The 72,089-nt window shown below is 33.9% G+C and overlaps 2 protein-coding genes across 2 annotated transcripts; one reads left to right on the top strand and one right to left on the bottom strand.

Annotated features, from left to right (window-relative positions):
* Positions 1-23,269: 23,269 nt before the first annotated feature.
* On the top strand, positions 23,270-25,040 carry LOC100781101 (uncharacterized). Its single transcript, XM_003518076.5, has one exon. The coding sequence runs from the start codon at positions 23,503-23,505 to the stop codon at positions 24,949-24,951; it is 1,449 nt and encodes a 482-aa protein (XP_003518124.1). The 5' UTR covers positions 23,270-23,502; the 3' UTR covers positions 24,952-25,040.
* A 22,819-nt stretch (positions 25,041-47,859) lies between these two features.
* On the bottom strand, positions 47,860-48,462 carry LOC113000680 (uncharacterized). Its single transcript, XM_026127266.1, has one exon. The coding sequence runs from the start codon at positions 48,460-48,462 to the stop codon at positions 47,860-47,862; it is 603 nt and encodes a 200-aa protein (XP_025983051.1).
* Positions 48,463-72,089: the final 23,627 nt, after the last annotated feature.

Below are 72,089 nucleotides of genomic sequence, written 5' to 3'. Positions count from 1 at the left end.
TTCTTCAGAAACGTGGCATTTGTGCGCAATACACAATGCCCGGTACACCACAACAAAATGGTATATCAGAAAGGTGTAATAGAACTTTAATGGATATGGTTGAGTATGTTAATCAATTTGAATTTACTCGTATCTTTGTGGATGTATGCCTTGAAAACTGTCATGTAATTGTTGAATAGGGTTCCTAGTAAGGCAGTTCCAAAGACACCTTTGAAACTCTGGACAAATAGGACACCTAGTATAAGGCACTTGCATGTTTCGGGTTGTCAGGCAGAAATAAGGATTTATAATCCGCAAGAAAGAAAATTGGATGCAAGAACAATCAATGGATATTTTATTGGTTATCCAGAAAAATCAAAGGAGTATATGTTTTATTGTCCTAATCATAGTATGAGAATTGTCGAAACTAGAAATCCAAGGTTCATTGAAAATGGTGAAATCAGTGGGAATGCAGTTCCACGAGAAGTGGAAATTAAAAAAGTTAGAGTGCAAGTCTTTTTAGCTTGTGCCTCTAACAGTAAGGTGATTGTTCTTTTTAGTTGTTGTTACAAAATTAATGAAGATGAGCAACACAATAATGAACCCATGATGGATAATGAACCTATTATGGAAGAACCACAAGAAGTAGCATTAAGGAGGTCTCAAAGAGAAAGGAGACCTGCTATTTCGAATGATTATGTGGTATACCTACATGAAACAAAAAAAAACTTAAGCATTAATGATAATGATCCAATTTTGTTTTCACAAGCTGTAAGTTGTGATAATTCTGAGAAGTGGTTAAATGTCATGAAAGAAGAGATAAATTCCATGGAACATAATGGTGTTTGGGACATTGTAGAATTACCAAAGGGTTGTAAGAGAGTTGGTTGTAAGTGGGTCTTCAAGACTAAACATGACTCTCATGGTAACCTTGAACGTTACAAGGCTAGACTTGTTGCTAAGAGATTTACTCAGAAAGATGGCATTGATTATAAAGAGACATTCTTACCGGTCTCACGAAAGGATTCTTTCAAGATTATCATGACATTAGTAGTCCATTATGACTTGGAGCTACATCAAATGGATGTGAAAACTGCATTTCTTAATGGAGATTTAGAGGAGAATGTTTATATGGACCAACCAATGGGGTTCTCAGTTGAAGGAATGGAACACATGGTGTGCAAATTAAAGAAATCAATATACAGTCTTAAGCAAGCTTCCCGCCAATGGTATTTGAAGTTTAATGATACCATTGTTTCCTTTGGATTTAAGGAAAATATTGTAGATCAATGTATATATATCTGAAGGTCAGTGGGAGTAAGGTTATTTTTAATTCTGCATATGATATCTTGCTTGCAACTAATGATCTTGGTCCTCTTCATGAGACTAAGAAGTTTCTTTCTCGTAACTTTGAAATGAAGGATATGGGTGAGGCAAGCTATGTGATAGGAATAAAAATATTCTGTAATAGATCACAAGGATTGTTAGGCTTACCTCGGAAAGCATATATCAATAAAGTACTAGAGAGATTCAAGACGGAAAGGTGTTTAATATCACCTGTTCTAATTTAGAAAGGAGAAAAATTTAGTCTCGCATAATGTCCTAGAAATGATATGGAATGAAAACAAATGAAAGCAATGTTGTATGCATCAATTGTTGTTGCATCTGAAAGTTGAATTTGTAGTATGTTTTGAGGCTACAATTCAGGCTAATAGGCTGTAGAACTTTATTTCAGGGCTTGGAATTGTCGACAGTATTGCTAGGCTGCTGAAAATGTATTGTGATAACTCCACAACAATATTTTTGTAAGAACGACAAGTACTCTAAAAGTGATAAACATATGAAATTGAAGTACTTTTTCGTGAAGGAAGAAGTTCAGAAACAAAGAGTGTTGATAGAACATATTAGCACAAACCTTATGATAGCTGACCCTTTGAATAAGGGATTACCGCCCAAGACATTATAGAACATGTTGAAAGCATGGGCATTATTGTTGTTGATGATCATTAGGTGTAATTCATCTTATGCATTTTAGTGACACTCTAAGCTCAATTATGATATGTTTCTGATTACATGTTCTCTATGTTTGCATGTATGTTTGTGTTAGAGTAATGTTAACAAGTTTTGTCTTCAATGAAGACATTATGTTGGATCAATTATGTACTCCTAACTAATGGTCATATTAAGGAGAAGACTAATTTGTAGTACATGGAAGGGACTATGTCGGTTAGATGATGTACAACCGTCATGAATCGAATTGATTCCTATTCTTATTCATGAAATTATGATGTACCCAATGTATAAAACAATTTAGTCGTTTTTAATGCGCATTATGTTAGTTAATCTATTTATTTATTTAGTCCATAGTGTTTATTAATGTCACATGAGCCAAGTGGGAGAATGTTAGAATTAATGTCTCATGTGAGAGGCATGTGACTTATGTAAGGACTAATAAATAAATAATTAATAATTAAGGACTAAATTGTAATTTGACTTAATAGGAGAAATTTCTAGAGTTAACTGCTACTTGATGGGAGTGATGGTTATAAAAGGGGGTTAATACCCACTAACGTGAAATAAGGTCTCCTTCATGATGGAAAAGTATTTTTTCTCACCCATAGCCATCATGATTGTAGAGAGAGACAGAAAGAAAGGTCTAAGAAAGTGAAATCTTATTTTTCTCCTCTACCAAGAAAATCAAAGTACACCAGAAATAAGTCTTCCTATGGAGAAATGTACACATTATCTATTTATCTATTGTTTGTGAGAATCATTGTAATTGATAATCTAGGAAATCCCATAAGGATTTTACAGAAAATGTCAAGGTTACAGTGCTTAAAGCCTAAATAATCACAAACAAATTATTTATTTAAAACAAGCAAAAACGAATATGCTAAATAGGGTGCTAAAGGAAGTGAGTAACATGAAAATTGGAACAATTGAAATCCATATGGTGATTAGAATCACCTTAAACAACAATAAACTAAAATCAGAAATTATGAAATACGAAAATGCATATCACTCAAAATGTACAAAGAGTAAAGTATTAGAAAATGGGATTGAGCACTTCCAAACACACCATTACTTTCAAGTTGACGTTGTCAAACAAGTGGCGTTGGGTTGTTGGGAGACTCAATTTGTCCAACGATGTAATTATAATAATCATACACATGAATTAATATGCAACTAGCACCAAGTACATGTTTCGTTCGAATGTGACTACAACAATAACTTTAAAAGCCTAACGCTCCTCCCTTTCATGACTAAGATACATAAAAGTGTGAGGGAGGTGATGACATATTTCCTAGATTAAAAGATTGAATCAATTTATGTTGAGCGGCCTTGAAAAATATTTTAGGTGCTTATGAAAGTTCCAGAATTGGTTTCCTTACAAAGGAGTTTTAAGAACACTAATTAATACAATTTTTTTAATGAAATTATTTGAAATCATTGATTAATGTGTGGAACTTAAAATTGAATCTTTTATGATATCTAAATTTAATCGTTGATGTAAATAATTTTTTATCAGACTTTATTTATCTCTTGGTTAAATTTTGGATTAGTCAATATCTTTTTTCCTTGATAAAATGGAGGGTTAAAACAAAAAATATATAACTTTTTTATATATATTCTCTTATTAATTAAAAGTTATTAAAAATTACAAAATTAAAAAATAGATTCATTAATTAAATAATAGGTAACAATCACAAAATTTCTTGGCTTCCAATATATTTCAACAAATTAAGAAAAATGTATTTAAAAGAATATATTCCTAATATTTCTCTTAAATGCTTCTTGGACTTATTTCTTTCTCAAGATTGTCTATGCTTATCAACTTGTGGATTGAACAATTGTCTCCATTACTATCAATCTTATCCTCAACATTTGCGATTGTGTTTACATTCATCATATGATGATGAGAAGTTTTTTTTTAATTTGTTTAGTTTCTCCTCTCTCTTACCTTCAAAATAGTATACAGCTATGTCATCGATATAGACATTTATTATATTTTATAAAAATATGTCGTGTATATTGGCATTGTTCTTCGCATCTATCTACCGTAGGCATTTTGTTTATTTGTTTATTCATATTCTATACACTATCTATAGGAATTTGAAAGCATTTAATTCGTTCATTGATAGATATCCAATGAAGGTTGGAACTGTCCCTCTCATATGACTGTCCCTCAAAGCTTGGGGTACCCGAATATGAATGGTTCCGATGAAGTCTATACTTAGACGAATTGTAGAAGTGGTCCAACATTTAATTGTTCAATCCACAACACCAAAATAGGGTAGTGTTTCCAAGAATCTGCCTTTGCCAAGAGTGAGCTATATGTCGGCAGGAACCAAAGGGTAACATTTTTAACCACTATATGTACTAATTTGATTGTACGAATGAAGAGTGTATTTTCATTGGTATTTACTCTGGAATTGTTAACAGCAGTTATGATTCATTGCCTTCAATTAAAATGTTATTGAAAAGTAGCCGGGAAAAAATGAAAATTTTAAAGCATTAGGTTGATTGGTTCAGGTATCAAATGTCTCTTGAGTGAAAAAAAACGATAACTTTTTATAACGGTAAAAGTAATTTATTACTTGTCACTTCTTTACTATAATAAAATAAAATTAAAAAGCTCATTCTAATTTTAAGAAATGTTTGAATTATATTGCCTTCTCTTATTTAAAATTTCACTTCCTTTTCACCAGATAGATGTATATTAAAGGAGTCTATTAATTTTTTATCAACAAATATTAATTATTAATTAAGAGATTAAATTCACAATCTTTTTTTGTTTTTTTCTTTTTTAACAACTGAATCAATCTTAAAGAATCTATTAATAATGGAGTAACTATGAATTAATCTCCTAAGCATATTTTTATTTTTTTTTTAATTTAAAAGACAATAACAAAAAGACGGTGTACCATTGATTTATGGACTAGATAAATGATGTTTTTTTTTTTATATTAGGTGAGAAGTATTTATCATTTTTGTTAATGATCAATTTTTATCAAAAATCTTACTGACAACCTTTAGTTAACTATCTTCTCCCAATTATATTTTTCTAAATCTTAATTTTAACTTTAAACCTAACTTAAATGATTTAATTAACTCAATTTTATTCATACCAACAACATATCAGTAATAAAACTATGTTGAAGAACATTCGTATAATTCAATTTAAAATTTTACATAAAACTTATATTAATTTCATCATTTTGAAGCTCTAATTTATACGAATAGGAATTACTAATGATAAGTTGAGAGTTATAAAAAGGAAAAAAAAAATGAATCTAAGAGGATTTTTGTACATATCTATATGGATCAAACTCAAATACCAGAAAGTTTATAATAATTTGTGCATAAGAATCAACCAATTATGTTTGATTTCTTTATTCTTTTATCCTAGGAGCGCACATTAATTCTCAAAACAAAATGAGTATAATTTTTAAAATAATAGAGAAGACAATATAATCTATGTATCTCTTAAAATATAGGAGTATAATTTATTCAAATAAAAATCACTTTTTGTTACGCCCGTATCTCATCAAAGTTATGTGTGTTTTAATTAATTTATTTCATAGTTAAATGGTTTATAAATAAAATATTATATATTATAGATCTAAGAAAAAAAATGGTTCTATTTTAAAAATATTTAAAAATAAATTACTTTTATATAAGAAAATGATTAAAAATACATTATTAAGAAATAGTCAACTCAATAAAATTTTATAAGCTAGAAATAAAGCATAAAATCAAGTAGAAAAACCCCCTTCATTTAAATATCATAATAACTATTAAAACACTTTCATTTAAATAGCAATATTGCATATTATAGATTTAGGAAAACAATGATTTTCCTTTCAAAATACTAAAAAAAACATGTTATTTTTTTATAAGCAAATGATTGTTCATTTATCAGCTGAGGATAAGAAATACTCAACTCAATATAAAATTTGATACAGCTAGAAATCAAGTATAAACTCAAGTAGTAAACCTCTTTACACACACACACAAAAAAAATGCATTATCTTTTTATAAGCAAATGATATATTGTTTATTGATCAGCTGAGTACAAGATGTACTGATACAGCTAGAAATCAAGTATATATAAACTCAAGTAGCAAAACCCCTTTATACACACACACACGTTATATCATAACTAATAAAATACTTTCATTTAAATTATAACTATATCGAAGTCTTATGTATGGAAGTCTTCGCACTAAATCGTTAAAATCAACCATAAGATCATTTGATTCGGTTAGCAATCCATGTCCGCAATTTTTTTTGTAAATATAGACTTTCAAATAGATTTTTTAAAGGGTGGAATCTACTGCTAAATTCCTAATTTTTTTTATTGACGAAATGGAAATATCCCTGCAAGAATTACTATAAGATATAACCATTCTTCGGATACTATCTATAAATAGGAGTTAAAATAATAGGAATAATTAAGGTTTCAAATGATAAGATGTAGGAAAGCCAAGTTTGAGAGGGAAATTTCAAGTTCTATTCAATGTTGTAAAACTAAAATTGAAAAGGTTTAGTCCAATTATAAAGCTGAATGGTGACAATACTGGATGTTGACGGGATCGGAGCTCGAGGGAGTTCAATTTGCGAAAATAACTAATTGGAAAGTAAAAAAAAATTCTAAAAGAAACAAATCTATTTTGATTACCAAGCTACTTTTAAGAAGATGCTATTTACCTCGAGCATTCAGTCGTTAAGCATATGCATGATCTCAACACACGTGATCCACACTTGAAAATGAAAAATTTGCAGAAGAATAGAGAGAAATATTTTCGTAAACTGTTAATGACATAATCACAAAGGTGTATATTATGTTGAAGACAAAAACTGATTATCATGTTAATCATGAAAATTATATTTATTGTTTGAAAAAAAATCTTTTTAAGATAATAAAAAAATAAAGGGTTTAAAAATGAGACTATGTGATTTAAGAGAGTAATTTTGATTGAGATCGTCCATTTCAATAATTTCATTCATGCACATGAAATTGGAAAGTACCGAAGAGTAAAGTATTTTTCAACAAATCGAAAAACTAGTTCGCATGATTGCAGAGAAGTGATACAAAGACAGTTACTAGTATTAGTTCAATATAATTAGAAATATCTTTGTACATTGTCGAAATCATGTGATTCAATCATTAGTATTATAAATTTATACATAAAACTGTTGATTGTCAATTTCGAATGAGTTGATACACAATCACTTAATTCTTCAAAACACTAATATGCTTACAATTAAAATTGACAAAGGTTCAGGTCATCGTATATGTATTCAATTCATAACTTTATGAATTTATGTCTATTTATTTTACTACGCATTTCTAGATCCTTTATTTTTTTTAATCTTCATTTTGTCTCAAAACTTTTATTATTTCAATCCCTATTTTTTATTATTGTTGAAATTATTTAGAAACTAATCATTAAATCAAAAGTACTTTTATGAAAAGTTATTCTATTATCTTATTAATTACAACTTCATTATAATTCAAATGTGGACATTATTATCGAAATTAGAATTGTGATTTGTATTAAATATCAAACAATTATTTATTAAGTTGAAAACTAAGAACTTGTTTGTTTAACCAAAAAGAACTCATAATCGAAAATGGATTATATGTCTCACTTTTAACATTTTCATATTGATAGAATCATTTAGTGAAAATTCCTTTATTATCTTGAAAATATTTTCCTTTTGAAAAATAGATATAATTTCATAATTAACACCATTCTAATCTATAAATCAAAGATCTGTAACATTGCAATGGGTCTAGAATATTATACACTCATCACAAATATAGAAGAAACAAATTGAAATTATTAGAGACTTATATCAAGTCATGTTTGAATCAATAGAAGTTGGAACAAAAAGTTATTATTAAAAAAATGGATTTATAATTTTTTTTATTCCTAACCTTTTATAGATTATTTTTTTCTTTTAATTCTTAATCTAAATCTTGACATGTAGTTAAAGTGTACTGTCCAGGACTCATAAATCCTACGTGACACTCAGAGACACGTGTCCACCATTCACGCCAGGCCTATTACAGGAGTGCAGACGCCTGGCCCTTACTAGCCGAGCTCCCCAACAAACAGGTTATCTCTAACCTAACTACTATTCAAATATATTTGAATATCTTATCTATTGGCAGGTATTAAATTATCTACAACACCACATTATCTATAAGGTACGATTATCTTCTTCCTTTATCTCCAATTCAAATGTTTATCTCTAACATTATCTCTAAGCTCCCAACTATTATCTATAAGTCGGGAATTATCTACAAGGCTAACAACAACCCCTACAAACAAGGACCAGCACCCTTGCTCAACTAATATAAATACAGGTTCCATCGAACTCCTCTACACAACGGTCATATACAACTTGTTCTCACACACTCAGCACACGACAACAAGCATGTGTCTCTCTCTTTATCTCACTCATACGAGCTATTTTACAAATATTACTTGCTTTAATCTCCTTATACACATTCTCACTTAAGCATCGAAGTCCTTCGTTTTGCATGTCCCCCCTCCTGTCAAAGGCACCCTCAATGCTGGCGTGTGAAGTTTGGGACCCCACTCAACCATGTCAATCCTGACGTGTCAAGGTTCCAGATTTTGGTAAGAATATTTGGCTTCCACAATGGGGCCGCGGTAAAACATACCCCATGGCCTTTCATCAATCCTCTCACATCTATCCATGATTAGCACTAGGTCTGGCATCAGACTGGAGACCCCCTTGCAAACTCACAACCTCATCCGGTAACTATGATAGACACAGACACCCTACAACAACTCCAAAACCGCATAACACAGATGGAGAGATGCCATGAGAAAGAGTTGACAAAGCTAAAGGATGACCACGACCAGCTAGAGGCTCGTGTCAGACATCCCCAGGGAAATGAGCAATCCACTCACACCTTGCCTGAACGCACCTAAGGGGAATCACACTCTTGATGCACGGACAACATTGCAGACGACCTAAGTCCCTTCTACATGCACCATCCAACAACACAAACTGTCCATCGGCATCCTTTCGTCGACCATATTATGGAGGCAGACATACCCTTGGGGTGGAAGCCATTCAACCTCAAATGGTACGATGGGACAACCGATCCAGATGAGCATCTGGATGCCTTCCTGACACAGGTGAACCTCTACACCAACAACGGCATGATCCTATGTCACGTCTTCCCTACATCTCTCAAGGGAGCAGCATTGACCTGGTATGGTGGACTCCCACCCAGGTCATAGACAGTTTCGACACCCTCATCAAACGATTCAGTGCTCAGTATGCCACCATCAGGTCTCATCGCATGGCCAGTCTATGACAATCAGACGACGAGTCCCTCAGAAAGTTCATGGACAAATTTGGACGCACGACCATCCAGATCCGAATTCTCAATCCCAAGGTAGCATTGCATTCCATGCTCCTCGCCTTACGCCCTGGCAAGTTCATAGGCAGTCTATGCAAAAAGGCACCCAAAAGCATAGACGAACTGCGCAAACGAGCCAAGGGCTACCTCCTGATGGAAGAAATGTCCAGATTATGAAATGAAGTCCGCCAAGCCGGACAGAAGCACAACAAGCACGAAACAAACACCAAGGCCGACTTGCACAAGTTGGACAAGAGGCACAAGCCAGACAAGCGCTAGCCTCTCTCCAAAGGGCCCAGATACGAGCGCTACACACCCCTAGCGGTCAATCGTACCACGATTCTCGAGAAAGCATTCAACCTGGAGGTACCCATCCGGCTACACTAGATGAAACCTCTGAGGTTGAGGTCAGACGCAACCAAGTACTGCAGGTATCACCGTGGTATTGGTCACAACACTAAAGACTGTTGGGGCCTGAAGGACAAAATAGAAGAACTTATATAGGCTGGGTTCTTAGCCCAATTTGTTAAGAGACCAAACAATAATCAGACATGACCGAGACTCGAAGGACATCAAGAGGAGTAGCATAGGAACCAGGAAGCAAATAAGAGAAGAGCAGAAGACCGAAGCAGACAAAGACCACATCCACAATGGCGTGAGCGACCACCTCCAGAATAGAAACCTCCCCAACACATCAAAGGTGTAATCAACATCATCGCTGGAGGCTTTTCCTATAAAGGATAGTCCAGCCAATCTCGAAAACAGCATCTACACGCCATCCGGGACATCGACATTAATTTTGTTGACTCACCCTTACAGTGAAGTCTTTTTTCTATTACCTTTACAGACAGGGACTTCAAGGGTATCAACCCCGTCAACCAAGAAGACAGTGGTTTTCTCCATCATCATAGTGAATTTCATGGTGTCCAGGGTCCTCATCAACCAGGGCAGCTCCATAGACATCCTTTACTAAAAGACTTTTCAAAAACTTGAGGTCTCACCCGATATTGTCCACCATCACGCAATTCCACTCCTCGACTTTGCAGGCGAAAGAGTCGAGATCAAAGGCTACATGGACTTGATGGCCACCTTCAATTAGGGCATGCTCTCCAAGAGCTTCACCATCATATATTTACTGGTTGATGCAAACACATCATATTTTTCCTTAATCGGCAGAAAGACACTCAACGAGCTCAGAGCCATAGTCTCCACGCCTTATTTGACAAAGAAATTCACTACACTAACAGGGGAGATTGTAATCGTTAAGGATGACCAAAAGCAAGCACGCCAATGCTATGCAGAGAGCCTAAAGGCAGCACTATATCCTCCCATCAGGGAGCCGACCATGCCTCACCTCACAGCGGCTGAAGGTACTCAAGTCATGACAATGGACGAAGGGTCTCAAGTTTGAGCCCTAGCCGTCTACCAATCCAACATAGGCAGAGAATTTGACATAGATCCGCGAGACGACACCTCCAACAAAGGCTTGAAATCCATCGAAGAGCTTGTCTAGTTGGAACTTGGACCCAAACTGGAGTAGTGCATGCAGCTCAATAAGGACCTCTCTCATCATGAGCATCGGTGCATCGCTAACGTGCTACATAAAAACGTGAATTTATTTGCCTAGCAACCATCTAACATGCTAGGAATCCATCCCGGCATAATCTGTCACAAACTGGCTATCATCCCCCAGGCCAAACCTATATCACAGAAGAAAAGGAAGATGAGAGAAGAGCGGCGCAAAGCTGTTAGAGAAGAAGTCGACAAACTCCTTCATGCAAACTTCATCAAAGAGGTCAGGCTGAATGACAAATGATGTCACATTAAATTATCTATAATGTCACATTATCTACAAGGTATGATTATCTTCTAACTTTATCTCCAATTCAAATGTTTATCTCTAACATTATCTCTAAGCTCCCGACTATTATCAATAAGTCGGGAATTATCTACAAGGCTAAGAACAGCCCCTACAAATAAGGACTAGTACCCTCGCTCAACTAATACAAATACTAGTTCCATCAAACCCCTCTACACGATGGTCATATGCGACCTACTCTCACACACTCAGCACACAGCAAGAAGCCTGTGCTTCTCTCTCTATCTCGCTCATACGAGTTGTTTTACAATTATTACATGTTTTACTCTCCTTACACACATTCTTACTTGAGTGTCAGAGTCCTTTATTTTGTCGATCCCCCCTCCTGTCAAAGGCACCCTCAATGCCGATGTGTGAAGTTTGTGACCTCACTCAACCACGTCAACCTTGACGTATCAAGGTTCCAGATTTTGGTAAGAATACAAAGTTCCCCACCTTGATGGGAGAAATCATGACTGTTAAGGCAAATCAAAAGCACGCACAACAGTGCTTCACAGAAATCCTGAAAGTGGCATCCTATCCTCCCCACCAGGGAGCCTATCAAGTCTCACCCCACAGCGAATGGTACCACTGAAGTCATCAGCATGGACAAAGGGTCTCCAGTTTGAGCCCTGACAGTCTACCAAGCCAGCCTAGACAACGTATTCGATGTACATCCACGTGATGACACTTTTGATAGAGGCCCAAAGCCTATTAAAGAGCTTGTCAAGCTACAACTCAAATCCAAAACCGGGTAGTGCACGTAGCTCAACAGGGACCTCACCAGACATGAGCACAGACGCATAGTTGATGTCCTACACAGGAACACGGACCTATTCACTTGGCAACCATCTAACATGCTTGGAATCACCCCAACATTATCTGCCACAAGTTAGCCATCTGTCCCCAAGCCAAACCGATGTTAGAGAAGAAAAGGAAGGTGGGAGAGGAAAGACGCAAAGCAGTCAGCGAAGAAGTGGACAAGCTCCTTAAAGCCAACTTCATCCGAAAAGTCAAGTATTCCACCTGGTTCGCCAATGTTGTCATGGTCAAAAAGGCCAACAACAAATGGAGAATGTGCACCGACTATACTGATCTGAACAGGACGTGTCCCAAGGATGCATATCCTCTGTCTATCATCAATAGGCTAGTTGATGGAGCATCCAAGTTCCAAGTACTAAGCTTCCTAGACGCCTACTCTGAATACAACTAGATTTGAATGCATGCTCTAGACGAAGAGAAAATGACATTCATCACTGATGATGCCAACTTTTGTTATAGGGTCATGCCTTTTGGCCTTAAATACGACATGGTATTCAAGTCTCAAAGACCTAGAAGAAGTCTTCGGGGAACTCTACAAATACGACATACGCCTCAACTCGGAAAAATGCACTTTCGGGGTTAACAAAGGCAAGTTCTTGGGATTTATGATCACACATCAGGGAATAGAAGCCAACCCCGACAAATGCACAACCATAATGGAGATGCACAGTCCTACCAATGCATAGGAAGTTCAAAAGCTAAATGGTAGACTAGCATCCCTATCCAGGTTCCTCCCAAAGCTCACCGAAAAGGTGAAGTTGTTCAACAAACTGCTTAGGAAAACTGAGTCATTCCTTTGGGACGAGACCTGGGAGCAAGCCTTCCTGGCTTTCAAGAACACCATTGCCACACCACCCGTCCTGAGTCAACCCTAACCAAGAGTACCCCTACTCATGTATCTCCTGGTAACTAACAAAGTTGTTAGTTCAACCCTCATACAAAAGGAAGGAAAGCACCAACTTCCCATCTACTTCACTAAATGCGTACTCCATGACGCTGACAAGCGCTACCAAATGATAGAGAAGGTGGCGCTAGCATTCATTACCTTGGTCTGACGTCTCAAACCATACTTCCAAAGTCACCAAGTGGTAGTCAAAACGAACTACCCCATCAAACAGGTTTTGGGAAAGCCTGAACTAGCAAGGAGGATGGTGCCTTGGTCCGTAGAACTTTTAGATTTCGATCTCCAGTACGAACCCTGTGGCCCCATGAAGACACAATTCATGAAAACTTTATGGCAGAGTTTGCTGGAAACAACTAAATCACCCCAAACTAGTGGAGCCTCTACGTTGGTGGTACGTCCAACGTGAAGGGGAACAGAGCAGGAATCATCCTCGAAGGCCTTGACAATGTCACTCTAGAGAAAGCCCCCAAGCTCAATTTCAAAGCCTCTAACAATCAAGCTGAGTATGAGGCCCTTATTCCAGGTTTGAAACTAGCAAGAGAAGTCAGTGCCAAAAAGCTAGGATGCTACATAAACTTGCAGCTTGTCTAGGGGCAAGTTGCCAACAGATACCAGACCAAGGAAATAGTGTTACTCAAGTACTATCACATTGCCAAAACTCTCATTGACAACTTTAAATGCTTTGAGATGCATTACATACCCAGGGAGAACAACACCAGAGCAGACCTGCTCTCTAAGATAGTCAGCACCAAAAATATTGAGCACCTCAAGACTATCATCTAGGAGACGCTCCAAACTCCCACCATAGACACTGAGGAAGTTATAGACAAAGAAGAGGACAAACCAGATTGGATAACCCCCTACAAGAATTTCCTAATTCAAGGGATATTTCCACCAAATGAGAACGAAGCTCGACGCCAGAACTGGAAGGTCAGCTACTACGCCATCCTTGATGGTGAGCTACTCAAAAAAGGGTTGACAACACCCTTGCTCAAATGACTGAATAACCAACAAGCATACTACGTCATGAGAGAACTTCATGAAGGGATCTGTGGTCTTCACACCAGGGGATGCTCCCTTGCCACCAAAGTGGTGCACGCTGACTACTACTAGCCAACACTCAGGGCTGACACCCTTCATTTCACAAAGAGATGCAGACAATGCCAAGAGTTTGCAAACATTCCACGCACCCCTCCTAACAATCTCCACAATATGAGCTCCCCTTGTCCCTTTTCCATGTGGGGAATGAACATATTAGGACCACTACCAAAGGCCCCAAGAGCAGTCAAATATCTACTAGTTGATATCAACTACTTTACCAAGTGGATCGAGGCAATACTATTGTAAGAAATTACAACCAATGAGGTGGAGATTTCACCTGGAAACACCTCATGTGCAGATATGGCCTCCCTTATGCCATTGTCACCGACAACGACACCCAATTCAAGGCTGAGGCTTATGAAGACTTCCTGACGAGGCTAGGCATCAAGCACCTCGTCACCTCTGTCGAACATCCCCTAATCAACGATCAGGCAAAGGTAGCCAACATAGTTATCCTCAAGGGCCTACGTACTAGACTCGACAAGTATAAGGGTCTATGGAAAGAGGAACTCCCTAGTATACTCTGGGCCTGCCATTGTTCACCCCAGACAACCACCAGTGAAACTCCTTTATGACTCACATATGACATAAACACCATGATCCCTGTCGAAGTCGGAGAACCATCGACAAGGAGACTTCGGTTCCAGCAACAACAAAATAAAGAAAACATGAAGGTAGAACTTGAGACAACAAATAAATTTCAAGAAAGGGCTAGAATCAGAGAAGAAACTACCAAGCTCCAAGCATCAAGAAGATACAATACAAAGGTTCAACCACGAGCCTTTCAACCCGGCGACCTCGTATGGCGAGTCCGAAGTGAAGCCAAAAACGATCCCCGAGCGGGGAAGCTTGGTCCCCAACTAGGAAGGCCTATTCAGGGTCACAACAAGCCTAGACAAATAGAGCATATAGACTATAGGAACTGGATGGCAAAGCAATTCCAAGAACATGGAACGTTACCCATATGAAGTGAAGGTGATCACAAATCAAATGTCTACTCCATTTAAAGAAGAGGTAGACTCTTCGGTAATTGGCGGGAGCTGAAGAGGTGCCCTAATTTTTTGTACCACGACGCAACCCCACTCACCCACGCACCACATCTCCAGTATGTGCCTACTCCACGAGTGACATGTATGCAAGAGTACTATGCGTGCATTGCACACACTTGCAACAAAAGACAAAATGTAATGTTTGTCTTAAATCTATTCTCCAACGGTCAAAAAAGGGCAGAGTTGTCAAATACAGAGACTTCCTTCACCTGACATGTCAGACCTGGCCTGCAAAACCAAATGCATGTCCACCCTGGACAACTTGACAAAAGCAGCCCAGACAACACTTGTCCAAGCTAGGGGGCTTGACAAGCCTCACTAACCTGCAACTCTTACACTTGTCACAATTACCACTCTATATTGGACAACTCTTGTCCATGCTTGGGGGCTCGACAAACTCATCACCCTCCTACTTGTCAAGGCTACTACCCAAACATGAGGCAGCCTCCTTTGACATGGGACAAATTCCTTTGACACTGGATAACCTCTTTTGCCCACAAGCCGGCTCAGAGCTTGGGGAGATTATCTGTTGTCCAGGGTCCACTAAATACATGTGTCAAACTGCATGGCACTCCGAGACACATGTCAGCCCTAGCATAGGAGCACAAACGACACACCCTTAGCAGTTGGGCTCTCGACTGACAAGTTATCTCTAACCTCTTATTATTTGAATATATTGCAACCTCTTTATCTCTTGGCAGCTATTCAATTATCTACAAGCTACACATTATCTATAAGTTACAATTATCTACTAACAATTATCTCTAAGCTACATATTATCTATAACATTATCTATAAGCAACCATTATCTACTGGCTATTATCTACAAACCAGTAATTATCTACAAGGGTTGTTACGTCATTGTAACAACCCCTACAAACAAGGACCCGTAACTCCCTCTCCACTCTATAAGTATCAGGTTCCCTCGTACTCTTTCCATAGACACACACATGTTCACATAAGCATACATGCTAACATAAGCATACATGCTCATTCTTACTTTCCTAACTCACGTACTTACTTTAGCATCAGAGTCCTTTGTTTTGCATGTCCCCCCTTTTGCCCTCCTAACAAATGCCACTTTCAATCTGACATGTGAAGTTTAAGAGCCAACCTTAGCCACATCCAACTTGATGTGTGCCAGCTCCAAATTTTGATAAGTACACATCAAATGTGTGAAAAGCTTTTCCAAGTCCTTTATTCCATAGCTTTTCACCAATCACTTTAACTGGAGTTTTTGGCACTTTCAGCCAATGCATGTTGAATTTCACCACTGATAATGGAAAACACATTAGAACTTTAGTTCCATAGAATGGTCTTTATTTATTTATCTTTGGTTAGGATCTTTCTCAATTCCAGCAGGCAAAGCATCATGTACACTACTTTAATTATTAATTTATTTATTTATTTATCTTTGGCCAGGGAGTGCTTTTGGACCTTTTCACCTATCTCAGCAAGAGAATGAGCAAGAACATCATATGAGGACTACCTCCTTCGACTGTGCAGGTCATATCTATTATGGCTCGGGGAATGGAAACTTGTTCAGAGGTGGCTATTGGCTACTGGAATAGACTTTTAATTCTTAGTTGATAGAGCAGTTGAAGACTGAAAAGGAAAAGCTTCTTGCACAAGTCAATCATTTGAGAACTAAGCTTCCTTTGCTTAGGTGTGTTTTCCACAATGAAGCCTTTTTTGTGGATTTTTCAAGGGATAGTTTCTTTGATTTCTTTAGTTTATTTACACAAATGTGTTAGTTTAAATTTTAGGGCTACAAGAGAGAAACAAGTTGCGGATTATCAAAGGCTTTAACAGAGGAAAGACAAAAAAGTGAGACTCTTGATTCTTTTTTTGGTTCTTCATATTAAAATTTCATTGCTTGTTAAACAATTGTACACATGTTGACAATTTTTCTTTTTTAAAGTTCCTGATGCACACAGGTATTAATAATAGCAAAGCAAATGTTGAAAATAATACTTCTTAGAGGGTCTTAAATTGTTGTTCTGGTTTCTTTATTTTCTTTTCACTGCCATTATTCATCGTTTCCCTCTTTATGGTAAATTATGCTCATGAAGTTACCTTGATTGGTTTAAAAAGTAATGCAAGATGTTGATCCTTAATTTTGATTTAGAAAAGAACTATTGTAGCTGTCAAGCTTTCTAATATTGTGATCTCCTTGGTACATTCTGCACCTCACTTATGACTTGAACTATCTTTCTATAATTTATTTGGCTTTTTGTTGCTCTCTGGATTTGCTATGCTACCTTTCAAGCTTGCTTGAATTAGATTTTTTAAATCTTGAAGTAGAACCTCATTTTTCTAATGAAAAAAATGTTTTACATAATTTACATAACAATTAGTTTGTGTTGATAACAACTTATGTGTTTTACATAATTTACATTATCTTGAAGGATTATAAAATTCATATTTCTTAATTGTTATTGTTAGTTAACTATTTTGTATGCATTAGGTATTACAATGTTTGAAGGATTATAAAATTTAGAAACAAATATTGATTGTTAGGTCATTATATCCATTGATTTTAAATCTAAAAAATTAGGTGGGAACATAAAGAAATCAAGGTATATACTTAGAGACTGATTTAGTAACCAATTTTTTGGTCCTTATAAAATCGGTCACTGGATCGGTATCTGCATAATCGGTCACTAAATTGATATCTTCACAATCGATCATCGAATCGGTATCTACATAATCGGTCACTAAATTAATTTATGAATCAATATGTAAATCATCTTTAAAATTAGCTACCAAGGGTTTAGCTACTTACTAAAATTAGATTCTAATGTAGTCTCTAATTGATTTATGGATGATTTTCTCAATTTAGAGATTGATAATTATAGTGGTTGTCAAGTACCAACATTGATGACATAATAATTAGAGGAAAATTGTGATTTGTCACTTCATTAAAAAGTATAATAACATAACTAGATGTAGTTTTTCTTTATAAATTATATTTTAGTCTCTCATAAACTAGTTTGACATTATCAACTAATTTGAATAAATAAGGGACTGAGAACATAGTTTTTTTTTTTTAAAATTACATGTGACTGTTATATAAGACTTCTAAATGATGTAGCAAATCATTGAATTTTAATGTTGTTGTTATGTCATTAATTAATATTGGTTTTTTACAACAGAGACTAGAAATCATAACAGAAAAATTTTAAAGATTTTAATTGGTCAAGATTTAGGTTAAGAAATAAAAGCATAAATTCGAAAAGTTTAGAAAAAAAATAGTAAACAAAATTTTTAGAACGCTAGTAAAAGATATATGTCAGTGGTTTAAACCATTACAAATGAAAGCACTAACATAGATCAAATAATTTTATTTAGGCATGTCAAAGAAATCTAAACGTGTGGATGCTTATTCGAATCCATCTCAACTTTAACAAAAAAATACATACTTTGACTTGGTATAAGTACGGATACATGTATTATCCGGTTATTTTTAATTGAAATAAAGGCGTGAATGAATATCTAACTATTTTCATACTTATACTTGTCACCATCAGATTTTTTTATAATATTTTATTACAACTTATCATAAATAATATATATATATATATATATATATATATATATATATATATATATAAAAGATTTTCTTGTTATAATTTTTTTATATTTTTTAAAATATAAATTAATTATTTTGATAGTTGTTACATGTATTACCCGAATGTTCGATATATTAGGTCAAACATATGTAAAGGTGTGCTGACGTATGTAAAGAAACATGCACATATGAAGTCATTGATGTAGGCTATGAAACGCAAATATTATGACTATACATGAAATAAGGGATTCTAATTCATTTATTTGAACAACGATATTCTCTCTCTCAAATAACTAACTTAAAATTACACGGATAACTAAAAATAAAATTCAATTCTTAATTATTTATCTTTAATTTTTTGTTGTTTATTATTTATCATTTTTTTTACATTGTTTGAATTAAAATATAATTAACAACTTAATGATTTACCTATTACATTTTTTTTACAAGACCTATTACGTTCATGAACATTACTTTTTGTAATTTGTAATGTAATACTAAACGTGACTTTAAAGTTCAATGGACTTAAATATTATTTCCATCCATTGGCTATTTCGCCACAAATGGAGGAAGTTTACCTTCTATTGTGCAAATTACCAATTTTTTCTTCAATAAACTAAAGTCAACGTGGTAATTATTTGTTGAGTCCACGCATAATCATTTCAACCAATGTTTACTGTCGTATCATTTTCTTTTTCAGAAAAAGAAATTCCTTCGACCTTTTTGCTTTTTCTCTCTTTTTCCTGGCCTTCTTACTTTTCTAAACAATTAAACGTAGGTTCGTATTCGTTTTTTTTTTTTCCTTTTATCTTCTTTTCAGAACAAAACGTAGGTTCGTATTCCTAATGTATCACGATACGATTTTGATACTTATTTTAAAAAAAAAAAAATTTCTTTCTCGTAAATATAAGATATTCAGAATTTATTTCTCTAAATTATTAATATGTTTTTCATTCTTACAAAATTAAAATGTATCATTTCTCAACGTATGTTTGGATAATTTAAACTTATAATAATAATTTTTTACATCGATTATATATATATTTGATGTAAATGTGACATCTTTTATATCGATTATACGTGTATCAATATAAAAAAATAATGCACCTAAATTTAAATGTCTAAATCTTATTTAGACAAGACACATTTTAATTTTTAAAAAAATGAAAAATGTATTCAAAATTTTAGATGAACGAATCTTAAATATTTTCATATTTGAAGAAACAAAATGTATTTTACTTTTTTTTACAACTAATTAGTTTAGTAAATTTTCTTTCACATTTTAGATACGTCCGGATCCTCTTCATTTCCAAAGGGAAATGGAGATTTCTAGTCCAATAATTCTTGAAAGGACACGTACAATAAAGTTATCCATCGGCTGAGATTCAATCTTGTTTTATTCAATTTAAATTTCACGAAGGCATGAAATGTGGGTTACCGCGCATCCCCGCCATACAACATATATCAACTTCTTAAACTTTTATATTCCCACTTCATGCCATTCTGAAAAGACCATTTTATTAGAATTTTTAAAGAATAATACATACCGTCCAAAGCTCAAGGCTTTCAAGATATATGCATTACTGCATAAGTATGCTTTCATTTAAAGAAATGACATGAGGAAAAAAAGAAAAAAGGTCCCTCCAGTCCTTTCCACTAATAACAAAACAATTAAAAATTAGTTCGAAATAAACATGCGTTTTTGCTCTTACTTGATTCTATTTACCTTTCAACTTATCTTATAGAAGACTCGATTTTGAAAAGCATTTTCTAGTCAAATCCCTTTTTCAGTTTCTTGCTTGACAACCAAATTTTAGAATACCAACACTCTTTTCTAAAATAATTTGTGTTAAGGACGTGTTATGTGAAACTCAAACTGTCAAACATGATAGCAACTTGCCGTTCCCTTCCTTAGTTTTCCCAAGATGCCCTTCTACCTTGAAGCAATTTTTGTTGGTTGGCATCAAAGAGTATATTTTTTATACAAAAAACAAGAAGGCTAAGACTAAAGTGGCAGCATGAAGTTTTCGCAACTCTATGACACGTTGGTTGGAACTAGGAAAAGAACAATCACATCTTTAAAATAATTTACAATTCCCCTTCTCACCAAGCATTTTGTAATTTGTACCTCCTTTCCTTCATTTTTGAGTAATTTTTTGTTGTGTGGTCACACAAAAATGTGATGAAAGTCACACATGACATGACAGATAGTCATGAAAAAAAAATAAAATATATTAAAATCATACATTAAATAAAAATAAATAAATTATATGATAAATTATATAAGTGAAGAGTAATTTTCATCTTTCATATCGATTTTATAGGATTGAATTAAAGTTTAAACCCATTTAATCTTAGCAAATAAAGCACAAATTAACTTTCTAACATTTTTGTTTTCACCTTACCTTATACATTTTTTTCAAATTAAACTATAATGTTCTTCTCTTCGGATCCTCTGTTGTCTGGAAATGAAAGTTTCAGTGCAAAGAAATTCCTCGTTGCCCATGTACGTTCAGGGCACGAAATACGGACCAGTTATTCAGGAGGAGCAGGTTTAATGCTTTGGCTTTTCCTTCGCACAACTGTGTAGCACACAACGTCTGAAGTAACATCCAATGAGAAAATCAAATAAAGTTCCAGGAACCGCAAGTTACCTTCGAGTACATTCCTAACCAGTTTGAAGTTGTAACCTTCGTCGGGGTGGGATGCGACGACGGAAGGGAGTACCGTACTACGTAATACATTTCACTTTTTTAATTTAAATTAAATTTAATGATTAAATCTCAGCAGTTAAATAATTTTAGTACACGTGCCATCCCATGATTCATTGGAGTACTGGAAATCTTCATTTCCACAGGAAAATGAAGAGGATCTGAACGCATTTTAGATTACTAAGTTTTCATTCCGATATGATTATGGTACTTTTTTCTTTAAAAACATTAATACAACTATTAATTCTTGTATAATATAGGAGTTTAGTCTAACTCTTTCACGACTCTATATATATGACTAATCTCCATATATACAATAATATACCTTAGGAAACTAATATAATGCTATAACGATTATATAATATAACAATTAATATTTTCATTCATTTTTAAACAAATTTGTATAAATCAATGTCAATATTCATTTTGCATAATCCTTTTATCTTTTAAAAATGAATTCAATTAACACAATTTTCTTTAGTTTATTACGATATTAAAATTCATACTAGAGACCCAATTAAGCGGATGGATTTATCTGCATATCTAGCTCTATTTGCACCTCTAAATGCAGTTAATTTTTTCATAATGGAAATTAGATGAGAGGACTCAATTGAAAAAAAAAATCAATAAATTTTTAGAGACTCAATTAAAAGAAAAAAAATTTCAGAAACCTAATTAAAAATTTTGTATAAAGGTATGGGGATTGGAGGATAATTAAAACCCAAATTATGTTATCATGATTATAAATATTTTTATTTTCTATAAAAATTTAAAATAAATTTGTGTTTATTTATTTTATTATTATTATTATTTTGATTGAATACATAATAGATAAATGATTTTAAATTATGTGTTAGTGAAAAACTTGAATAGAATATATTTAGAAAATAGAATAAAAGAAAAAAAAAAAAAGAGAAAATGTATGGAGTGATTTATGTGCTAGTTGAGAGAAAATTTACCAATAACTAATATTGAGGATAATTATAATAAAATTTAATGCGTACTTTTGTGTGCATATACATATATATATATATATATATATATATATATATATATATATATATATATATATATAATTTATTTCATAATTTCTATTCGACTTGAATTAAATTTGATTTATAATTATAATTTCATATTTGCATTGAAAAAAATATATGAAATTATAACTATAAGTTAAATTCTAATTTTAATGATAGTGGTGATAACACAAATATTAAGCTAATTTTTAATTATTTTGATTAGTATAAGATTTATATAAATATATTTCCTTTCCCCTTAATTATAAGATTTTTTTAGAAATTTATTTATAAGACTATTTTCTAATTTTTAGATGTATTATTATTTTTTTATATAATGAGAAAAAATATGTGAATATAGAGATAAGAAAAATATAATTTTAAAATAATAATATAAATAATTGATAAATTTAATATGATTAACTATTTTTTTAAGTAACACGAGTTAACAGTTTTTTTTATAATTAGGTAGAGAGGAATATTTTGTATAATTGTTGAGTAAACTGTACTCGTATCCTCAGTATCCTTTCTGCAGAAATGCTAAATACTACATAATCAGTACAAATATTTTGATGAATGAAATGTTAACATTTGATTGGTTACATTATAAATTGAAAAAATTTTAAATTCAAGATTTTCCAAAAATCACAGTTATTATATTACTTTTACAATTTCGAACTTACGAATTTATGCCAAGTAGCATTTTCCTTTTCTGTGAATTATTTGATATTCTATAACGGTGATACGATAAAGATAAAAGTAATGTAAAATAATATAGAAATATCATATGCAATTAATATGTCTCTTGTATTTTAACCTTATTTTTCTTCTTATCCCTCTCTATTTTTTTGTTTTTCCTGTCTCTCTGTCTCCTCCACTCAGTCCACCCAGGATGGGGTCTCTCTTTGGTGCATGCGTGGGAAGTTAAATAACGAAACATGCGGTAACCAAACAAAGTCCTAAAAGAAAACCAGCAATAACAAATAGTAATAGTGAATAACAGAGGATGTAAAAAGCCTCACACTCAGAGTCACAGAATCCTCGCGCCCACAAGCAAAACAGAGAGAAAAAAGAAAGCAGAAATGGGATCATTCCCAAAAGCAAAACCCAACAACACTCACACCGACACCAACACCAACACCCATAACAGGGTTATGGGTTTTCTCCTAGTTTTCTTTCCGGAAGAGAATAACAATACAACACCAACCATTGCTACCAAAAGTACCAAACCCAACCTTGTATCTTCTTCTCCCTCTCCACATTCCTTGAAGAGAATTAGTTCCAGTTCCAACAATGCCCTTCTCTCCAAAGCCCAGTCCACTATCTCAATATGCTTCCTCCTCCTCTTCACTACCCTCCTTCTCTTCACACTCTCCACATTCGAACCCACACACCACAAACCTCGCTCCATACCCCCCAAATCCAAACTCCGCAAAAACACCTCCTCAAGCGACGTCGCTTTCCCCTCCACTGCGCTCCAGCGTATGGGCACGCTCTACCGCAGAGGCACCCGAGCCATGAACGACATCGTCGTTTGCCACGTACCCGAAGACACTACTCACGACGAATTCCGAATCTTCCTCAGACTCCTCCACCGCTCCGGCCTCACTTCCAAATCCGACGTCGTCTTCATCTTCGTCTCTGCCTCCTCTTCAACCACTTTCGCTCACATTGTCCACGAAGAGAACACCTCATTCCTCTCGCTCATTAACCTCCACGCTCAGTTGAACTCGACTCAGTGGGCCAAACCGTCCGAGTCGAACTTCGACGCGACTCGTTTCTTGAAAGCTCCCAAGAAAGGAGAACCGCTCTGGGGAAAGAAAATTCGGACGAATTATAGTGGCTCGGAAGGTGAGTTGAGTCGGGCGAGTTATGGGTCGGTGCTTAGTTTTGATGCCAACGAACTCGATCCAGAGAACTCGTTGGCTGGTTTTTTGGACCGAGTTCCACTCAGTTTGAGAAGGTGGGCCTGTTACCCCATGTTACTCGGGCGCGTGAGGAGGAACTTTAAACACGTGACCCTTGTGGATGTAAAAAATGTGGTCATTTTTAATGACCCACTCGGACGAGTCAGGAACCAGAGTCCCGAGTCGGTTTTCGTGTACCCTAATGCAAAACACGGTAGGAACTCCGAGAGGACTCAGTCGCATCACCCGGTTAACTCAGTGATTCTGATGGGCGGCGCCCGCGGGATCCGGCGCGTGTCGCACGCCATGCTCGTTGCGATTGTTCGGGCCGCAATGCAGCCGCACAAGAGGAAGAACTCGGTGTCCGACTCGGCGATTCTGAGTCAACTCGTAAGGAACAAGTTTGCATTGAGGAACGTTCACTTAATTGTCTCGGGGGAGTCGATTCCGGAAGCGAGTTCACTCGCTGGGTCAACATCGTTTTCGGATTGTGCAATAATTCAGCGGGGTACGGGTAATTATTATGACCTCAATTCTATTGTTAAGAAGCAAATTTGTTCTTCTGTGATGGATTCTTTTGTTTATAACAGTGATTGTAAGCATCTGGTAAAAGTAGAACAATAATGAGAAAATAGGGGGGAAAATTAACGAGAAAATTCGTGTATTTATTGAACTTACTTGTACTAGTAGTTTTATAGTAGCATAAATTTTCCCACCGTCTCTCCTCTATTATTAGTTTTGTAGTTAGTTGCATATATTTATTGTTCTTTCCCTGTGGACCGGTGTGAAGTAATGAATGATTGGAGTAGACATAAAATTTGACCGTGCAAGAAGCAATTCTTGTAACTTGACCGGTGTCAATATTGAAAAGTATTTTTAAACAATTTATCATTTAGAGTACCTCCGGGACAAATTTTTTAAATGGGTTTCTTAATATTTTTTTGTTACCCCATTAATTTTTGTACTTCTCACAATGTGACTCACTCATAACAAACTCATACATAATTTGTTTTACTTTAATATAAGAAATCGCAACAAATTTAAATATTTAAATTATTTTATTATAACTTAATTATTATTCCAATAAAATAATTAATTCATTTTTCCAATTTTTATGTATAAAAATAATAAATATGAATAAATGAAAAAAATATTAAATATAAATTAAAAATAAAAAAACATTACATAATATTAAAAGGAAATGTGTAACATTAAAAAATATATTTTTACATAATAATAGATAATTAAATACAATAACATTGAAATAAAAAATATAATGATGAAAAATAAAAAATATTACATAAAAATAATTATTATTTTCATTTCCCAAACGTTCCCAAATATGATAAAAATAATTATTATTTTCATTTTCCAAACATTCCCAAATATGCTCAACTAAATTTGTTTGAAGTTGGTGGTGTTTTTGTTTGTTTTGAAGTTGTGTTTTCCTTTGGAGCTATGTTGATCTGATACTAGGGTGAACACCTAAAGATACTTCGAATGATGAAGTGTTATTACCTACACTATCATAATCAATAATATTTTGATATATGTCACGTTCGTCCTCAACAATCATGTTATGCAATGTGATGCATGCATAGATGATATTTTTTATTTCACCAGTATCCCAAAAGTGTGTCGGACCATGTATAATTGTGAATCGAGATTGGAGCACTCCAAACACCCATTCTACATCCATTTAACACAGTGATGTCATTATGTGAATTGGCGGTTCCAAAAAATACATGCCAAATCCATAAGTCTTGTGATGCCACGACTTCAAGAATAATTGTTGGGTTGTGATGATCACCTCAACAAAATTGACCTTTCCAAACAATTAGACAATTTTTTCATTCCCAGTGCATACAATCAATGGAACCTAACATACTTGGAAATCTGCGTGCTGCTCCCATTTGTAGTAGTTGTTCGGTGTCTTCGTTATTTGGTCTCCTCAAGTACTCATTCCCAAATATGGTACAGATGCCTGATACAAATTGCTCCAAGCATTCCATTGCAGTTGTTTCACCAATTCAAACGTATTCATCCACATTGTCAGCAGGTGATCCATAAGCCAATATACAAATAGTTGTTGTACACTTTTGCAATGGAGATAAGCCTTTTCAACATAATGCATCGACTCTCATTTGAAAGTATTCGTCATGGTTGTTGAGCGCATCTACAATTTGGAGAAACACATGCCTTTGGATACGAAACCTTCTTCAGAACTGAATGTCTGTGTACACAGGATTTTCTAAAAAATAGTCATTGAACAATCGATCATGACCTTCTTCACGATTACGATGTACCACTCTTCTTCTTTGGCTATGCCTAGTGGTGTTGCCATGTAGATGTTGTTGGCTCTCAAGTATCAACCTAATGATTTCTTCATTGGTGTTGTCTACCAATTCCTCATCTATCATTTGATCTAAAACTTCATCTAAATCGATGTTTGGATCCAATATATGGTAACCGAAGTGTTTGAAATAAAAGAGAAATATTGTGTATTTTGTATGAGAATATGTTAGAATGATGAAACATTGGACATTTATATAGCTTCATTTATAACAATTAGTTTTTCAACGGCTACTTTCATAATGGCTAGTTTTGCAACGACCAATTTTATAATGACTACTTTCATAACGACTAGTTTTACAACATAAAATTCTGAATTTAAGACACAACAAATACCTACACTGCTAAAATTAAATATCAAACACCATATTAGCATAAGAACTAAAAATTTAATATCCTAGTTTTTTCCTAATATGGTCACAATACTTTTCGTGGTCTTTGTGTTGCTATTCAGACATGTTGGATGTATCCTTCATGGGGATTTCATACTCCATACGTCGTTCCTATTCTTACAAACACCCTTCCTGTGCCTCCTTTAACTAAATAAGTTTTGATGTGTTCATATTTTTGTCCTTCATTACACTTTCTATGCCAGATAAATCAAGAGTGTTAGAAGATTCTTTTCCTTTGCTCTTCCTTTTTGCTGCTTTTTGTTCAATTGGGTGTGACATTGGCGATGACATATCATATTCTTCGACTTTAACGGGTGTCTCTGGGTTTGAAGACGACGAGTAATTTCCAGAAGCAGAAACCTTTGTCTTTTTGAACACGTTGACATAAATTCTGCACTGAATTTTGGTTGATCTTTCAACAACAACCAAGCATGCTCAACCTCAATTTTTTTACATGTATCTTGTGAGTAAATCATATGAGCATCAGCCAAAACATTCTTCTTTGAACTTTCACTTCTCCTATGTTTATCTGCTTGTCTGTAACACCTGTTAAACTTTTGAACTGGAGGATGGATCTTGTTCCATCAAGATTTCAATTGAGTTCAGCTTCTTTTACAAAATTGTTTGCTTTGATGCATATCGTCATTGTTGTACACATTTTTTTTATCCTTGCCCAATATTGCTTTGATGTATGGTCGACTCCTATAATTAAATCCTTTGACACATTGAGCCACAATCGGATGAGAATCACATCTTATGTCATCGAGAATGCGGTACGACTTTTTTTTCCACCTGAATTTTGATCTCCTTTTTTTTCCACCTGAATTTTGATCTCCTTTTTTTTCCACCTGAATTTTGATCTCCTTTTGTCTAGTTGAATACTGTCTACACCGATGGGTGATTCAATTTCATTGCTAGGGGCACAATATTGGATAAAGAAGGCCTATAACACGTGTTTGAGTTGGTGGGAGTTGATGGTTGACTATAAATTTATGGATTTTGAGAACTACCACTAGTAGGTGGCTCTACATTGGATGAAGGATGCATATACCACATGTGTGGGGGTGGTGGATACATAACATACCGTGGTGGATTTTGAAAATTTTCACTAGTGGTGGGTGGTGGTAAACACATAACGTATTGCGGTGGATTTTAAGAATTTTCACTGGTATGGGGTGGTCAATACATAACATATAGCGACGAATTTTGAGAATTTTCACTAGTAGGGAGTGATTGGTTTTGCAAATACCTATAGTAACATTGATAATTATACTAATTGGAATCCATTTCAAAGAGAATAAAAAAAATTGACACTTGATAGAAACAACAACAAAAAAAATAAGCAGTATAAGAATTGTGCAAAACATGCTTAACCATGCACAAATTTATAGTGAACAGTGCAACACAGTGAAAAAATGCTACACAACGGTCATGTCTCCACATTCAACGGTATCATTTGCAAATCAATAGTAATAAACAATGGTAACATTTGCATCAACGTTCAAATTCCTTCACCATTAATTACTTAAGCTATTCAACAGTCTAGATTCATCCTCATTAATAAAATGGATGTTCCAGATTGTCCAAAGCCTTCCCACATAAACAAAGGGTTCAGAAGGTTCTCCTCACTTCACCACCTACCCACTTTGTGCCTTTCTATCTTCTCGAGAGAAATCTTTCTCTCTTCCACAATTCCAGAAGCTTCCCCCTTTGCTCTTATCTATCTTCTTCCTCTTCGCGATCGTCCTTCATCTCTCGTCACCTTCGCTGGCATCAACACCTCCGACCACCACCGCAACACCTTCGTCTCGCAACACCTTTCTATCTTCTTCCTTTTCGTTGTCGTGATAACGTCTCGTAACACTTTCGTTTGGCCTCACCTTCGCTTCACATCACCACCTCCGCCCATGGTAGCGTCTCGCGTCACTTTTGCTAGCGTCAACACCTCCGACCATGGTTGCGTCTGGCGTCAACACCTCCGTCATGGTGTGTCTGTCCTCACCTTCATTGCGTTTGGTTTTCCCCTTTTTCTCCTTTTCCCTCTTTATTGTTTTACTTGAATCTGGATTTGAATCACCTTTTTTTTCAAATTTGATGACTTTTGGGATTTATTGTGGTTGTTCAACGAGTTTATGTTCCCTATTATTCTCTTGAACAATTATTTTCCCTCGTGTTAAACATGTTTTGTGTGAGAAAATCATTTTTTTAATGATTATATATTTGTTATGTCTAAAAAAATCATTTTTTTAATTGTCTAAGTATGGTTTCTTATATAAGAAACAATTCTCAATAATGGAGGAACGCAACCTGCATGGAAGATGCTCTTAGTATTTCACTTCATTTTACATTAAAAGGAATACTATTTTTAGTATTTTAGAATTGTAAAGATATTGGTCAAAGTATTAATAAAAAAATGCATTTGACTTAACAAGTGTTTTAGGTATTAACCAAGAAATTAAAAAGAAAAAATATTTATTGAAAAGATTACATGAGAATGTAAAATAAGTCATCGTAACATAATTTTGTATGTCTCAATAAAAAAAATTAATTCTTTATTCAATATCAGTCATTAGTATTTATCTAAAAAATTTATTGAAAATTGTGCATAAAATTAGTGTCTTTAAAACATTATTTAACATTTATTTTATTTTGTTATTTTAGTTTATTACTTATTTTTTTTACGCTGTATTTTGAGTTTTTGATTCATTCTATAGGTTTTAATATTATTTCGCCATTAGAGTTTAATTTCATGTATAGCTGCTAATATAGTCAACATTTTTAGGAATGTAGTAACATACTCACGATTAGCTCTTAAAAAGACATTTCTGCAAAAGTTTAAGGCAAATTTCGGTATCAGTATAAAAAGTAAACGTTTACTTCAATTTGAGATTAATTGTAATTTTAGATCAACTAAATTAAAATTTAACTCAAAATTTATGACAATAATTCCTCCATTCCTATTTATAAGATATTTTTAAAATTTATTTATCTATTTTTATAAGATGATTTTTATAAAAATTATGGTAGAGACACATTGTTAACTTGTTTTCATAATTTTTACTTTTATTTCTTTGACAACCGTCTCCAACACAAGTATTAACGTTCTAGTTTATTAGTAATTTACCGCCATTGTTAAAAAGGATAACTAAACAAGTCTCAAGTTTCCAAAACATTTACTCTTGTAAATTCATGTATAAGAAAAAAAAGTTGTTATATGTTGGATTCAAATATAAATAAATTTAATTAATTTTATTTTTATTTAATTATATTATTCCTAAAATACTATTTACTTAATTATAACCCTATTTTTAATAACTCTTTTTTATTTATCATAACAAATTTTAATAAAATATATTTTAGAAAAAAATTTAATTTTTAATTAAAATTATTAAAATTAAATAATATCAACTAATTTTTTAAATAGTATAAAATGAATTAGTTTTTCTTATATATAAATTCAGATAAAATATTTATTTAGCACAAATGTGAATGGACATGGGTAGCGTGCTTCTTTTGGGTGGTAAGTCCAAAAGAGAGGGCAAGAAAATTGGGGGCAAAATGAGAAAGAATAGAGAAATGTTTCAGTGAAAGGGTGATAGCTGTAAAGCACATTGATTGTGCCATGTGCTTGGTGATCTTTCTCTGTGGCTCCGCTGCTCTCGGCGCTAGCGATCAACAATTAATAGCATTGTTTGTTTTTGGATTTTCGGAATTCCAGCTTTGTAAAGCATAAAAGGCAGCAAAACGCGCTTATGTGCGCCTTTTTTTTTCCCTTCATATTCTGCACTGTCTGACTTTTATGGCCAAACAAGGCGTATTGCTTCGAGCAGCGTAAAAGCAATACTTTTGGGTTTTGTTTAATCACGGAAGGTTATGGGTTAATGTCTTGTAATTTAGCAAGAGCATGATGTAATTTATGGGTGTTGTTCTTTATACCGATATTATTTAGGGGTGAGATTGGTTACATCCGTTTAAGAATAGGTCCACACAAACTGTGTTTTAAAGTGACAGGATAAATTTGATATGGGAAATAATTTTTTTTTTTAAAGTTAGTATTTGTATAAGTGCGTAGATAGACCGACTGGTTCACGTGTTTAAATATCCTACTAGGTGGGGTCGGTTACATGGATCAACTTCAGCCATAATAATAATGTTCTAGTACCATACTTTTATCCAAATCACGTGTTTAAATAGTAATTTAAAAAAAATATTTTTAAAAAGTAAAAAATGTATAAAATTAAAAAAAAAACTTTATTTTTAAGTAAAAACCTATTACATTAAAATATATTAATATTTTAAACACAAAAAATTAATACTTAAATTAAAGAACAAAATCTTAATAAAACAAATTAACAATATTTATACCATGAATTTAGGCAGGTTAAACTGATAATTCGAAAGTCCACGAATAAAGTCAGTTAAGTCTATAAGACTAATGTATCATATTCAAAATTCGATATAACTATGTAGATTAAAAAAAAAAAGCACCTTATCTACAAGGTCGAGAGATCTGGTCGTATACCCACCCATTATTACTCATCTTATTTTTTATTAAGAGGAATTTTAATAGCCTAAGTTGTATAATTTCTCTATTTTGTATTATTTATTTAAAAGAAAAATTATACTCATTAATTTAGTCCATATAATTACATTAACTTTACCTTTTTAGTAGTTCAGACACTTAAAAATAATTTATTCCTTTTTAGTTCTTATACAAACACTTTTATATTTCTTTTGGTACCTCTTATTTTAAATTAATAAAGATTAAAAAGTAAAGTTAGTGTCACAACAAAGATAAAAAAAGATCTAAAATTACTTATATGGGAACTAAAAAAATATTTTTATGTAGAAAAATTAATATGTTAAGTTTGTTCAACTATAAGAATTAAATACATATTTTTTTAAATAAAAAATGAAATATATTTAACAAAACAGTAAAGAAAAATAAAAATATTTTAAATATTCTTTATTAATTCTCACATATATTTTTGTGTAAGAAACAATTTTATTTAAGATACAATCGGATACTTGATGAATGTTTAATGAAAATTCTAAGTGCAGTCCCTTTCACTAACTCACCTCATTGATAAATTCTTTATTATTTGAAAGTTTGAGGAATGCTTTATTATTTAACATTTAAGAGCGTTTCTAATTCTCGTATTAAAAAGAGTTTGAATATGCTATTACATTAATTTTGTCAACAAAAATATTATTAAACTATTTTCTTAAAACTAAAAATAATTTCAAATATGTATTTTTGTATCATTACTTTAATTTTTATAAGAATAAATATAATGATATTAATATACTCAACAAATGAATTGATTTAATGAAAAAAGTAATTTAAAATGGACTGAAAATCAAGCTTTTTACAAGGGTAAGTTAGTTGAATTCATCTTAACAATAAAATTCTCTCTCCCTCTTCCTCTCTATGAATATATGTATGTGTGTGGACACTCTCTCTATAAATATATTAAGAAATTAATTTCCCAACAATTTTAATCTTCATAAATCTTCACTTTTAGAGAACGGTTTTGTAGCGTTGAATCTTTGATTGCATTCATTATATACTTAAAGTGGATCAATTAATTAGTCACTGGAAGAGATTTGAATAATGATACTTGACCGACTATAGCCTTTTCTGTACAAAATAAACTAGCTTCAGATATTTTTCCCTCAAGCTCAAGCTTAAATATAAAAAATTCTGTTAGGAGCAAGAAAACCCTTTTTATATACTTGGCTCTAAAGAATAACAATAAAAGGAACTTGAAGTTTATATTATGAGAAGATGTTTCTCAAAATAGTTCTATAATATATTAGATTTTATTTATATACAATTGTTATATTTCCTTTTTTTTTTAAAAGTTGTAATGCTACTTTTGATGATTAAATTATGTTTCAAAAATCTTTTTAATGCATGACTAAGTTAATACTTATTAAAAAATTAAGATTTTTAACAAATTAAAATAAATATGCAACATGCACATAGATATGAGAAACAAATAAGGAGGATACAACACAACAATTTTATATTAGTTCCCTCGAACCTTAGACTACATCCAATCCCTATACTTGTAGGATTTCCAATGAGACAAGCACCAATTACACAATATATTCTTTTAACATTAAGTTTCCTCAAGCTTTCACAGTATTCTTTCCAAGCCTCTCTAGGCTCTATCTCAACACTATTCTACCCTATACAAATCTGCACTAAGTATCTTATACTCTTCAAGATAATATTCTAAATCTATGTAGGTTTTACTCAGTATTCTCAGCCTCTGCAAGCCTTTCACCTCAGTATTCTCAGCCTTTACAAGCCCTTCACCTTAGTATTCTCAATATCTATAGGCTCTACTTGAGCCAAATATCATTTCATAAGCTTCTCCAAGCTTTACCCAAACATCAAAATTGTTGTAGACTCACACAACAAACCTTATTGTGTTGGAAAAACACTTTAGAAGCTAACAAATCCTCTAACTGCTCTTTTGAGTTTTCCTACCCACCAGGTTTTGTAATAGACAAACTCAAATTCACCTTTTTTTCACAAAGGTTCCCTACACTTAGGGTGATTAAATATAATCTTTTAGATGGACACAAGATTGGCTCTAATCCTAGAGTGTTTGGCAAAGAAAGACTCTATTTAAAAACTAGAGTTTCACTCTTAAAATGCTCAATTTTTTTTAACCTAATTTTCATTTGGTGGTTTCTCTTCCTTGCAATGTTCTTTTGTGAAGGAAGCTCTTTTTATAAGCTTTCAACTAGTCATTTATGATTGTTGGCAGGAACTTTAAATATATTCAAGTGCTGCATGAGTTATCCTTTTCACTCATTTGTGTATGGATTGTATTTCCCAATGTATTTGCCAGTTTTGAGCTTTTTTTCATATTGCATTCTATACTCTCCTTTGTCCATACAATTAACACAAATTTGAATTTGAATTGTGGTAGTTGGTGTTTACTGTTGTTTGCGTAATGCCTCATAACATCTTCTAATACTTGTCATTGGTACTATTTTTGAAGACTGATCTTCTGCAAGATACTTTTAGTGGTAGCTTCTAGTTACTAAGGTGCTTGTGCTATAGTTTTCTTAGCCTCTGCTTGCTTTGTTCTCATACAAACTTGGTGAAATATGTGAGTTTATGCTTATGAATACTTGAATGTCTTCTTCTAAGCATGATGCTTCTGGTATGAGTGCTTTTGAACAATCCAAACATTTGTATGTCATTCTTTATTTAGTTCTATATCTTCCGGTGATTCTCTAATTATGTGTAACTTTATCATAATACTCCTTAACTGGAGACACTTTTTAGTCACGTGCCCCTTAACCGGAGACACTTTTTACTCCTTAAAAAACATGATTTGTCTTTAAGACTAGACATCAACAACCAACATTGATATCACTTGTAATGCTTGATTGCTTTATGGATCGTTGACTATCCACATAAATCAACACAAGACTAATTAGCGTACTATAGTCTCACCACATGTTTCTTTGGCTAATAACCCACAAGTCTTAGGAAGTGTGTAAGTGAGGTCAAAGTACGCTAGAAAGTCTCATGTTGGTTTGTGGAGACCATCATTGATCCTGAAAGTAGTCAAATGTTACATTTTCCATGCTTCTAGTCCTTATCACAATTTGTTGAGTACGAAATAACTAACAAATAATGGATACAACATGCAAATTTATTATGGCTACTTTTAATTGACAATAATGGAACATTCATTGCCAAGGTACATATGACTCGCTTAATTGCCTATTCCTTTTGAAAAATCATCATGAAATGTTTTCTTGATTAAGTTACATAATTCAAATGATGATTTGTTGTGGTATATATTCATTTTAGAAATTTTTCATTTTTTCTTGATTAAATTATTTATCTAGAAAGGAATTTGGTTTTTATTTTCCTATTGGTAATATTTTGAATAAGGTATGTGAGTTTAAAAAAAGACATAGAAAATCATTTCCAATTAGAAGGTCTTGGAAGACTAAGAAGCTATTAGTGATAGCTTATTTAGATTTGTGTATAATTGAAATACCTACACATTGTAGTAGCAAGTATTTTATTACTTTCATCATTGATTTTAGCATAGAGACATGAGTATATTTCTTGAAGCAAAAATAAAAATAATGTAATACTTTTAAGATGTTAAAAACATATGTTGAAAAAAAAGTGGATGCAAAATTAAAAAGCTCAGAACAAGAAGAGGCGAAGAATGCCCTGTTTTTGTATATTTCTTTGACCACCATGGAATTCGACATCAACTAATCACAAGATATGCAACTCAAGAAGAGGAAGTTATTGAAAGGAAGAACAAAACAATCATGGATATGGTGAGATGCATGATGAATTCATATTTGATGAATTTATATGCACAATTTCACATATAAATAAAGATAAAGAATTATAGAACATATAAAAAGTTATAAAAACAACAAAAATATTGTAGTTTTAGTTTTATACGAAATAAATGCGTGAGAAATATACTTATTTTAATGGAAAATAAAGCAAAACACATACAATGTGGATGCAATGCGATGTTTGACACGTTGGGGTGCATCCGACATCAAGTAACAAAATGAAAACAACAATTTCTTAGAAGCTCAATGTGAAACACTGACAAGAGTTTAAATACAACGAAGGATGCTAAAAAGGAAAAGAAAAAATTCTTTGCTAATCTAGCATCTAAGACACTAAAAGAACAACATGGACGCTGTTTGAGACATAGAGTCACATGTTCCATATTGGGTGACCAAAGTCTTAGATAATCACTCGACATCTATCTTCTCATAGAATTTCATATGTGTTAAGGTCACGCCCTACACACCTGACCAACATTAGACATTGTTGCATTAAGCTATCTTTTATTAGAGTGTTATAATTTATAACAAAATTTGTTATGTGATTAGACCCATTCTAGGTGCTATAATACCTAGTGTATGTTCTAAAACATGTGACAATAGGTTGGAAGACATATTCTCACATTACTCATCCTAGAAATAAGATTTTATTAATTGTTACCTTGGAGATTCATGGAATCACCATCTCTGACTTACACACTTCTAATTTCTCCATGTTTTGTTAATTCCATTGTAGTTAAAATTAGATAAACTTCTTAGAATTCCTTTGTATAACTCTTCTTATTTAATATAATTTCTTATCTTTGGAGTAACTTGTACTATGTTTTTAATTCTTTCTCCCAATAGAGACTTGTTGAGAATGATGTGAGTATAAGCATAATGATGAATAATATGTTTATGCAGCAATTTAAGTATTAAATTATTGTGTCTTACATTGATACCTATAATGGTACTTTGTAATACATGTTTTTATATAAATATCAACACATAAATGCTTGATGGATTGTCGTGTGGCTGTGAAAGTAAGCCCATGTTGAGGGATCAAAGGGGTTCTATGCCAAAAAATTGGATGGAATGTATAATACTAAGATTTTAACTTTTGAAACATGTTAAAGTGGTGTTGAACCAAAGAAAAATGCAAAGGGTGACAAAAAATGGAATCTAATAGCTAAATACTCTTACCATCATTATAAAAATCTTTTGAAAAACTATAAATATAATAATATTTGTTTTCTTGCATTTTTACTTTTTCGGGCACTTATGATTGTGACATCATATTTGCTTTCCTTTAATAACAATTGTGAGTAAAATTGAAGCTCATTACACCAATTATTGGAAGAACAATACCATATTGAGTTTACTACTTGACTGACCAATATGTTTGCTGAAAATATGTTTAAATTAATTTGATAACATATTTATAATTTGTAAGCACACTGAGCCTCGACAAAGGTCAAAGAAATTGTTAGAAAGTTTTAGGCATAAGAATTTGCTATTACTATCTATATTTCGAATAGGTGTCAAACAAAATGTGTTCATGACAAGACACTGGATGAAGCCTGGAGTGGAAGGAGACCATTAATCAGATACCTCTGAGTTTTGGATATATAACATATGCACACATTACAAACCAACTTAGAAAGAAATCCGGTGACAAAGGTGAAAGATGTATTTTCATTAGAATTTTAAAATTTAGGGACAAAGAAGGTTATTACTAGTTGAGATGTGACATTTAATGAGAAAAGTAGATGAGATTGGTCTTGAAAGTCCTAAAAGGAGTCACTATTGATCCCTAACAACTATAAATAAATTGAAAGACAACCAGATCCAATCCTTGATGAACCAAAATAATCCAATAGCCCATGGAAGTATAATCAACTATCAACTACTTTGGCGAACCATGTTATATGGGTAATGACAGTGACCTATCTGATGAGGAAATTATAGACTTTGCTTTATTATTTGATTGTGAGATAGTGAACCTTGATGAGGCATTAAGGGATTTGAATTGAAGAGAAACCATACATGATGAGATTCATGCTATCGAAAAGAATGAGATTTGGGAGTTAACAAATTTTCTAGCGACTAAACGACCTATGGAAGTAAAGTGGGTGTACAAGACAAAGTACAATTTCAATGGAAAAAATAATCACTTTAAAGCAACATTGGTTGCAAAAGGGTATAAACAAAATCTAGACATTGAATACTTGTTTGCTTATGTTGCAAGATTAGACATAATTCTCATGATTATTTCTCTATTGACTTGAAATTATTGAAAAATATATAAAATGAATGTTAAATCTGCTTATTTTTCAAATGGTATTTTGCACATGTTGAACAACTTGTAGGGTATAGTTAGAGGAAAAAAAAGATAGAATCTACATATTGAAGAAAGCTTTGTATGGTTTGAAGTAGGCACCATGAACATGGTATAAGAAAATTGTTTCTTACTTTGTGCAATATAGTTTTGAGTGATGTCATAAACATACTTTATATTTTAAATTTGTTGATCCTAGTGATATTATTCTACACTGACTATTAAAAAATGGTTGAATAATTCAAGGAGACTATGACAAGTTGCTTCAAGACAACAAACTTAGGCCTAATATCCTATTTTCTTGGCATTGAGGTCATTTAGAGTAATGATGGGATTTTTATCTCCTAGAAGAAATATGTAGGTTACATTTTGAAGAAATTCAAGATGGAGAATTCAAAGTCAAATTCAACTCCAATTGAAGGAAAGTTAAAGTTGACAAGTTGCTTTAAGATGACAAATTTAGGCCTAATGTCCTACTTTATTGGCATTGAGGTCGTTTAGTAGAATAATAAATTTTTATCTCCTATAATAAATATCCAAGTGACATTTTGAAGAAATTCAAGATTGAGAATTCAAAGCTAGCTTCCACTCCGGTTGAAGAAAAGTTAAATTTGACAAAAGAAAGTGAAAGAAAAAAGAGTAGATGCAACCTATTACAAAAGTTTGGTTCAAAGTATAAGATATTTGACCGTGACTAGATAAGATATAATCTTTGGAGTCGAATTGCTTAGTAGATTCATACAAAAGTCATGTTGTGCCATTTTCAAGGAGCTAAGAGAATTCTTCAATATATGAATGTTACTTAGACCAATGGAATTTTTATGTGAATGACAATTATGCAAAACTTGTTGGATATAAAATAGTGTTTGGCTTGGAAATGTAGAAACAAGAAAAATCACAATAGGGTATGAATTTCATCTAAGTACAAGTGCAATTTTGTGTTCATTAAAGAAATAATCAATTGTTGCACTCTTAACAATTGAAGTAGAATATATAGCAACAACTTGTTGTGCTATATAAGCATTATGACTAAGACAAATTTTAGAAGTGATATACTAAAAACATAATATTGTCTAAAAAATATTTTGTGACCACATATCAATCATTATATTGAGTAAAAATCCTATTTTTCATGGACGGTCCAATACATTAATATGCAATTTCACAACATGTGAGAATTAATAGTTGAAAAAAGGTGGAGATTAATTATTATCTAACCTAAAGATCAAATTATAGATATAAAAAAACCTTTAAAAGTTGATTTATAGATATATGAATCACTAGAACCAGTGAAAAAGAATGATGCATCCACCAAAGAAAGAGGTTGACAGGTTCACCGGTGGAAGAATGCATGCATCGATGGAAGAGGCCTGCATGTTCACCACAGAAAGAGGATGGTGCATTCACCACAAGAAGAGGCCGATGCATTTATGGATTGCATTTGAGTACACTGATGTTTCTGTTTTAGCGATTAAGTTTGGAAAATTCCAAGCCAAAGGGTGAAGTGTGGGTTCAGCAAGTGAAAAGGGCGCATTAATGAAACATAGAAAATAAAACGTCTATGTTATTATTTCTTTTAAAATGTAAAATTTATTAGATTATGGTTGTTATAATGAAATTGCCGCAATTGTAAATCAAATTGTGCCATTTTTATAAAACTGTCTCCAATGATAAATTAAATTACGAAAATTAACTTAAACCATGTACAAAGCACTACAAAAATATAGTGGAAACAATTTCCTCCAAACTATTGTTAAATTAGTCCCACAATTTTATAGTTTTTTGGTAGTAATGGTACAAACTTAATTTAAGAAGACAATGTCAGTAATATTAAATCAAACAGTAAAATACTACACAACTGTAGCTCCAACTTGAATATACACTACATGTATCACCAATTATTTATATTCATCATTATGACATTTGATTGGATCAAATATGCTTATGAACCATCCTTTCCAATTTCCTTAGCATTGTCGACTCACACTTATGCATTTATGCCAATAGACTCGACACTTGGATGACTGTGGACCGTCCAGGACAAATCTCTTTAGAGAGGTTGGCTCACACTTAATCATGGTCACAAGTTAAGAACTACAAGCTGATGAAGGGTGAAACTCAATCTTGGTTATCCTACTCAACTGATTGAGTTACCTTAAGAAACTAGTCTTGTACTAAATGTACATGGCCAAAAACCATTGAGACGTGGGGATAGGATTAGAAAGGCACCATGACCTTACATGTCAGATGCATACAACCATGCATCTCATACTATGTATGAAAGAGACAAGACTATGCTCGCATAGTGGCATGGCGTTGGAGAATCAATAAAAGTAGGACATATGGATAGGTTTGTTAGAGAGCATCATGTATAAGTACAGGCGAGCTGTATGACTCACATCAAGTTCATGGTTAGGCAAAGCCAAGGGGAGATGCTGGTGAAGGCTTGAGTTAGGACTTTTTGTTCTCTCTCTAGTATTCTCTAACGTGAACATTGATGCCCATCGTGGGGTCTTCATAAAAACTCTTCCGGACAACAACTATACCCTGACCAAGAATCCACCCTCATAGTCTCTTTCCTACTTGTTCTTCAAGTTGTTCATTGTGTGTGACCATTATGGTTACTACAAGGAACAAAAATAGGTTAGAAGGAGGAGCCAACACTAACAACAGAGCTAAAGACAACCCACTCTTATAAAAGTTACTTAAGGTGGTTGAAGACTTGCAAGACAAGAATAAGGCTTGAAAAAAGCTCAACGAGGAAACTCAACAACAATAGGCTGAAGTAGAAACTTGATAAAAGAAAGCTAAATAAAGATATCTCACAGACATGATGGATGCTTAGGAGAGAGAATGGCATTTTAGGAGGCAACTGGAAGATTTGTGTGACAATGTAGGAATAAAAGAGCCAAACCATCCAATCGTCCATTTTGGACAACCCTTCTAGAAGGAGATTGATCAGGTGGTGGTACCACCTATTTTGAAGGAGCTCATAGCCAACACCTTTGGTGGTACACAAGTTCCTCAAGAACACCTATAGACATTCTAAGCCCAAATATACATCAGTGGGGGGATGATACGATGAGTTACAAAGAATTTCCAACCACTTTGAAAGAATCGGCTATGCAATGGTTCTTTATCCTGCCTCAAAGATCCATTAGTAATTTCTAAGAGTTGGAGAGGCAGTTCGAATCCCAATTTGTTTTGAGTAAAAGCAAACATTTACAAGTGGCCAACTTGTTTGATGTTAAACAACAGAAGGGTGAAACTTTGAAGCAATACCTTGCTCGGTTGAATATTGTTACTTTGAAAGTAGAAAACCCCGACCAAAAGTTCTTTATGAAAGATTTCCGGAAAGGCTTATTGGCATGATCATTCTCGGACTCTCTGGTATTGAGATGATTGAGGAACATGGAACAAATATACACCTGGGCCAAGAAACACATAGAGGCAAAAAAGGATGCGACCCATAGAAAGGAAGTCAAATGAGAAATTGAGAAAAGTAATCATAGAGAAAACAATCGACCCTACAATAAAACCAGACCATGGGGTTCATATAAAGGAAATCGAAAAAGGAACTGGGAGTCGATACTTGATTTCAATCCCCTTAAAGTTCTTAGAGGGAAAATATTGAAGGAAATTCACCATACTCGTCTGCTTAATATGCCCAGACCAATGGACACACAAAAGGGGTCCATGAATGATAGGTGGTGCGAGTATCACAAAACTAGGGATCGCGACACTAAGGATTATAGAACCCTGAAGGTTGAGATTGAAAAGCTAATCAAGTTAGGTCACCTAGCAAGGTATTTTGATGATAAATCTAACCAAAACGGAAGGCAAAGATCCCATTTGACCTAAGAAAAGATGCCTCACCTAGCAGTCCCCAAATCGGGATGAGAAAGGTAAAGAGGCAGGAGACATGAACATGAATCGTCTCATAAAGAAACCATTTCCATCATATCAGGATCACCTAGGGCTTGTGATTTCCTTAATTATGGTGCATTGCCAATGACATAGATGGTTTGACTGTGCATAATGGGTGCATGTCGACAACACTACCAACACTCACATTCTCGAGTAAATACACTGAAGGAATTATTCCCCACAAAGAAGACCTCATCGTTATTGTTGGGGCAACTGTAGGGTTCAAAGTCGAGAAAGTGGTAATAGATCTGGGAAGCTCAATCAATATAATCTATAGAAGGATGAAAATGTCAAGCGAGAAATTATGGCGATGCCTAGGATCTCTTATTGGTTTTTCAGGCTAATAGATTAAGTTCAAAGGTAGTTCTAACTCAAAAATTACATTTAGCTTGGGAAAGGATGCAAAAATAGTTGTCATACAGTATATGGTGATTGATACAACAACTCCATGCAATATAATCATGTGAAGACCGACTTTGAATCAGTTAGGTGCAGTGGTTTCAACACCACAATTTTGGATGAAATACCCATTTGATCAAGATAGAATTGACACCATTCACATTGATACAAAATGGAAAATAAATGTTATACAAAAAGTGTTAGATTTGGACGTTCCAATATGTTGTAACTAGATGATCCAAAATAACCATAGTTTTGATGATAACAAAGATATAAATTATTGATGAACTAATGGTTTATGTGAAATGTAACAAGACATACTTGATATAAGCTTGTATTGTAAAATTCCTTATCTTTATGCTCTTACAATTTATAGTCCAATGACTTAAGGCACTTGTATTATTAAGCTGAGTTATTCAGCGTCCAATGCACTGTTATTAAACAAGTCTCCAATGGTTTATGAAAACCAGTACTCATTTATTGTGTGTCTTTACATGTCCAAATAAGACATAACTAACTTACACAATATTTCATACTCAGTTAGTTAACATCCAAACAGTCTTGCCTGCTCAAAAGCATCTTGAGAATGATTCGCTCATAAAATATTCCTATGTTTGAAATTTCCCTCTTAATGCATAACTTTGATATTACTCTAACATTTGAAATTCAAGTGTACAAAGGTAAAGACAAAGAAAATGTTATTAATGATGGAATCATTCGTACAAGTATTTGAGTAGAGGGTCATAGAAGCATTGTACCTTTGCCCCCACATTCTCTCCTCAACAAGTTGCCATATAGCAGAAAAGACAAATTGTTAATAACATGATTACTTGAGGAAGGCACAAATCCCACAACGAATATCTTTCTTAAAGCCTATAAAAGCATCCTCATCAATCAACACAAGTCAGAGAACTTTATGAGATAATACAAGTGTTGAGACTTTGTCAAGAAGTGTTGGACGACAAAATCTTCAAAACTTAGAAAGTTTTATTCTTTGCTTAGAAAAGTCATCACTAGTATTCAGACTTAATTGTATATCTTCTCTTTGAGAGATTTGAATCTTGTATTCATTCAAATTGTTGTTTGGAAAGCTAGGAGAGGCTTAGTGATCAAAGAATTCTTGGATGTTCTTAATCTCAAGAGAGATTAAGGGTAAGCCAAGAGCAACATAAAGAATAATTGTTGTAGCCAAGAGTGATAGAGTAAAAAATCGTTTGTAATCAATTGAGATTAGTAGAACCTTTTACTGTTTGTAAAAGAGAACTGGACGTAGCTCAGATTGAGTGAACCAGTATAAACATAGTGTTTTTGCTCCATCTTATGTTATAATTTGTTTATTTTTAGCTACTTCAATCTTATCTTTGGACGCACAAGTTTTTATAGGAGTTTTTGTGAAAATCTATTTATTTTTGTGTGGACGCTCTTATTAAGAGCTTTCCTTTTAAACTCATGTTCAATTCGTTTTGATAAACTCTTCATCATTTTTAAAAAGCTTTAAGTTTTATTTAAAACACTATTCAATCCCCCCATTCTAGTGTGATATATGTTATTTCAAAAAGTCTTCAAGTTAAAAGAAGTAAGGAAGGGTCGACTGCCCGAAGATGGTCGGTTAACTTTCTCAATCTAAACTTGCAAAGGGATCATGTGGAGCATCAACCATAACTAATGTACAACTTAAAAGAAGTCCATATAAGAGATAAAATAGAGCATAAGACAAAAACTGGAGGATCAATGTAGCTGACAATTGAAAAGGAGCTAATTGAATGCCTCGTAAACGATAGTGACATCTTTTCTTGGTAAGCACAAGGAATACCATGTATTGATCCCAACTTCATTTTCCAAAAACTCTCATTGGAACCAAAGGCAAAACCAGTGGCTCAAAAAGAAAAAAAAAGATTTAATATGCTTCCATATTAAATTTAATAAATTTACTCTCCTTGGAGAGAGACTGTAACACCCTGAAATATTACTAATTATAAATCGATGTTTAATTGTATTTATCGTGTTATTTGACTATATGGTTGACTTGAATGAGTTGAGGTATGGATTGAATTAGTCATGTGTGAATTTCTTGATGTGGATGTTGAGTTATGTGGAGTTTTGTTGAGCTAAGTTGAAATTATGAGATTTCAAATTTTACCTAAACCTATTTTAGTAAAATCACGATCCCAGATTTGTTAACCGTTGGATCATATTCAAATTTTTTCTGGAGGTTCCTAGGACAATTCATCACAGTCTGACCGTTGGGATTTTATAAACAACAATTTTGGTATCTTGCTAAGCGCGAGGAGCGCGCTAAGCGCAATTCCAACCCGAGAGGGAATTGCGTTGAGCGAGAATTAGCACGCTAAATGCAATTCCAACCCGAGAGGGAATTGCATTGAGTAAGAATTAGCATGCTAAGTAAGTATCAGTGTAGAGGGAGTTGTACTCAGCGTGAATTGTCACGCTAAGAGCGAAAAGTGGACTCCCACTTAGCGAGATCTACAGATTATAAGTACGTTCTTCAGTGTGAAAAACATGATTTTTCCCCTCTCCTCCTCTTCAAACTCCACACAAATCCTAACATCTCACCCACGACCATCGGTGGCCACCACGAGCTGCCATTGCTTGCCACCAAACCTCTACACCAAGAAGAACGTTGTAATCGGAGTGGAATCCTTAGAATCCTCCTCAAGGATTTGGTGGAGAAAATTTCTCAATCCTTCATTTCATAGCTTCTCTGAGGTAATCTTGACTTCTAAGCCTTTCTCCTAGTTAGTTTGAGTTTCTCTTAGTACCTCTTGTGTTTTAGGTACTGTAGTAGGGTGTTTTTACACTTCCTTTGAAAAACCATTGAGAATGAGACATTGTAAAAGTTATCTTTTTATAACATTGATATTATTTTCGTGACCTTCACTGAACCCCAGTCACATTGGTGTGAGCGTTACTAATCTTGTTTTTGAAATCTATACTAAATTTCGTTCAATTTGGTATATAGAACCTTGCGTTTGGACTGACAAGCATGAACAAGAGAGACCTCTGAGTGACAGAAAAAGGAACTGACGGAGAGCTCACGATAGGTGAGGGGAGTTTATTATCATTTACAGTTTTTAATACCGTAGTAGGGGGTTAGGGAACCTAACTATGGGGATGTATGCTTGTCCCTGTTGCATGTTGGTTTTCAAGAAAACAATACTTTTGACTAATGGGATGCGATATATCTATTATTCATGAATAACATTATTGTTTCTATTAGACTTGTATGGTCTGAAGACCTGGGGAATGTGAATCTCAGGCATGAGCTATACATGTATGTATATGCAGAATGTGACTTACTAATGATACTATTATTGAGGATATTAATTGATATGAGATGATATTGTCATTGATGATTATGTTGATATGAGTTGATGTTATTATTGATGATTATGTTAATATGATATGATGTTGTTGTTGTTGATAATGTCATTGAAATGAGATGAGGCAACGTTGATGTAGATAATGATATTGAGGTGAGATGTTGATGATGTTGAAAATGTCATTGTGATGATGTATGTTGTGTATGTACATGGGGGGTGCAGTGACCTTGTTGGATATCTCTGGTGGGGGAAATAGAGTGGTTAAAGAGTTTTAAGCATCTCTGGAAGGGGATGACTTAGAATCTTTAATTATCCACGGTCAATGCATAGATGGTGCCCATGTTTCATACAGTGTATGTTGTTTATGTACATGGGGGGTGCAGTGACCTTGTTGGATATCCCTGGTGGGGGGAAAAGAGTGGTTAAAGAGTTTTAAGCATCTCCTGAGGGGGATGACTTAGAATCTTTAATTATCCACGGTCAATGCATTGATGGTGCCCATGTTTCATACGTTGTATGTTGTGTATGTACATGCGGGGTGCAATGACCTTGTTGGATATCCCTGGTGGGGGAAATAGAGTGGTTAAAGAGTTTTAAGCATCTCTAGAGGGGGATGACTTATAATATTTAATTATCCACAGTAAGTGCATTGATGGTGCCCGTTTCATACTTTGTATGACATGGAAATAGTATAAACTTTATCAGTAAGTACTTGTAGTTTCTCATGAGGAGGAATACTTGTACTTGGGGACATGTCACTCGATTTGGAACTCCCTTGAGACTCAGGCTGATCACCGTGAGGGGGGGGGGGGAGTTGCCTGTGCACGAAAGGGTAACCTTAACACTTACTGCCTAGTTTTCCTAAGTGAGAGTGTCGTGTGGATACACTTAGGCTATTTCCTTGGAGATGGTACCACATTGCATTTGAGAGTTGAGGTCAGGTGCATGCATCATACTGAGCATGATTGGTTGGAACTACGAACGAATGATGACTACTTGTTGAGTGTATGTTGGACTAATGGATGTTTGTGTATGTTTATGGTATTTGATATTGTTTTCTTAATAATTATTATTAATTGATTTTTGTATTAACTTCTTTTATAATAAACTCACCCCTCGTAATTTTTTTGTACCGTGTGGTTCATACATGTGATGATCGCGAACCTTTATTCATGGGAGTAGAATGACAACAGTAGAAAAGTGAGATTCTTTTGTGAAGTCGTCAAGCCGACGTGATGACGTTGGGATTATTTTGGGAGAGAGTTGTGTTTTGTTAATCAACTTCTCCGTAGTTGGTTACATAATTCTTTTTTTTGAATTGAGGATGTAAATCACAAATTTAGGTATATGTGTGAACAAATTTACTTTCCATTATGTGAATGATGTGTACTGAGTTACTATGCCTATGTGTATATGTATTCATTTAAGTAATGGTGCGTTGTTTGGGAATGTATATTGTGAAAAAATTTACTTTAATTTTTCATAAGCAAATTAACAGAGTTTTCATTTAAAAATTGAAATTCTCGCGGTTTAGAGTGATAATATCGTAGCGACGAGACGAGTCATTACAAAGACTGACTCACTTAATCATGACCATAAGTTCAAAACTACAAGCGATCAAGGGTGAAACTCGATCTTGGTTATCCTAATCCCGATCGGCTTAGGTACCATGAGAAAATGGTCTTGTACTAAATGTATGGGGCCAAAAATTGTTGAGACATGACAACAAGATAAAAAAGGCATCATAGTTTAACATATCAGACGCACAACCACACACATCCCTTACTATGTATGAAGGGGATAAGATTGTGCCTGCATAGTGGTGTGGTGTTGGAGAATCAATAAAACTAGGACATGTGGAAAGGTTTGTCAGAGAGCATTGTGTATAACTAGAGGCGAACTACATGACTTGCCTCAGATTCATGGTTATGCAAAGCTAGGGGGAGACACTGGTGGAGGCTTGAACTAGGGCTTTTCATTATCTCTTTCAAGTGTTTTCCATCATGAACAACTTCGAAGCTAAATTTACCGCAAAGATTAAAATCTACATTGAACTACTGAAGTTTTAATGCACACTGCCTTCAAATTATTTTCAGTCATTAACAAGATTTTTTTTTAATGTTGGCGTTTTAATTTACTGTCACAATCAAAATTAGTTTTGAGAGGATCTAGCGTTAAGCAAGATGCATGAGTTTATAAATCTTTTGATACATTAAAAATAATCAAAATAAGTTTTTTTTTTCTCTTTCGGTTTATCTTTGTATGCATGAATGTGTGGAGGGAAAAATTTTTCTCTCGTTAATTTAACCTCAAGTCTGTTTTGGATGCAATATTTAAAACAGGAAAAGTAATTTTTTAGAGGATTTAAAATTTCTAAGCCTAAAATTTTCTGTTTGGATGTCCTGTTGAAAGGAATTTGAAATTTTAGTATTCTAATAGATGATTCTTAATTAACTAAAATTTTGGAATTGTAAATCTTGTCCAAAAGAGAGGAAATTCTAAAATCCATGCTCGCTTTCATGGAGGCGAACCTCTCTCTCTGAACGCGACTCTCACCTGGAGTTTTCCCAATTTGGGGGCTGCGATTCTCATTTTCTTCGATGAGCGCGTGGCGCGAGGTAATGTGGTTGAGCGTGATCCTCAGCCCGTAGAAATCCTCTTCCGTCACGAGGCATGGAGTTCGAGCCATCGGAGTGGTATAAGTGTTTGCAGGGTAATTGTTTGGCTTTGGCAATGGGGGTAATTTGGTCTTTGCAGATGACGCTGTGAACGACGACACCGCTGGGGTCGAGGGAGGAGAGGAGGGAGGGGGTGACGTGGAGGGAGGGGAGGGGGCGGGGTTTTGAGGAAGGGGGTTGAGAAGTAAAAGAGCGTCTTGGAAAACGACGTCAAAGAGGGAGGATTCAATGTCATTTTGGGAGAGGGTTAGGGAGTCCATGAGCTTGAGGAAGTGGGTGTGACAGGGCGGGTAGAGGAGAGGGGAGGGTGGGAGCGTGAGGGACATGCTCATGTCGCACTCGTGGCACCAATAGGTTTTCGGACCCGCCATCGGTGGCGGTGGCGGCGGCGGAGGAAATGGGAAGAAGCACTAACTAGTGTGTGAGGTGAGGTGTGGTGTACTTGTGTTGGGTGTAATGAAATTTGGAAAATGAAAAAAATTTAATTTCTTTATTCAAACACAAAATTTTGAAAATGAAAAAATTTAATTTCTTTATCTAAACACAAAATTTTAAAAATGAAAGAATTTCAATTAAAATATTTAAAATTTTTAAAATTTAAAATTCTTTAATGTTTTAAATTACCTCATCCAAATAAATTTTAAAGAATCCTATTAATTGTAAGCAAATTCTTCTTCCTTTCGAATTCAGAGTAGTTACACTAAAATTGATAGGATTCTCATGCATAAACCAAAAAGATAGAATAGGTATGGTAGGTTTTTTGAATTTTGTGCTGCAGGCACCACACAATCCGTATGTAGGGTAGAGCGGGAACGAACGTAACAGATAGGGTTGTCTCGACATTTACTATTAGTGGACGTTATATAAGAGCCTTCCATACAATAACGTTAACGTTGGATATTTATTTGGTCCACACTCCCACATGTACTTTCATTTTCTACAAGAACTTTAAGATTTTGCATGTGAGTCCCATATTGTTTCATATTCTGGTGCAACTATGGAAGTGTATTGTCTTAACTCCAACTAAATGGAATCGTTCTCTTACTTAGTTACCACGATGAATTTTTATGGCTCCTTTTTAACTACCCAGACCTGGTACGAAACCGGAACTGCCGAACATTAATTCTTCTATTATTTTCTTATAGTAGATATAATTTCCAAACACGTGAATTTATAACTTCATTTTTTTTAACTTAAACAGAAATTTCAAGTTCAAGTCCTTCAAGTAAAAACTGACATTTTTTTAAATGACAATTAATATAACGTTCAAAACCTGTGTATAAATCTCTTAAATTCAACAAATAAATCTCTTAATATATTTATAAATAGCAACTAAAGTAATAAGAAAAACTTGAACTCAGTAGCTACGACAACGGAAATTTTTGACAATTATAATACCTAAAATCTCTTATTCAATGGTTTAAACAATTCAGTTTCATTATAGAATCACATGACACTATGAACCTAAATATTTTAGGGACCAACTTCACAGTGTAATAGGGTCCCATTTGTTTGTATTTTCAAAAATAATATTTAATTAAAAATTGAAAAATTATATTTTGTTCCTATAGCTAACACTTTTTTTATTTATGCTTAAAATTTTCTTCTGTCACAAAACTTGTACATTTTGAATTTAAGAGAAATTAAAAAAATATTAAATTTCATCAATTTCGTTTATTAATTACAGTTTTGTATGTGATTATGACATTTCCCCTCAAGCCATACTTTTGGGTTTGATGACGTAAAAAAGAAAACTTAAAAAAAAATTAAAAAAGTGTGTTTAGTAAAATATTTTATAACAATTATGTAATTTTATATATATACTAAGACCAAAAAGATATTTTATTTTCTTTTCAAGAAGCTAAATATGTCTACTTTTGAAATAGAACTTTAATAAAAGTTATATCATATAAACATTTTTTTCAATGATGAAATAAATGTTTCCTTTAATAAAGTCAAACAAATTTTGTAAAAAAAAAATTAAAGTCAAGCAAATATTAACCAAGAATATCCTTTGAAATGAAAATAAAAAATTATTAAAGTATTACTTCTAACAAAATATTAACCAAAAATATTAATGTATTTTATCATGATTTTTCGACTCATCCTCTCTAACAAAAAAGGAAAAATAAAATGTACGACAATAATTTTCCTTCTCTAAATTAACCTAGTTGATTGAATTCATCATATAGTTATCCGAAAATTACGGTCTATGTTATCAAAGGCAATTTCAGTCAAGGTTACGGAAAATTTCGTTGCAACTTTGTAACCTTTAATTAACGACGTGAGTTTGATTAGGTAGAACAAAAAACGCATTCTTATATGGAGAGAAGAAATATCTTATCCGAGTAATAATTAAATATACAGTATGTAATCAAACATGAACTATCATGTCATCACCTAAGAAATTATTTTTTAAGAAATTATTTTTTAAAAAATTTATATGATTTTTTAACATTAAATCTTAATTTTTATGTATGATTATTTCTGACACTCACACATATATAAGATATTTCGTCTTATAAGATATGTTGTATATATATTTTTGAATTGAAAAGTTACAATATAGTTTTACGAATTGAAAAAAGATAAAAAAAATCTCTACAAGTTTTTTTCTTAATTGTATATTTTTTTTCCGCTCAAACTATTCTTTACTTTTATTATTATAAAGATATTTTTTTTATGGAAAAAATAATTTTTTCTTAATCAAGTTACTATTGAGTGAGTTATATTATTCATAAACACTTTTTTTTTCTAATATTTCTATTACATTATATTTTTAATTCCTATCAATCTCTTTAATTATTTATTTTATAATTTTTCTTAATAGTACAAAATTTTAAAAATAAATATTACGGTATATAAATAAAGCTTATCGTGTTTGGAATGGCCGTTACTGATTTTAAGTAGATATAGAAAAGTTTCATACTTCATTAAAAAGATACAAATTATGATGCATAAAAAGCAACCCATAATAAAAATGGCTGAATCAGTAAGAAAAAAAACAAGGAAGTAGTGACAGCCAGCTTATGAAGTTGGTCAGTGAATAAGCTGTTTACAATTTCATTGGTTTTGTAGTGCACACTGAACTGAAGTGGGCTCCTTCAACTTTTATACACTTTTGGCAAATTTTAGAATCAATCATTCCCTTATAGCACCCCTTTTAATAAAGATGACTTTAAATGATGGCTTGTGGCGCCCCCCGACCAATCCAAATCCTTTATTTTCATGGTTTAGTAAAAGGGAATTGCAATCTACTTAACTGATTGTAGTTGGGTCACAACCACTAATTATGTATAGTACCAATTCTAGTGCCGAACAGAGCAGAGTCTCTGATTTAATTAAGGACCAAATCTTCCCAGGCTTTTTTTTTTATATAATATTATTGCTTGAATAGTTAAGAATTATATTTTTATATTTTCAAAATATCAAATGTTAGTATACCTATTCATTTTATAATGTAATTAAGAGGTAAGAACATCCACTGGTTTGACTTCATTCATATATTAATTAGGTTCAAATCAAACAAACTAACAAAATTAGATTGTCTTTAATTTGTATATCGGCTCCAAGATTTAGAATTGAATAAATTTTACCCACCTTTCGTGTGTTTAGGACATGTTATATCAATATATCCCATTTTTGGACCTCTACACAAATCTTTCCTAATTTTGGTAATTTCATTACAGATGCCCCCCTGCATCTTAACGGTGTTATTTTCATTTACTAAAAGTCATCACATGTCATGCACATGCTTGTTTAATAAAGACTCAGACAAAATTGCCCTCATCATCCTCAGTCCACCGATAAAAAGCCACTGATTAAAAGAATGGAGTATTTTGAAATCAAAATCTCAAACAATTTCCAGTTCTTTTCTGCTACATGGTTCATTCATCTAACACGAATCCAACAATGTGATAACAAAAACAGAAGAAATAACACAATTAAAAAATTGGGTGAATAAAAAACAATAGCTTCCAAATTCATTAATTCTTAAATCTTAAAATCTTCAACTCCAAAAGAAAATGTTGACCGTATTCATTGATTCTTAAACAATGCATTATTCCTAAATTATAGATAAACATCCATCAATTCCAAAGATATTAGCCCCTGTAGCTTTGTATCTAACAAAGAAAACAAATGGATTTCAAAACTTTTTTTTTCTCCCCCTATGTCATTCCTAAAACTTTACAAACACTATATGGGAGTAGAAGGACCGTAGGGCAACGTTGGTGAGGTGAGATCTGTAAATTTTCTGTTTCCCCCTTTCTCCTTTAGATCTGTTTCCATTTTGGCTTTTCCCTAATGTAAGCCATCCAATTTCCCCTTTTCTCCTTCAGATCTAAACCACCACATGCACCACCACATTCTAGCATTGATGAGGACAAGCGACACTGATGCAATCCTATCCTTCAAGGGCATTGCATAGAAGACTCCAAGAAGATTGGGTCAATGATGCAGGACAATGCCCTAGGGTTCTCATGAACTTTAGGGTAGATTTTGGACTCATGAGCTAAGTGTGAACCCACTTTTCTATGTAAATATTAGAACGAGTTTTCCTTCTTTTGGACCTTGTATTTTGATCATTTTAGGTTTGTAGAGTACCCTACAAATTAAGGGTACAAGTTAAGGATACCCTAGTAGTATAGGGTTTTAGCCTTGTAGTAAGGACTTTTTTTGTATTTTCATGTATCTTGTTGGGATGAGCTTAGCTATTGGAGGGGTACGTGTTTTCGTGGGGATGAACTTAGCTATTGGAGGGGTGTAACACTTGCTTCCTAAGGAAGCTTCTCAAGGAAGCTTTCTTCCTTCATGTATTTTGGCATGGGAGTGAGCTTAGCTATTGGAAGGGTGTAACACTAGCTTATCAAGGAAGCTATCTAGGCTATAAATAGAAGCATGTATAACACTTGTGGTAACTTTGATGAATGAGAGTCTTGTGAGACACACTTCTAAGTTTAACTTCTCTCCCTCTCTTTCCTTCATTCCCACACCACTTTCTCTCTTTCTCATTATGTTCCTCTATTGAAGCTTCCTCTCTAAGCTTCTTATCCAAGACACTCTCTTGGTGGTGAATCTCCTCCTTCCATGGCTTATTCCCTAGTGGATGATGCCTCCTCTCACATCTTCTCCTATATTTTCTGCTGCATCTCCATGGTTGAAATCACCATTGAAGGACCTTAATGAAGCTCAAAGATCCAACCTTCATAGAAGCTTCTCAAGAGAGCTTCCATCAAGTGGTAATCAGAGCACAAGAGCTTCAAGTAGGTGCTCCTTAAACCTCCATTAATTTTCAGTTTTACCTTTTCCTCCATTGTTGTTTCTTCATTTTTCTCCATGTATCTCCTCATGTGTCTTGTCCTAAATCTTGTTAACATGATTCTTTATAATTTGCATCGAATAAACTTGCTATAGAAGCTAGATTTGATTTGCTATGGTTCAAATTTCTTGTTCTTGTTCTTGTTCTTGAACCATGAATTGTGTTGAGTTTAGGTTCCTTTGAGTCTTTTTTGCTATTTTTTGTGGCTGAAACCTAAACCATAAAATTCTTACAAAAACATTAAAGTAGAAGAAAATCTCAAAAATCTAGAGTGACTTGTTCACCTATTGTAGTTTTATCATAGAAGTGATGTCTAGTCATGAAACTTGTCACATAAGATTCCTTATGTTGTGCTGAATTTTATTTTTCTTGTCTCTTTGTCTAACTCATTTGTTCATAAGTGTATGCAATTCTTTTAGCCTATTAGTTGATTTGAGTCAAATCTTGCATGTTAATTAGTCCTTAACATGTTCATGCAAAATTCTTAGAGAGTCTTTGATTGTGAACTTTTTCTTGAACTTTTAGGTTTCCTTATGATTGTGTCTATTGTGAATTTGAGTTTTGGTGATTGAATTGTTGGCTGAAATTTTGATACTAAGTGAATATTGAACTCCTAAAACTATGGTAAACAAGCCTAGTTATTTCAACATACATAGGAAGGTTGAAAGTAGGCCTAAGGCAATCAATATACCATGCTTAAAAAATTCAAAAGTCTGAAATCGCTGGTGCTGGCAGCTTGAACATACAAACTTGTAAAAATTACTGGGAATTGGTCACTATGAATTTTAAGATGAAATTTTTACTGAATTTTCTAGAAATCTGGAAAGAAATAAAAAAAGAACCAAGTGATTTGGATAAAAGGAAAAAATGAGAAAAATCATACAAGTTGGAAGGAAAATCAGTGTCCAAGAAAAAAAAAGTGAAAGGGAAGTGTGCTTGTTGTTTTGGCTCAAAATTTGTTCTATAATTGGTGCCTATTTTATACCAATATTAGTTCTGAAATTTTAATTGAAAAGTAGTGTGAAAACAAGTGTCAAAACTAGAGGTTTCTTGAATCTTTTTTTTAGTTTTTTTACTCTACTCTAGGGTCATTCTAGGTTTCTCTTTGAGTCTTAGCTTGCATTTATGTGTTTTTCATTTCTTTAATTTTTGAGTAATCCTTGAAAATTTATCTTGTTAAAACTCTTTTGGTTTAGCTTTCATTTCATTTTTTGGTCTTTGGTTATATCCTGTCTCTTTGTTTCCTTGTTTGTGAGTTGCCATATAAGAAATTGGAAAGGAGGATTGATGTCATCCTTTGAAGAATTCGAGTCAAGAAGCAGTGGGCCAACCACCTTAAGAGCTATTGGACTAAGAAACACTCCAAATTGAGTGAAACACCAAAGAGAGAACAACCACCAAAATTGAGGACTTTTTTGTAACTTTGTAGTTGGCAATTTACTTACCTTTATTGCTTTCAAATTTTGTAACAAAAAGGCATTTCATTGGAAGTGTGTTGGGAGCCTCCAATAGGTTACCAAACTTCCATTTTTGTGTAATAATTTTAGGCAAATTTTCCTTAGGATAGTGAGTGTTTTGTTGGGAACCTTAAAGGTGGTCATCCAAACACTCTTAGGATCCACCTAGTTTTCATTTCTTGCACTTTAATTTCTTGCTTACTTTCATAGCTTATTTTCTTTACTAGTCACGTCTAGTTTATCTTGTTATTGTATAATACTTTCTTCTTGCTTATCACGCTTATCTTGAGTTCTTTTGGAATCCTAGCTTTTACCTTTTGCAAACCCCCAACAAGAAAGAACCACAACTTAGGAACCGACATGAGTCGTCATTCATCTAGTGTTAATGGTGAGGGTACTAGTCATAAGGACCCTCTATCTAGAATTTTATATGGGTTGAGTTCCCTCAAGTTATGGAAAGAAAAACTAGAAAGAAAAGAAAAAGGAAAAGAGAGGGTATAAATAAGTCAAGATGAGAGGGAAAAACATGCCTCCTATAGTAGTCATGAGAAGAAAGAAAGAAAATACTAAAAGAGTTAAGAAAAGAAAAACATGCCTCCTATAGTAGTCATGACTCCTGCAAGAGCCTAAGTGAAGAACTTAGTGACTATTATAGAGGAGGGCATAGGTCACATCTTAGACCTCACTTTCATAGGAAAGAAAAGGAAAGAAAGCCTCAAGAGGCTAACATTAACCTCTCATACTTTCATGGGAAGAACAATGTAGAGGCTTACTTAGATTGGAAAATGAAGGTTGAGCAACTCTTTGCTTGCCATCATACAAGTAAGGAAAGGAAGGTTCCTTTGGCTACCCTTAGCTTCCAAGGGTATGCCCTCTATTGGTGGACTTCCCTAGTTAGGGGAATAATGATTCATGGGGATCCTCCAGTAGAGTATTGGAATGACTTGAAAAGTTCCCCTAGGAAAAGGCACATCCCCTCCTACTATGAAAGGGAGCTTATGGACAAGCTCCAAAGTCTTAGACAAGGGAGTATGAGTGTGGAAAAGTATAGGTAACAAATGGAACTACTCCTTTTAATAGTTGGGCTTGGGGAGGAGGAAAGAACAAGTATTGCTAGGTTCATTAGTGGAATTAATATGGAAGTGAGGGACAACGTTGAGCTCCTTCCATATAGGGACCTAGATGACCTAGTCCAACTTTGCATAAGGATAGAACAACAACTTAAAAGGAAGCCTACTTCGAAATCTTATGGCTCTCACTCTTATCCAAAGAAAGACCAGGGTAAAGGCATCTTAGTGGCTGCATCTTCTAAGCCCAAAGATGATAAGAGGGATTAGGAAGAAAAACTAGAAAAACAAAAGAAAAAGAAGGATAGTAAGGCCTTGTCTTCAAAGGCTAAGTGGAAGGGAAAAGAGGAAAATAATTCCTCCAAGAAGATTGTTAAGAAGGAAAATCATTTTGCAACAAGAAGTGATATCAAAAGAGCACTCCTTCTTAAACAATCCTTCTACCTTCTCTTATCAAGAAAAACCTCCCTTAGCACTACCATACCTCTTGAGCTTGAGGTTATTTCTCAAGTAAAGGAGTTGTTGGATAAGGGTTTGGTTTGTAAGAGCTTAAACCCTTGTGCTTTGTTAGTGCCCAAAATAGGTATTATGAGGCACTAAATCCCTGTGATAGATGGTATAATGAATGTGTTGAGTGGTGCAACCCTCTTTTGTAAAATCACCCATTCATCCAACATCTTCATGATTCACATACATAGGGACTCATTAGGTAGGTTTGTTCTTATTTTTGGTTTCAATACAAACCAAGGTGCTCATATGGGACACCTTAGGTTTGTCATACTTTTTGGTAGGATTAATCAATATGAAAATATAGAAAAATGTATATTTTATTGCATTATTTTTCTTAATTTTTTAAATAGTGATCAAGGGGTTCCCACGGACCTTAAGAGAATAAAGGTCATTCCTGAGTGGCTCACTCCACCAAGTATAAGAGAAATTTGGGGCTTCCATGACTTAACAAACTTTTACAAAAGATTTGTCCCATATTTTTCTATACTTGTAGCACCACTCGTTGAGTTGGTGAGGAACCATGTTCCCTCATGGGAAGATGCTCAGAAAAAGGGTTTTCAGACCTTACCCTACTCTAACATACACAACACCACTAATATATATGTTTTTGTTCTTTTTACAGGTGTCGATGGAAGAAGCCCAGAGTTTCAAGAACCTCTAGATTTGAGGTCAAATCCTTTTCAAGGGGGAAGGGATGATGCAATCCTACCCCCCAAGGGCATTGGATAAAAGACTGTAAGAAGATTGGGCCAGAGATGCAGGAGAAAGCCTTGGGGTTCTCATGAGCCTTAAGGTAGATTTTAGGCCCATGGACTAAGTATGAGCCCACTTTTCTTTGTAAATATTAGAATAGGTTTTCCTTCTTTTGGGCCTTATATTTTGGTTATTTTAGGTTTGTAGGGTACCCTATAAATTAAAGGTACCCTAGTAGTATATGGTTTTAGCTCTGTATTTCAGGGCATTTTGAATAGTATTTGTAGTAGGGACTTTTTCTGTATTTTCATGTATCTTGTTGGGGTGAGCTTAGCTATTACAGGGCTGTGTGTTTCCATGGGGTGAACTTAACTATTGGAGGGGTGTAACACTTGCTTCCCAAGGAAGCTTCTCAAGGAAACTTTCTTCCTTCATGTATTTTGGCATGAGAGTGAGCTTAGCTATTGGAGGGGTGTAACGCTAGCTTCTCAAGGAAGCTACCTAGGCTATAAATAGAAGCATGTGTAACACTTATGGTAACTTTGATGAATGAGAGCTTTGTGAGACACACTTCAAAGTTCAACTTCTCTATTTCTCTTTCCTTCATTCCCACACTACTTTTTCGCTCTTTCTTTCTCTCATTCTCTTCCTCCATTGAAGCTTCCTCTCTAAACTTTTTATCCAAGACACTCTCTTGGTGGTAAAGCTTCTTCTTCCATGGCTTATTCCCTAGTGGATGGCGCCTCCTCTCTCCTCTTCTTCTTTATCTTCTGCTGCAAATCCATGGCTAAAAATCACCATTGAAGGACCTTATTGAAGCTAAAAGATCCAACCTCCATAGAAGCTTCTCAAGCAAGCTTCCATTAGACACCATGGTGACAATGACGAGCACAACCAGGATGAGGCAATTGTCGAGCATGTGAGGAAGGAGGATCGAATGAGGCTGCCAAATGTCCATGCAGTGTCACTTTATGGCAGATCGGGGCAGGCCAATAACGACTCATTGTTTGGATTTGGTGGGGGTAGTGCGAGGTGGTGAAAGAGTGGAGTTAGGGATTGGGATGTGAGAAGTGTGAAGGGTGGGACGGGGTTAAGTGAGAATGGGCCCTTTTTGAAATTTCACTTAAAATTAAGACGGGTTACTTAATCTTGTTAGTTTAGGGAGACAAAAGTAATACATTTTAACGTAGGGATACAAGTGTAATAAGTCCTAAACATAGGAGAGGTGAATGTAGTTTGTGTTGGATCGAGTGGTCTCAGAATAATTAAGAAGGGTGGGTTGAATTAATTATTCCTAAACCTTTGCTAATTAAAAATTATTCTTTTAAGGCTTTTACTAAATTGTTAAGAGAAAGAGGAGTAGAAGAGAAACTTAACAGAAAGTAAAAGCGGAAATTAAATGCATAGCGGAAAGTAAAAGAGTAGGGAAGAAGGAAATAAACACACAAGGATTTTTATACTGGTTCAGCACAACCCGTGTCTACCTCCAGTCCCCAAGCAACCTGTGGTCCTTGGATTTCTTTCAACCTTGTAAAAACCTTTTACAAGCAAAGATCCACAAGGGATGTACCCTCCCTTGTTCTCTTTGAACCTAGTGGATGTACCTTCCACTAGAACTGATCCACAAGAGATGTACCCTCTCTTGTTCTCAGTCAAACCCAAGTAGATGTACCCTCTACTTGTGCCACAAAGGATGTACCCTCCAATGTGTTAAGACAAAGATCTCAGGCTGTTACACCTTTGATACTTTGTGAATGGGGATACAAAAGAATTCTCAGGCGATTAAACCTTTGAACGCTTTTGTATTAGGGAATGAGAAGAATCAAAAGAATTCTCAGACTGTGTCGTTTTGAATTCTTTGACAAGGGAGAAGGGAGACACAAAAGAATTCAGGCGGTTAGTCCTTCCTTCTTTTGGAAAAGAGAGAAGAGAGACACAAAAAGAATTCAGGCGGTTAGTCCTTGGCGAATTCTTTTTGGCAAAGGGAGAAGAGAATGAAAAGATGAATAGCACAAGTTTTCAAGGTTTAGAAAACCAGAAAACTTCAGAAAGCTTTTGGTACAAAGAAGAAGAAGAAGTTCAAAGAGATTCAAGGCTTGTAAAGGATTGTATGAGATCGATTAGAAAGATTGTTAGAAAATGCAAAACAAAGCCTTGCTTTTATAGACTCTTCATGTCTGGTCAAGAAGGCCATTAGAAGAGTTATAACTTTTAGAAAAACTTAAAACCCATTTGAAAAAGTCAAAACCTTTTTGAAGAGTTACATCTTTAGATTTTTAGAAACAAACACTGGTAATCGATTACCAAATAAGTGTAATCGATTACACAAAGCTTTTGACTGAAAGATGTGACTCTTCACATTTAAATTTGAATTTCAACGTTCAAGGCACTGGTAATCGATTACCAAAATATTGTAATCGATTACAGCCTTTTGAAAATATTTGGAACGTTGTAAATTCAGTTTGAAAACATTTTCAAACTCATTTTGCTACTGGTAATCGATTACAACAATATGGTAATCGATTACCAGAGAGTAAAAACTCTTTGGTAAAGGTTTTGTCAAAAACTCATGTGCTATTCAAAGTTTTGAAAAAACTTTTTAATACTTATCTTGATTGAGTCTTTTCTTCATTCTTGAATCTTGAGTCTTGAATCTTGATTCTTGATTGTTGTAGGCTTTCTTCTTGAATCTTGAATTCTTCTTATTCTTGAACTCTTGACTTGTTCTTGATTCTCTTGAGCTTTTTGTTCATCATCTTTTGTTGTCATCATTGTTATCATCAAAACATCTTTGAATCATTGTTGATTCATCATGAAGCTTTGCTTCCACACTTTGCTCTTTAGAATTAAGTGACTTGTAACTTCAAAACTTAGACGCATTTTATTTGCTAAGAGAACTTTCCTTTGTAAAATCAGACCAATAATTAAGCTATCCATGTATATTTGTTATTGAGACACTTCTTCATGATCATCAAGAATCACTTAAGCATTAACGTTGATATTATTATTCTCACTCATTTTTGTCACTATCCTCATCACTCTCAAATTAATTATCATCATAAATAGATTTATAGTCAAGGAGTGGGGGCAATTGCCCTACTAAAAATTTATGTTTTCTTATTATTAATATACTGTTATATTTTCATGAATAAAAACATAGTTACATTTTAACTGCTATTGTTATGTCTAATATTACTCATTTTATTTATTTCATTTATATTTTTTTATGTTTTTATTTTAGTTTTGATTTCTTTTAATCTTGTATGTTAATGTGTTTGTATGCCCATTAAGTTCAACTTATCATCAATCCAACCCTTTTATTCCTTTTACATTTTCTATTGAAATATGGAAAAGGTCCATTCAATGCTAGTAAAATGAATTTCCAAACACATTCATAATTTTTCATGCATTTGTTTTCATAATTATTTTATATTTTAGTTACACACGATTAGAAAATAGACTTTCAACATATGTTATTATGGACTTTCAACATCGGTTATGAACTGATATTGAAACTATAGTCATTAAAAATATCAATTTTAACATCAGTTATAAAAATTAATATTGAAATCCACTATACAACATCAGTTCTTCCAAAAATCCTTGTCATATAATAAGAAATATACAAAAAAATGCAAACATATCATTGGTTTTGGTCAAAACCAATATTGTAAGGAGCATTCTGAAGTGCTTTCTACATCGGTTCTGAAAAAACTGATGTTAAATTATGTATTCTGAAACACTTTCTACATTGGTTCTGAAAAAAATCGATGTTGAATTGTTTATTCTAAAGTGCTTTCTACGTCGGTTCTGAAAAAATGATGTTGAAAGTCGTATGCAACATTAATTTTTGGCCAAAACCAATATAGAAAAAACACTTTCTAAATTAGTTTTAGACCAATCGATGTTGTGTTTTGCAAAAAGTACAATAATAATAATAAATATATTAACGGTATTGCCATTTTCTATAGACTTCATCTTCAAGACTCAGTACTAGAGTACTACTTAACTTCACTAGTTAACAAAAATTCTAGCCAAATTTAAGGCAAGATAACTCAATCATTGGAAAACAAATAAACTACTAAGTAATCATTCCATTAGAAAATAAATAAACGTATTGTTTTGTTGCTTGAAGAACTGAATAGGCCAAATCTAAAAATCCTATCCAACTATGTAAATAAATTCAACAAGTTGGTGTTTTATCTGTATGTATAAATGTGTATGTCAACACAGACAAATATGTATAAAATGTAGGTAACTTTTGTCAAAATATTTATCAGTTTTCATTCATTCTAAAAGCAGAGAAGATACAATAACGGAAAATAATATCCTGAATTAACACTTAATATATATATATAATAATATATATAAAAAAATATAATATATATATATATATATATATATATATATATTATATATATATAAAGCCACAACTAAGGCATTTCCACAAGGCTTCCATTTCAGACCTACAACCATAAATAAAACAAGAAAATATTACGAATTTATATTAATAGACACAAACTCAGTGTCTATTAAACATTTCAAAGATCGAAATCTGAATAGCACTCAACTATCCAAATTTTGAAGGTTTTACAACCTCAACATTTTGGGTTCAATCTGAATCAACCAAAGAAATTTTCTGCTCCATTTGATCCAGCAGGTTACACCTATTGGGACTACATTGATGCCTGGACTAATGTATTTTGGCATCAAAACAACAAGTTTAAGCATTCTTGGTTGATTTATTTTAAATCCAATACAATTTATAATTTTCTGAATTGGTTTTTCCAATGGTGGAATTTCTTCGGACCAACATCAGAAATTTACCCATAACAAGTTCAACAAGGATTTGGACAATTTAAAAAGATGTTTAACATGCAAGAATCTAGAATCCCTGCCAACTTGATGTATTTTTCCAATTTTGCCTTGTCATGGATATTCTCATGGCAATATAGATATGAGAAAACCGAAAGCAACAAGCAGTTCCCACCATTACTGACACATGCATTCATCGAATGGTGGAATCAATTTGACACCTCTAAAGCAGTGCCAAACTTATATATATATATATATATATATATGCTCTCTTCAAGTATCCTGGAAATAGCCTTTGTCATCAGTAATGGTCCAAAATTGATAACCCTGTTAGGTAATAATAAAACGTGTCAATTTATTTTTTCCGTAGTGGCTCAAAGTTGTTACTAATATTCTTTATTTATTTTTTTGGACATACTAGTATTCTACTATTCTTTATTTAAATGGTACAAGGAAGTACGTAGTTTAAATGTTACCTTACATTCTCTTTGCCAAGATCCAACCTCTCCTATGGCTGCTAGTCCCACATAAGCACCGCTGATTAGGATCATCATTGATGTACCTATACAGGTTTAGCTATTGAAAAAATATATCATCTCGACATAAAAAGGAAGAAGATATAAATACACCCAAATATCTAGATTTTTGCAAATGGAAAGACAAGAAGAAATTATGCAATGTTAATTTTTTTTAACACCACATTAGCTATGTAAAATACACTATCTCATCATTTTTTGTATATTTGTAATTAAATTCAAACATTTTTAGAGTTTCTTTTGGTCATTCTTTCTAACAGAAATTAACAACCTTACACATATTAATTAACATTGAATTATGTGTCTATGATAAATGTTGCCCACATATATTCTGCAAAGTAACTCCTAGTTCTACCATAAGCTTTTAAATTATTATTTGATATTGTGAATGATAAGATAAAAATATTCTCATGAAAAACATTTACTCATTTTTTATTCATTTTGAGTACGTTAGAATCAACGTGATGAACAACCGCTCTCTCATAATTTTTCAACATGAAAGTTAGGCAAGTGATACCTACTTGTCTCGACCAATAAAATTATTCACACTTACAAAAGATCGTGAGAATACAACAAAAATTACACCGTAAGGAAAATAATAACAAACACAAGAATTTAATGTGGTTCGGTACCTCTTCCCTACGTTCACGAAATCATCTCAAAAAGTATTTCACTATCACAAAAATGATAATAAGATTGTAACCCGTCCCAAATAATATATCACTCTACAAACCCGAGTATCCCACTCAATGGTTACAAGAAATGATAACACTCTCACACAAAGACACTTTTCTATAAACAAAGTGACTTTGTTTCATAATCTCTCTTCTCACACTCTCTCTCTTCATGTGTTGTTTTTCCACTCAATCTCTTCTCTATTTATAGTGAAGATTGGCACCAACTATAATAAATAAGTTTTGTTGGAAGTTGAAACAAAAACAACTTCCAATGCATTCATTCAACTAAGGTTTATATAGTAAAATGCAATCTTTCACTTTGCATTTAAGCTACCTAAATCTTAGGATAAAGTCCAATTCCCAATATACATGCACCTTATTTTTTGGCTTAAAACTCTATAATTCTCCCCTTCAAGCCAAAAGAGAAATATCCTTCAATCAATTTGAAAGTGAACAAACTCCCCCTCCAATGGAAGTATCTCCCAACACTTCCACAACATTAGAAAACTTTACTTTTTTCTTCACTTTGCTATCATGGTTCCTTTTTAAGACTTGATCATCCAAATAACAAATGTTACCTTTATTTTTCTGTCCTCGCAACACCAAGTGTCTCCCCTTGTACACCTTGCATCCCCACTTTGAACCAACATACTTGTACCCTTGTGATGTCATCTCCCCCATATAAATTATATTGACAACAACAAAAGGTACAAACCTCACATTTGAGAAAGTTCGAATAACACCATCATGGAGCTTCATCTTCACGCTCCCTATGCCTTCAACCTTTATTTTTCCATCATTCCCTAACTTGAAATGGTCGAATTCTCCTTCAGTTTACAAAGTATCAAACATCTTTCGATCTATGCAAATGTGTTTTGAGGTAGCAGAGTCCATCACCCATTTTGTTTTAGCAACCTCATCATTTTTTGCCAAAAACACATCATCTTCATCTTCAACACTTTTTACTACATTAGCTTGGGATTTGGTGCCATCTTTGTTCATATCTCTTAATGTCTTCAAGTCCTCCCCCATTCATTTGCACCTCACTTGCACATGACCATTCTCACCATAATAGTAACATTGTATGTTACTCATATCTTGTTGCGGACACGATTGTGATTTTGATCTTTCTTTTGGTCCATCATGTCTCCTTGAATGATTTCTCCTTCGCTCAGACTCCACCACAGTTATTGAATTATGTTCATCATCAAAATTTTTCAGTTCTCGTCACTCTCTCATTTTCTCTAAGAGCGGGGAGTTACATCATCCAAATTCAAAGTTGATATTCCCACAAGCAACATTTGAATCAAAGTTTTAAAGGACCTTGGTAGTGAGACCAACAACAACAACGCTTGCTCCTCATTAGAGAGTTCATCATTTGCATTCAACAATTGACTTACTAGCTGATTGAACTTGTTGATGTGGTCATGGAGATCTCCTCCCATCTCCATATTGAGTTGATACAACTCCATCTTCAAACAAAGACGATTGGTTAACGACTTTGACACAGATATTCTCGAGCTTCTTCCACAAGGCCTTTGGTGTTGTCTTCTTCAACACGTTGTGTTTTATCTCGAGAGCAAGGGCTAACAGAATCATGCTCACAACCCTCCTTTGGATCTTAGTCCGCTCGATTTAATTTATAGAAGCCAGTCTTTCATCTTCTAATGCGTGATCAAGACCTTGCTGGCACCCAAAGGTCTTAAATAGTACTCTACCAAATCATAAAAATTATTTTTCCATCAAACAACGGTATCTTGAACCTTTGTGTGCTCCCGACCATAGCTCTGATACCACTGTTGGGTAATCAACACTCTCACAAATAAAATTATCCACACCCACAAAGGATTGTAAGAACACAACAAAGATTAGATCGTAAGAAATAATAACAAACACAAGAGTTTAACATGATTCAATACCTCTTGCCTACGTTCACGAAACCATCTCAAAAAGTATTTCACTATCACAAAAATGATTACAAGATTATAACTCACCCCAAATAGTGTATCACTCTACAAACCTGAGTACCTCACTCAATGGTTACAAGAAATGATAACACTCTCACACAAAGATATTTTTCTCTTAACAAAGTGACTTTGTTTCACAATCTTTCTTCTCACACACTCTCTCTTCATGTGTTGTTTCTCCACTAAATCTCTTCTCTATTTATAATGAAGATTACCACCAACTATAATAAATAAATTCTCTTGAAAGTTGAAACAGAAACAACTTCCAATGCACCCATTCAACTAAGGTTCACCTAGTAAAATGCAATCTTTCACTTTGCATTTAAGCCACCTAAATCTTAGTGATAAAAATTCAATTCCCAATATGCATGCACCTTATCGTTTGGCTTGAAACTATACATAATCTACCTTCAACTTTACCTCGTTGGTTAGATGAGAGAAAGTCCTCAGAAGCTGGAAAAATATAGGGCCAACTTTCAACTTCATTGACCATCTGTCATTATTATTTATTGTTTTTAAACTAAAGTCTAAAGTGGGTGCACTTAATTGAAACAATCGTTACGAGGAAATGGAATATAATTTGCAGGGAAGAATGTAACAACAACAATAATAATAATCTCAAAAATGAGTTTATCTTTAAACTTAAAATTCATAAATAACGACGAATCTACCCTTAATATTTAATCAGTTAAAATTAAACTAAAGCATGTGTACTAAAGAGAAAATTACAGTAGTGGTATACCTATTGTTTGGCATCCTCCCATAGGCCGATAGGGCTAAACTTGTTAGATAGAGAATTAACGATGACGAAGATTGATTTCATCCTTGTCCTTACTCACACGCCTTACTCAGTCAGGTGCAGGTTTTGATGGATTTTTTTTCTCAAACCCACACTCACTCGACACAACCCATCTTAAATAAAAAATTCAACCCGCTTAATATGAAAATACGCTTGAACCCACCCGATAACAACATTTCTTTTGGGCTTGTCAATTTCAGTTCGAGCACCGAGTGAATACTCACCCCTTCTAATATCCATCCAAGTTGGTGTGCATTAGCACTCAACACCATTTTTTTAAAACTAAAAACCTATTAGTTCTTTTGTTTCTTAAAATTTAATTTAAGAATATTATCATACTTTATTATTTAATTTTTAAAAAAATTCTCTTTGCTATCTTCTTTTCACATTTTTCTCTTTTCTCTCACATGTCAGTTACATGTCTCTCATATCAGATCACTCATTTTTTTGGATTTGGATTTTCTCCTTTTTATGGTAAATAAGAGAGGTCCTTTTGAAAAATCTTAGTCATTCATTGTTTATAAAATCTAATCTACGAATAAAATAAAATAAAAACCACTAAACCAAGCACAAGTAACTGTGGTACCACTGCAACGACCATCAATGGTGGTTCTCACCAACATCCTAAGCAAGAACAAGGGTGACTCCAATGATGGCTTTGAGTGGTTTGAGCATGCATTGTAGAAGATCACATGGACAATAGTTCAAATGTTGGATGCAAAGAAAAACCTATAAAACTAATTATATTTTTTGAAATGAGTGAGAAAAGGATAGAGAGAGAAGGGGTGAGTTTGAGAGGTGAGGGTGATAAGGAGTGGACAACGAAGCAGCGAAGGAAAGGCAAGTCTAGGGTGAACCAGGTCACCTTCTATTTTATGCATTTCCCTTATGCTTATCTTGAGGAAGAATTGCATAAGGTATTTAGCTATTGGGGGTTTGTTAAGGAAGTTTTCATGGTACCTAGGAGAAACAAGGGAGGTTTGAGATTTGGCTTTGTGACATTTAAAGGGTTTGCTGATGAAAGACAACTTGAACACCAACTTGATCATATCCTTATAAGAAACATGAAAATTCAAGTGAATATCTCAAAGTTTGGCAAAAAAAATGGATAAGATAAACAAAATTGTGGGAGAAAGCAAAAGGTTTTATCAAAATACTGAAGTGACTAAGGTTTGTTAAGATAAAGGGAAGGGCAAAGCAGTGATGCAAGACAAAGAGAAAGTGGTCATGGGAGAAGAAACTAGTTATGGGCCAAGTAGAGAAGCGGTGTCATATGCTCAGGCAACAAATAAAGCTAAAAGTAATGTGACAAGGATTTGGAGGAAAAAACAACAACCTTATATGGTTGTAGATGATTGGAGGGCTTGGGACCCGAATACTGAAATCTCAAACATGGAGTGGCTTATCAAGAGTTTGGTGGGGAAGATGCGAAATCCACAAAAATTGACTATTGTTATGGAAAGATTTATCATTCAAGGGTTTAGCATGATCAAAATCTGTTTGTTGGGTGATGATTTGGTGTTGTTAAGTGATGAAACCAATATCTATCAACTGATACAAGATAAGCAAGAATGAATGGGGGAGTGGTTTGAATATATTCAACCTTAGGAGCCAAATATCATTTTGGGCTAGAAAGGTGTGGCTAAGGTGTTATGGTATACCAATAAATATGTGGAATGATGACTATTTCACGAAATTGACCAAAACATTTGCAAACTATTTAGCGTGTCTTTATGAAACTAAAGAGATGTCATGTGTGGAATATGCTAGAATCTTGATTCAAACTAGTGCGCAATAACCCATTCAGATCTTCAAAAAGTAATGGTAAATGAGTTATTCACTTCTATTTGTTTGGTGGTGGAAGTCCTCGCATTAAATGATTTTGTGAATATGTCCATATTGGGTAGAGGGATTATCCAAGATGACCTCAAATTAGTGGAGTCCTTCAACGACGAGGATATGGTCTCTTTCATGTCTTAATGAGAAGAAGGTGGGGCAAGCTTGAACCTTGATGTTAATGAAGGGGATATGCCCTTTTCGGCTTATAGTCAGACTTTCCTGATGAATATGTGTGACCAATAGGCAAAGTCTTTTTTATTTCATGATACAGGTAAAGAGGGGTTTTCGAGGGCATTTAATGTAGAGGAGGTTAAAGCTGAAAAGGTATGGGGAAAAGGTGTTACTGGGGTTTGCGTAGATAACGGGACAATGCAGATTCATGATTATAGGGGTGGGCTAGCTTCAATAGATAAGGAAATATCTGATAGCCCTCCTACATAGAAAAAGGAGCAGAGGGTCTTAATCTTTATCCCAACGAGCAGAAGAACAACATAAAAGAGGTCTCTATGATAGGTGGATTGGGTTTGATGTCTATGGGAGGGGTGATGGAGGTGAGAAAGTTAGATGAGAGAGTAAAAAGAAGCGGGATAGATTTTCAGATGGCATTAGGCAACAAAAAAAATAGGTGGGACATAAAGTGACAATCCTGTTGATAGGGTGAAGCCAAAACACATATCATTTAGAGGTAGGCTATTAGGCCTTGGTGTGGGGCATTATGTTGGGTTGTTGTCTAGGGAGTGGGCCAAAGAGAATCATTGTTTAGGGGCTAGTCAAGAAGGCAATATGGTATCTTTAGTGAGATGTAAGTCTTGGGCCCAAATTTGAAGGGGGCAAAATAACACTTAAGGTTCAATAAGAGGCCCATGTTCTGAAAGAGGAAGAAAGGGCCTTATTGGTGGGTGTCTCTAATGATGAGTGTGCAAAACTCAAGAGTGAATAAACCTCTTATGGGTAGAGAGGAGAATGATATGATGATGAATGACAGTAACACATCAAAAATCAAGGGAGTCAATAGAAGAAAATTGAAACTATCTATGAAATTGGAGACTCCAAAGAAGAGCCAAGTGGTGATACACAAACCTAAGTATAATTGGTTTAAGAAAAGGGGTATGAAAAAACCACAGCCTGTGTAGCTTCATATGGCCAGAGTAGGGGCATACCGAGATATAGCAACAAAGTCACGACCAGCTTTAAGAACTCAACCAAGAGTAGTAACAAGAGTAGGAGGGTCGGGGGAGCTTGTTCAAAAGGGGATACTAATAAGCCACACTCCAAATATAGAAGGAAACAATTGAGATATAATAGGACAGTGTATGACTCTGCTTTACTGAAATATAAGGTGCTAGGGAAGGATGTGCATCTAATTAAAGACAACAAGGAGGAAGCAACTAATATTTGGGATATGGCTAAATCCATTAGAGTGGGCAATGCAGGTACAAAACAGGGTGTTGTAGCAAGGATTATGGAATTGGAAGAGAGGGACAATGATGTTGTACATTTACGAGGAGGTGTTTTAGAGGAAGGATAAAAAATAGTGCAAATATGAAAGTGGTTTCCTACAATGTCAAGGGTTTGGGATGTAATGTAAAATGGAGGAAAATTATAAGTCTTCTAATGAATTAAGAGGCTGATATGACATGCATCCAGGAAACGAAACTACAAAACATGGGGCAAAAATAAGTTTGATTAAAAACAATTTTGGTCATCTAATAAGAATAAAGCAAGATTTTCACAAAGGTTTCTCAAGTAAACACTTGGTGAGAAATTGTGTATAGATAAGCTTAAAAGAATACTCAATAAAACCACTTAAGAGAGACGTAAAAACACTTGATTTAGATTGGTTCAATCAAATAGAGGTACGTCTAGTTCTTCTTTACACAACTGTAAAAGGTTCTACTAATCAAAACTCTGATTACAAACAAGTATTTTGTCCTGCGTTCATGACTATACAAGTATTCTCTTTGCCACTCTTGACATATCCTTAGACTCCCTTTGAATCTAAGACCACCTAAGTATTGTTTAACACTAAGTCACTCCTGGCTTTCACAAAAAAAGTTAGAATAAATTCTATGATTCGACAACACTCAAAGAGTAAATAAATAGTTAAGCTTAATTACAAATAACTTTGCTTAAAAAAGGGTAAAGAAACTTAGAGTGTGTTTGGTTTGCATTTTTATTTTCTGTTTTCATTTTTTGAAAACTGTTTTCATTTTCAAAAGACTAGAATTATGAAAATATGTTTGGTTTGACTTCTTGTTTTCTGCTTTCAAAAAATAAAAGCACTGAAAATGCATTTTCAAAATGAAATGTATTTTTAGATTTGCTTAAAATTACATTCCTTGCCACTATATTTTCATTTTGCTCAAAATGAGATTCCTGGTTTCAACTGAAAACGAGATTTTATTGTTTCTAGCTTTTGGTTCGTTTGGGAAAATATTTTCACTGAAAATGAAAACAGAAATCTAACCAAACACATTTTCATCACCATTTTGTATTTCCAGTGAAAATGAAAACAAAAAACAACCAAACCAAACACCCCCTTAAGTATTGAGTATATCATCCACTAAAATATGCAGAGTTTTGCTTTAGAGAATTTGTGCTTTTTTTTCACTTGATTATTGTTTGACATTGGTTTTTGGAGCAAGAGACGTCTTTTATAGACTTTAGTGAAGGATTTGTTATGAGATAAGTGCTAAACCTTGATATGATTATTGTCTCACAACTGGAGGCGAAACACGTGTTGCAATTTGAATGGCAAGGATAGGAATAAAGGTAAAGACAATTGTATGTGCTTCTCTTCTACGATGAGAGCGACCTTTGAAGAATATTCTACAAATACCTTTTATTCTCTTCTATTTTGTCCTTTCTTTAAATTTCAAATGTTAGCAATTCAAATAAATAGAGGTAAAACTGAAATTCGAAAAGCGAGATCATGTACTTCCCTTTTTGGCTAATGTAATCCTTTATTACCTTGTTGGATGTCACTTGTGACGATATGAAATAAGTGTATAAGTGATTTTAAGTCCAAAGGATGTAAGTAAGAACAACTTAGTGAATAAACATTGTTTTTCACAATAAGTGGATGAGGTTGATTTAATAGTGCGTTGGACGTTGAATATATCTTAACAAAACTATTTTCTATTTACTAGTGTTTGTAAATGTTGATATAATAATAAGTGTGGATGCATACTTAGTAGAGTTATAAGTGTTGATATAATAATAAGTAAGCTTCTTTTATGAAGTAGGTCTTGTGCACTTAACAACTCATTAGTTTTTCAACAATTTATACTTTTGTAAACATCAAAATTCAAGGTATGGCAAGTCATCCAATGGTTAGTGAATTGTCCAGACCTAACAGTGTGTCATAGGCGACTTCAATGACGTGAGAAAGCTGGAAGAAAGAGTGGGAGTTGGAGGTTTGTCTTCTGGACATTCCTCATAAATGGATGATTTTAATGATTTTTGTTAGAAGATGGAGTTGATGGATACTCCTATGGTGGGTAGGAAATTCATGTGGTACAGAAGTAGTGAGGTTGTGAAAAACAGCTGGACAGAATATTGGTCTCGGAGGATTGGTTGAAGGTTTGGCCTAATTCAAGAAAATTTGTTTTGAATAGGAAAATCTCATACCAATGTCCTTTAATTTTGAAATATAAGACCATAGACTGGAAGCCAAAATCATTTCTAGTAAAATGGATGGTTGGCGGAACTTGGATTCCATAAGTTTGTCTCGAAAATATATGATGAAGTAAATATCCATGATTGGGGTATGTTGAGGTTAAAGGAAAAATTGAAGGCCCTTAAAAAAGAGATTAGTAGATGGAATAAAGAATTTTTGTTGTTGTTTGGAACTTCATTGCAATCAACTAGTGGACAAGATTGCCTCTTTGGATATAAAGAATTGTGATTTTGGTCTCCAGCCTCATAAATTGATTGTAGAAAGAAACTTTGGGAAGAGTTGTGGCTTGTATGTCGAGGAGGTTTGAATGTCTCCTACAAGAAAAATCAAGAATCAAATGACTCAAGGAGAGATGATAACACCAAGTTTTTTCATTCTATCAATAATTGGAAAAGAAGATCTAATGGGTTGAAGGGTGTTATGAAATATGGTAGATTGGTGGAGGATCCCAACATTGTCAAGGAGGAAGTCAAGTGCTTTTTTGAGAAGAAATTCAAGGAAAGCGATGATCTTAATTTGAATCTTGATGGGGTTGCTTTCAATTCCATTGGGAGGGAAGATAATGAGATTCGTGTTGCTCGATTTTCTAAATTTGAGATCAAACAAGCTATTCATAGTGTCTAGACCCAAATGGTTACA

This window comes from Glycine max, chromosome 2 (assembly GCF_000004515.6).
Source record: "Glycine max cultivar Williams 82 chromosome 2, Glycine_max_v4.0, whole genome shotgun sequence".
Lineage (NCBI taxonomy): Eukaryota > Viridiplantae > Streptophyta > Magnoliopsida > Fabales > Fabaceae > Glycine > Glycine max.
Note: the sequence above shows the minus strand (reverse complement) of the source record. Positions and strands in the feature narration are given on the sequence as shown.

What these genes read in the sequence shown, in the direction of transcription:
- LOC100781101 (XM_003518076.5), top strand. Translation starts at nt 23,503, where the DNA reads ATGGGATCATTCCCAAAAGCAAAACCCAACAACACTCACACCGACACC.
- LOC113000680 (XM_026127266.1), bottom strand. Translation starts at nt 48,462, where the DNA reads ATGGCGGGTCCGAAAACCTATTGGTGCCACGAGTGCGACATGAGCATG.